General features: G+C 50.6%; 3 protein-coding genes and 1 pseudogene across 10 annotated transcripts; all 4 read left to right on the top strand.

Annotated features, from left to right (window-relative positions):
- Positions 1-18,843: 18,843 nt before the first annotated feature.
- Positions 18,844-37,946, top strand: FHAD1 (forkhead associated phosphopeptide binding domain 1). Of its 7 annotated transcripts, XR_010442611.1 has the most exons (30): positions 18,844-19,066; positions 19,332-19,538; positions 21,502-21,772; positions 22,824-22,915; positions 23,174-23,401; positions 23,978-24,101; positions 24,458-24,588; positions 25,299-25,364; positions 25,759-25,851; positions 26,250-26,357; positions 26,753-26,836; positions 27,551-27,703; positions 28,039-28,234; positions 28,554-28,624; positions 28,925-29,062; positions 29,877-29,984; positions 30,177-30,266; positions 30,446-30,671; positions 31,159-31,240; positions 31,639-31,754; positions 32,383-32,542; positions 32,870-32,978; positions 34,150-34,285; positions 34,554-34,681; positions 34,999-35,094; positions 35,689-35,909; positions 36,309-36,474; positions 36,751-36,914; positions 37,202-37,440; positions 37,917-37,946. XR_010442611.1 is itself a non-coding variant. In XM_064730890.1 (28 exons), exons 1-28 carry the CDS (start codon positions 18,971-18,973, stop codon positions 36,850-36,852), a joined length of 3,687 nt encoding a protein of 1,228 aa, XP_064586960.1. In that variant the 5' UTR covers positions 18,844-18,970; the 3' UTR covers positions 36,853-37,185. The 7 variants fall into 7 exon arrangements, 5 of the variants coding, with proteins under 5 accessions (XP_064586960.1, XP_064586959.1, XP_064586958.1 ...); XR_010442610.1 differs by lacking the exon at positions 37,917-37,946 and having other exon boundaries at positions 37,202-37,697; XM_064730890.1 differs by lacking the exons at positions 37,202-37,440; positions 37,917-37,946 and having other exon boundaries at positions 21,613-21,772; positions 36,751-37,185.
- A 475-nt stretch (positions 37,947-38,421) lies between these two features.
- EFHD2 (EF-hand domain family member D2) lies at positions 38,422-43,050 on the top strand. Its single transcript, XM_064730896.1, has 4 exons — positions 38,422-38,618; positions 41,510-41,657; positions 41,789-41,923; positions 42,062-43,050. Exons 1-4 carry the CDS (start codon positions 38,422-38,424, stop codon positions 42,194-42,196), a joined length of 615 nt encoding a protein of 204 aa, XP_064586966.1. The 3' UTR covers positions 42,197-43,050.
- A 796-nt stretch (positions 43,051-43,846) lies between these two features.
- Positions 43,847-45,359, top strand: LOC135456786 (chymotrypsin-C-like). 2 transcript variants are annotated; one of them, XM_064730895.1, is made up of 7 exons: positions 43,847-43,990; positions 44,079-44,176; positions 44,264-44,389; positions 44,506-44,642; positions 44,726-44,871; positions 45,039-45,191; positions 45,288-45,359. In XM_064730895.1, the coding sequence occupies exons 2-7, from the start codon at positions 44,154-44,156 to the stop codon at positions 45,303-45,305; spliced, it is 603 nt and encodes a 200-aa protein (XP_064586965.1). In that variant the 5' UTR covers positions 43,847-43,990; positions 44,079-44,153; the 3' UTR covers positions 45,306-45,359. The 2 variants fall into 2 exon arrangements, with proteins under 2 accessions (XP_064586965.1, XP_064586964.1); XM_064730894.1 differs by lacking the exon at positions 45,288-45,359 and having other exon boundaries at positions 45,039-45,255.
- A 17,308-nt stretch (positions 45,360-62,667) lies between these two features.
- Positions 62,668-64,149, top strand: LOC135456785 (chymotrypsin-C-like; annotated as a pseudogene).
- Positions 64,150-68,598: the final 4,449 nt, after the last annotated feature.

Raw genomic sequence — 68,598 nt, 5'->3', positions numbered from 1 at the left:
AAGGGGAAATCCCACCTTCCTGATGACTGTGGACATCAAAACACAGAATGACACAGTGACAAAGGGACAAGGGGAATCAGGGGCTGGGAGTGTCCAGTGCTGGACGGAGGGAAGAGCTGTCAGTCTCTGCATTATCCAGCACTTCAAGAAGGTCTTGGAATTACAGAACTGATGGAATTTGTCATCTCAGTGCTCAACAGCCGGGGAAAAACTCCAGTGTTGGGAGTTGGCAATAAAGGAGTGTTATTCTGCTGAGGTTCAGGCCTGGAGGTGTCAGGGCAGTACAGACCACACTGCCCTTCCTATGGGTCAGAAGGAAAGAGGGAATGATTCAGAAAGAATCCATAGATTATAAAGCCTAAAAACCCTCTGCATGTGCCCAGTGTGAACTGGGATTTGCCATGTGCTAGAGAAACCTGAGCATGTGTTAAGGAGGAATTAGTGTGTGGTTAAAGGATGTGGATGTCAAGTCTGTGGTTAAGAAAGATAATTCAGGCAATACTTTAATTAGCAGATGTTCAATCTCCCTTCCAAGCTGCTCATTATTTAAAACACTCTGAAAGGAAATGGTGTCTAAAACTCTGAATTCTACCCACCCACCATTTTGTTACACCCCTGACATAAAGTCCCCCTTCTTATCAATCAGCTTTCCCTCTGCGCAAACTTCCCAATGTGTCAGGGAGCTCTCTTGTCCTGGCCTAAAGTAACTTGTGTAATTCCCACACACATTCCATGGGCAGGATCACCCAAAGAAGAGCAGCTTTGGGCAGAGCTGCCAGCTGTGGCTGCTGTCCTCATGGACAGCCTCTTGCTCCTACCTCTGCTCAGTGCTTCCACTCCAGAATTTCCTCCAAAGATCCAATCTAAATTGCTGAAGGCCATCCCCCCTCACCCTGTCACCACCTGCTCTTGTAAAAAGTTCAAGCTCTTCATCAGAAAACGGCTTTGTTCCAAAAATGAATATTTGCCACCATGATCATGAAAAGCCTTTGAAATCTCTAAGCCTTTTTTTTTTTTTTTTAATCTGTGGAAACCCAGGGCACTGGGAATATTTCTGTGTCTGCTCTGGGTGTCCTGACCCCTAGGGGAGCACTGACTGTGACCCTCATTCATGGAGAAAGTTTCCTAGAATTTAAGATAGACTGGAATCCACAAAAGTGTGAAATAGATTATAGAGAGTAGTGTAGGTGTATCACTGGGTGAGAAATTTAGGTTTTGGGATTTTTAGTATGTTGTGGATGGAAGCAAGATGGAGGGCACAGGGTGCTGTCCTGGGTTTCTTCTTCATGCTTCTTCTTCCTCCTTCTTCATGGGTTTGGATGGCATTTTGTAATTGGGCAGAAAAGTCTGCATTGGGGGCTCTGTGGGATCAGTTATTGGGTTAAAAGGGAAAATAATCCAGGTGTCAGTTCTTAATTAGCAGCTTAGTCTTAAAAGACCTTGTAACAACAGATAGTAAGCCATTTGTGCCTTGCTGCTGAACTCATGGTTGTGAGACTGTTTTACTGATAAGAAATAATAAACGCCTGAGTCTGAACACGAACTACTGTCTCAAGTGCCTTCAATCCAGACCCAGAGAAACTGATAGAAGTCAGCCCTAAATCTCTTTTTAATTCCCCCCCACACCTCACTGCTATACCCAAGAATGGGGCAGTTATAGTACACAGCAGCAGGAGAGCAGAAAGTTCCTTTTTCTCCCTTGCCAGCTGTACAATCTCTCTCCTGCAGCCCTGAGTTATCACCTCATATCAACAGAACTGGTTTGCACATGTTCTCATGAGCAAAGGGTACAGATAAATTTGTGCTGCTCAGTAGGGGCACTGTTGTGCTACCAGAAGTACCCTATAAATTTCAGCAAATTCTCCCAAAAAAGACATCACAGAAAATTATACATCAGTGGTCTTTGTGGTTTTTCCCTATTAAAACCATGTTAGTCCCTTAAAGGAGCAGAAATATACAGAATAACAGATATGGACATGAACACAGGCAAGTCCTAAATGCCAAAATTACACTAAAACTGTCCTGGGTCAGCACAGCCTGTATGTGCTTAAAACCTGATTATGGAACTGCACACCTGGGCATTCCAGGACATTGGAAGAGAATTCAGAACCAAGGTCAGGGCAGCTGGAGCGGTCAACAGACTGATGTAAGGAATCCCCTTCTACATCCTCACAGCTGTCCTGCCAAGTGAAATAGGGGTTTACACATTTAATGTTACTTTTCTAACATCAGTTCTGGATTTAGGCACCAGAGTCCTGGGATAAGGGTGCAGCTTTGGAGCATTGGCAGCCTTGTAGAACTTGGTTGCTGAGTTGAGGGCCTCAGATGGAGACAATAATTCAAGAGTTACAAGTAGGAAGGAAAAACTTAAAATCTCTGATACAGACTTGTGTTCCTTACAGGGGTCTGGGAAAGGGGCTCAGCCTGGAGCAAAGGAGGCTCAGGGGGCCCTTGTGGCTCTGCACAGCTCCTGACAGGAGGGGACAGCCAGGGGGTCGGGCTGTGTTTCAGGGAACAGGGACAGGAGAGAGGGAACGGCCTCAGGCTGGGCCAGGGCAGCTCAGGGTGGGCACCAGCAGGAATTTCCCCATGGAAAGGGGGCTCAGGCCTTGGAACTGCCCAGGGAGGTTTGGAGTGCCCATCCCTGGAGGTGACCAAGGAACACCTGGACATGGCACTCAGTGCTCTGGGCTGGGGACAAGGTGGGAAATCAGACAGAGGGTGGACTCAATGTTCCTGGGGGGCTTTTCCAGCCTTAGTAATTCTGGGATACTGTGACCAAAAACTGGTTTTAGTTCAGGACACTATTAAATGATATATTTTATTCAGGGAAGCCCCAGACATATAACACCTTATATAAGCAAAAAACAAGTAAGAAAGAGTATCCTAAAACCAAATCTACCACAAGACCCAGCAATAACATTAGAAAAAATCCAAATTATTCCTAGCTTTTATTTCCTATACAGCACATAAACATGTGCAGATCCTTTCTTCACATACTTTCATTTCAATGTGATTCCAGCACTGCAGTTTGGAATTCCTTCCTCCTAAAGGGAGTTTAAAGAATCTCAATGCACAATGAGGGGAGATTTCCTTTGCTCCACTACATCCATTCCCTAATCAGTACAAGGAACAGGCTGGTTTCTGGCTGTCAAAGTGTCCCTGAACACCAAGAATTCATCTTGAGTTACTTGCTGCAGTTCTGCTACAAACTCAGAGGTGCCACCTGCAGGCAGGTGGAGGAGGGGAAAGGGATCCAACCCACTGGGAATGAGGGCTGGAAAAGGGAATAACCCAGTGCTGCTTTTGTGTGTACGGGAGCCAAATCACAGACAGGTATTAAATATTAAATCTTAATGGTTAGACATTAAATATTAGCTATTAAGTATTAGATATTAAATATTGGGTATTAATATTGCCTACTAAAAGGCCGCAGGAGGTACTGAGTTTCACGTAGGCAAAATAGTGGGAAATGAAACCCAGGGCATTTCCATTCCAGTGTCACCCAACTCCTGCAGCACTGGAACCTCTCAGAGGAGTCCCAGCCTCCTTGCTGGCACATCTGCTCTGCTGGTGGCAGCTGATCCAGGTGCTGCAGGACTGCAGGAATGTCCCCATGAGGTGGCAGCTGCAGTTTGGCTGCAGTGGGAGATGGAGCCCAGAAAAACTGATGGGTGCAAGTACTATAGAAAGTGATCCTGCTATAGAAATGCACAAACTTCCCAGCTGGACATGCCTTGCGTGGGTTTTCCCACCTTCTCAGAAGCAGATGGTGCAGGCAGCACTGGCACAGATCTCACACAGGTTGTCCTCAGCAGCCAGGCCTGTCTGGGAGGAAGGAGGGATTCAGTCAGATGCCAGGAGAGCAGAGCCACCTGCCAAAGCATTTGGACACCCCTTTCCACTCCTGTTTTATTATTTTGAAGTCCCTTGAAGGTACCTCTGCTCTAAGTAAAATTAGCTTGGGCTAATACTGGCTTAAGGAATTAAATCAAAGCTGAATTCATTAGGATGGGAACAATTGAAGGCAAGAGGACAAGAGGACAGGGAGGATTTATTCCTAAATTGTCCCTTATACTGGACAGTAGATAAATGCAATATAATAATATAAAAAGCAAATACTGCAGCAGCAACAGGTCATGGCACTTTGGACAAGGGGGAATGTCTTCAGCTGAAGGAATGTAAATTTAGATGGGATACTGGGAGGAAATTCCTCCCTGTGAGGGTGGTGAGGCCCAGAGCAGCTCCCAAAATCTGCTTCCAAGTGCATAAAAATCTGCACCTACAAAAAGGTGCCAAGCACACTGGAGTTAAAGGTGCTTCAGGCACAGGTTCCCTGAGCTGCAGGGTAACTCTCCCAAGCCTGGCTTTGGGCTGCTCCCCCTGCACACTCTCTCCTACACCCCAGCCATGCTGTTGGGAGGGGTTTGGGAGCCCCTCTGGGACCCCCCAGCCCCAGTGCCAGCCAGCAATGACACTGTCAGTGCCTGCAGCCCCCACACCAATCCATGTCACTCAGCAGGTGGTTCCTGAGGTGGCACTTGGGGACATTCAGGGGTGGCCTCGCCAATGCTGGGGCAGCAGCCGGATGTGATGGTCTCAAAGGGCTTTCCCAATCTCAGGGATTCCATGGGGCATTCAGGGACTGACCCAGCCATCCAGACAGGCACGAGAAGCAGTTACACATTGTGAAAAACACGTTCACTCTCCTGTGAAAATTTTAAAAGTTTAATAAAAGCCAGCGGTAGACAAAGACAGTAAAGCAAGGATTATGGCCCAAGAGCACACTGCTATCTTCAGGGATACCCCTTAAATACCTTTTCCCTTACATCAGCCTGGTGCATATTCATAGACTCTTATGCATAGTAAACTTTTCCCCAAACTAGTTTACATGTTCAAGAATTGTTTAGCATGGCTCCTCCTTGGATCCACCTTTTTAGAGCATGGGTATTCCTTGGGTGTGGTTTTAGTCCATTCTTATCACCTCCAGTTTTTGGGCCTTGCTCCACACTGTCTTCAGAAAATGAGTGCTGATAGTTGGCAGATCTGTACAGGTGTCCTCATCCTGTGTGCATTGGATGTTATCCCATCCAAGCAGGCATTTTTAGCACAAGCATAGCTATTTCACTACTATGTCTAAGCTTAATTAACAACAGAAATAAAAACTATATCTTTATAGCAAAGTTATTTTAACACCACACCTATAAAATCCATTTTAATATTTGCAAAAAGCCAATATTATAATATGTATCTATAACACACATAGATTATACTGCCAGGAGCCAGAGCACCTCAGGGCATCATTAAGAGAGCACATAAAGCAGGAAAAACACACCCAGTTACACCACTCTCTGGCTTGCAAGTGGGGCACGAACATCACTTCATCCTGATCTTGGCAGCCCCAAGAAAAGCAACTATTAAGGAGGCACTGACAATGCCATTTGCCTGACACTGCTGCCCCAGAGCCACAGCCCAGCAAGTCTCTGGTAGTCTGAAGTATTTATGTCATTCAGAAGCTGCACACCCCTAAAGCAGTGCCTTGGGAACACACAGTTTCCCAGGTGCCTTTTATAGTCCAAGCTGTATTTCCAGCACATTACAAGATGATTTAAATCAGAATGAGGTCACTGGGAAACAGCACAGCGTTGGATCAGGCACATCAGGAGACTTGCCAGGCAATATTTTCTTGTGATGCCCAAAATCTAGGCAAGAACACAGTACCCCATAGGAGGCCTACAGAGCAGGTATTTGTTTACTGGACACTGGGAGTGACGGGGATGGCTCCACCACAAACTCACTGCTCCGTTCTTCGCACAGCACTAGCATTTATACTTTTTTTACTTATGTGCACATTATACTTTCCTAACCTTCATGATGTAACATATTTTCTGATCACATGATTATTATGTAAGGCCTTGCAGCACATGAGCAGTTTCTGCACGAGATGGTTGTCAGCCTCCTGTGGTTGTTTTTGATGAAGGGCCAGAAATCTTCCTTGGGCTTGAACTTTTCACCTCTGTTTCTACACATGCTCTATAAGATTGTCTGTTCATATGGCCAGTGATTAGCTTTTTGTAATTAGTTGTTCTGCTAAATTTGCTGATTTCTAAAAGCGCTTCATTCACATACCCATTGTTATAAATACGTATCATGTTGTTGGCTTTTTGCAAATATTAGGATGAATGTTATATAACATTTATAACATTAAAATAACTTTGATTTTATTTCTGCTATTAACAAAAACTTAGACATAGTAGTAGTGGTAGCTGACATAGTTCTGAGTGAACTGTCTGTGGTCAGGATAACATCCAGCAAATATGTAATGAGAGCACTGCTTTTGATATGCCAACTGTCAGCATCTGCCATCTGAAGACAGTGTGGACCAAGGCCTAAACTGGAAGTGATAAAGAGACCAAAACCACAGCCAAGAAACACGCATGATCTAAAAAGGCAGACCCAAGGAGAGGCCATGTAAAAGAGGTCCTGTGTCAGGTTTATCTCGGCTGTTTGAGGGGCCTGGGAGGCCCGGAGGAGGCCCTGGGTGACCTTTCGTCAAAGGACGAGAAGAGGCTTCTGTTCTTCTTTCTGGTTTTATGTTTATTAATTGTTTATCTAAAAGATGTTCTTTCAGCCAGACAGAGATCCGCTCAGCAGTCAGCCATGGGCACACTCCGTCACCCTCCGGGGCAGGCACCTATCTTTATACCCTTTGCTACGTGTACAATATTTATCATTTTTCCCCAATACCATCTATTCTTATAACTCGGTGTACTCTTAGTAATAACCAATAGAAAGGTGCCACCGTGGCCAAAGAAGATGGAGGAGAGGAGGAAGAAGGAGGAGGACAGGACACACCCCAATTCCTCCATCTTACTCCTCTAAACCCCCCTGTACATAAATCTTAAACCTTGTGTCTCACCCTCTAATTAACTAATCTTTCCACCCTTCACCCCGGTGAGGCCCTGTGAAGCCCTCATCCTTGTCGTCTCCTGTGTAGGGTTAAAGTCCAGCTACCAGACACTTCTGGCAACATTCCAGGACTCCCGAGACCCCCAAGCTGGTCTCGGAGGCTCAGCATCTCAGGGCTGAGATTTTGAGATCCGACATCTCCCCTTCTGTTTGCCCCAAGAAAACCTCTTTTACAATCCAATTCATGGCATCTGGGACGACATGGATGAGGACTAGGAAAGCTATTACAATATAAAATCCTAAACTATTAAAACATAAAATCCTACCCTTAAAATTCTTCTCCAAATAGGAGAAATGTCAAAGAAATCTGCCCTTAAAATTCCTCTCCAAATGGGAGAAATGTCAAAATCCTACCCTTAAAATTCCTCTCCAAATGGGAGACATGTCAAAGAAATCTACCAGCTGATCAATATATGATCCTTTGTCAGTTTTCCCTATAATAGGTAAATTTACTCTATTGCCTATTGCAATTCAAGATCCCAAGGAGAAAACCCCCCAGAGTCTTTTGTCCTTATACAGAAATATTCAAGACCCCAAAGAGAAAAAACCCCCCAGAGTCTTTCGTTTCTCTTGTTTCTCTTCTGAGTTGTCCTTTGCAGTCTGAGTCCCGACTTTTGTCTGAGTATTCGTTTCTTCTTATATCTTGTTGAGGAAAATCGCTGGATAGTTGCAGACTTGTTACGAAATGATGCTGTAGCTCTGCTGAACCGATCTGGCATGTCGTGCACTCAGGGGTTACCTAGTTTTTGATTCAACTGACAATAGGGTTAGAAAACACACAAGCCTCCCCAGGAGGGGAGAGGCTTAGGACCCCGAGGGTTTTTTACCAAAGGCACCAAGTCTGGAGAGGGCCCCTCCTCGCCTGAGACGTCACCGGGGGTCTGGCCCGCCCCCGCCCGCGCTCGGCGCATGCGTGCTTTCCGAGCCGCCCTGTGTCTCTCCCGAGGTAATTTTTTTCTCTCCCTTTTTGTTCCGCCTCTGAATTTTCCCCCTTCGGTCTGCCCCTGACTGTCTCCTCCTCCTCCGACGCTGTGTGTGTGTGTGGCCTTTCGTCAGTGTGTGTGGCCGCTTTCGCCTGCACCCGCGCTCGCCGCGACTCGCTCCGAGTTTTTTGCGTCACAACCGCGCGCCACCCGCGTCTCCCGCAGCTTTTCTGGGATTGCGCAATTCCCCTAATTTCGCTGCATGGGTCAGACGCCCCGGCTTTGGTTTGTGGCTTCTCCCCCCCGGGTTTTTTGCGAGTTTTGCCCGCCGCGGGCGTTTCTGCTACCTTGCCGGCCCCCGGGGCCGCTGCACCCCCCGGCCCTGAGCTTAGCAAAGCCGTATCTGAACACGCCTTCTCTGTTTTTTCTTCAGCCCGCGCTCCCCGCCTGCTCCGCCGCCGCGAGAAAGCGCCTCCCCCGGTCCCCTCTCCCCCCCCTGCTCCCCCCCTTTGGACGCTTTCGGGGTCTTCTGGGGTTTCTGGGTTTTGGGACCGGGTGTTTTAATATTATTTCCTGCCCTCTTTCCTCGAGAGCCCTTCCCCCTGGCTTCTTAAGGCCAGAGCTAATTTTTTTTTTTTTTTTTTTTTTTTTTTTTTTTTTTTTTTTTTCCTGGAGCCTTGCTCCCCTCTCTTTTTCAGAGAGTCCCCCCCCCGGACGTCTGGTGCGTCTCGGGGGTCTACCTTCCTGGCCTTTTAAGGCCAGAGCTAATTTTTTCCGGAGTCTTGCTCCCCCCTTTTTAAGGGCCCCCCCCGGACGTCTGGTGCGTCTCGGGGTGTTCCTTCCTGGCCTTTTAAGGCCAGAGCTAATTAATTTTTGTATGTTTGTGTCACACCTTATAAAGTGGACAAAATTTCCCGTTGTTCCTGGGAAGGTGTGCCTCCCATGTTCTTATTTTCAGGCTTTCTTACCAAATCTGTCGCCAGAGCAGTCTGGACGTCTCGATCTGTCCAGCAGATCACGAGAGGTGGACCCAGGGCGCCTTCTGGTTCCAGTCCGGGCTGTTCTGCTACGATTGTCTTCGGCAGAAACTGAGAGGTGGAATTCTCAGTGACTGCTGTTTTTTTTGCAGTCTGTGTTGGCTTTTTTTCTCTTCTTCTCTCTCTTTTTCTTCAGGGCTTTGAAGGTGGTGGTGGCCCCCCCGAAAGGTTGTGGTGGTCAGAGCTCACCCAGTGGAAGCCAAATGTCCGGTTAATCTTCCCCCGAAAGGTTGTGGTGGTTCGTGGTCCGTCCAGGGACGCCAAGTCTGGGTTTATCTCGGCTGTTTGAGGGGCCTGGAAAGGCCTTGGGTGACCTTGGGGCACCCCACGTATCGAAAGACGAGAAGAGGCTTCAGTTCTTCTTTCTGGTTTTATGTTTATTAATTGTTTATCTAAAAGATGTTCTTTCAGCCGAACAGAGATCTGCACAGCAGTCAGCCATGGGCACAATCCGTCTCCCTCCGGGGCAGGCACCTATCTTTATACCCTTTGCTACGTGTACAATATTTATCATTTTTCCCCAATACCATCTATTGTTATAACTCGGTGTACTCTTAGTAATAACCAATAGAAAGGTGCCACCGTGGCCAAAGAAGATGGAGGAGAGGAGGAAGAAGGAGGAGGACAGGACACACCCCAATTCCTCCATCTTACTCCTCTAAACCCCCCTGTACATAAATCTTAAACCTTGTGTCTCACCCTCTAATTAACTAATCTTTCCACCCTTCACCCCGGTGAGGCCCTGTGAAGCCCTCGTCCTTGTCGTCTCCTGTGTAGGGTTAAAGTCCAGCTACCAGACACTTCTGGCAACATTCCAGGACTCCCGAGACCCCCAAGCTGGTCTCGGAGGCTCAGCATCTCAGGGCTGAGATTTTGAGATCCGACAGTCCTGGAATATGTAAACTAGTTTATGAACATGCATAAGGGTCTATGAATATGCAACAGGCTGATGGATTAGAAAAGGTATTTAAGGGGTATCCCCAAAGGTGAAGGTGTGCTCTTGTCTGAGTAACAAGATGCACCCGGCCATAATCTTTGCTTTTACTGTCTTTGTTTCCTATTATCCTTTACTAAACTGTTTAAATTTTTACAGGAGAGTGAACATGTTTTATAGACCTGTTACAAAATAACTTCTTTCTGCATAGCTACAGCTTTTTGCATAGCTCAAGCATTATCTTGTTGCCTCGACATCGCTCTCCATTCCCATCACTCTGTCTGCAGAACCCTTGTTTCTCGCACACCTCATTCTGTTCCAAGTGCTCCCGTTAGAAATGGATCGCTGTGCCCAGGATAAATCCCCATTCGCCTTTGGCCTGCAGGCCACACCACCGAGCAGCGGGGCTGCGGCCCTGCCACTGCCTGTCACCGCCTGTCACTGCCTGTCACGGCGTGTCACCCCCTGCCACTGACTGAGCCACCGCCCTTCGCCCCAGGTCGGGAAGCGCAGCAGCAAGACTGCGCTCCAAGATCGGGTCGGAGCTAGGTTCAAGGGAAAAGATGCCTTTCTGAGGAGACAGGCTGCTATCTGAGGAGAGAGGCTCCTTTCTGAGGAGAGAAACTCCCTTCTGAGGAAACAGACTCCTTTCTGAGGAGACAGGCTCCTTTCTGAGGAGAGAGGCTCCTTTCTGAGAGGCTCCCTTCTGAGGAGAGATGCTCCTTTCTGAGGAGGCAGGTTCTACCGCGATTCTTTGCCCTCTCCCAAGAGCAAGCCTAGCCTGCCGTCATCTTGGGAAGGATGGCTTGGTTCGGCCGCCCGGGCCGCCATCCTTAGAGTGGTGTGGCGTCATTTCCAGTACATTGTCACCATCTTGAGTGTGGCGCCGCGAGGGTTTTGGGTTTTTTTTTCTGATCCGCCATCTTGAGTGCTGTGACAAGTGATTCTTCTAGGGGTCGCCATCTTGAGAGTGGAATAACGCCAGTTCCATCCTGAGTGACTTTTCACGTGACTTCTGGCAGCCGCAGCCCAATGCCACCTGGCAACCGCGGCGCGGCTCCGCGGGCTCCCTGCAATCCTCGCCCGACACTCCCACCACAGCCGGGACCCGCGCCTGGTGCTCCCGGGGAGAGGCGGCGGCAGGCACGGAAACTGCCACGGCAGCGTATCGACGAGTCACTGCGCGTGCGCGCGTTTCGGAATTGCTGTGCCGCTTTTGATCTGCGGGTGGGGCCAGATAGCCGTTTCAGGCAGTGCGCATGCGCGCCGGCCTTGCAGCAATACGGCCTTTGGCCTGCAGGAGGCGCGACCGAGCCGTCGAACGCGCCGCGCATGCGCAGTGCCCCGCGCCCGGCGCAGGCAGCAGCGCCCAAGGCCCAGCCGAGATCCCGGAGTTGGTGATGCACAAAAATCTTCTGAGCACATAGCGCTGCTTCTGTTGCTGTCATAAAGGTCACCTTTTCTCCTTTTTCAGTCCCTTTATTGTTTCATTTATATATACAAAGGTTATATTTGTATTTTCGAATCTTAAGTCTATCCATATTTAGAATTCCTTATGCTCTGAGATCCTTCATATAAAACAGCAGATACGGGTTTGTTAAAAATAGGTTAGAAACTGTTGATAGATTGTTAAGCAGGTACTGTTAGTTCAGTTGTTATAGTGTAAAACGGGTTAAAAGGGTAGTTATAAGAAATCCAGTACTCAAGGTACCATAACACACCTCAGTAAAGTGCAGCACGAGCCAGCCTGGACAGAACTGTCATGGCCAAACAAGCACCTTAAACCTTCATGCAAATGAAGGATACAGAAAGAAACCAATCCAAAGGGACAAAAAACAGGACAAAAAGGGGCATCTGACCCAGGGAAGCTGTGCTGCTCCCCTGGAGCATCGGGCACATTGCTGCTGAGCTGCCCCAGCGCCAGCGCTGCTCCATCCTCCATGGGAATGCTCCTGCCCAGCCCGGGCCCCCTTGCTTTGGGCCTTTCTTTTTCTTATAATAAATGCTGAAATCACTTTAGTACCAGGAGCCTGCTCTCGTTTTTAACAGGATTGTACCTAACTTTATACTTATTTTTTCTGCATATATATAAAGACATAACAAAAGTTACCACTTTTAGTATTTTTTGTGCAGGATTTGAGACAAACACCCACAGACGAACACACTGTGCACAGACAAAACCAGTGGTGTGACCCAGAGACATAAAACCCCTGTCTGAATGGTCAGGGCAGCACCAGAGATGCCACTGGGGCCAGCAGGGGCTGGGATCACCCATCTCTGCTGGGCAAAGGCTGCCAGGAAGGGTTAATTCTGTCACATGGGAGAAGTTCCTGCTGCTCTGTCCCCTGGGGACACTGCAACTGGGATGAAGGAGAAGGAGAAGGAGAAGGAGAGAGGGGAAGGGAAGGGAAGGTTTGGGAAGGGAAGGTTTGGGAAGGTTTGGGAAGGTTTGGGAAGGTTTGGGAAGGGAAGGGAAGGGAAGGGAAGGGAAGGGAAGGGAAGGGAAGGGAAGGGGAAGGGAAGGGAAGGAGGGAAGGGAAGGGAAGGGAAGGGAAGGGAAGGGAAGGGAAGGGAAGGGAAGGGGAGCAGGGAAGAAGGGAGGAGAAAGAAAGTCAGTGAATGGACAGAGAAGGTAGAAAAGACAAGTGGAATGACAGAGAAGAAAAACAGGAAGAAAGGAGAGAGGAACAGCAGTGAAAGGGAAGGGAAGGGAGTAGGAGAGAGATAAAGAACCACAGAACCATTTAGGTTGGGGAAGACCTCTGAGATGATCCAAGTCTGAGCATTAACCCAGCACTGCCAGGTTCACCACCAAACCAGCTCACATGAAGGCGGCACCACCTGCCCCACCTGTGGAATTGTGCCTGGAAGCACAGGAGGGAGCAGGACAGGCAGAAAGAGGGAGTGGGAGCAGGCCAGAGAAAGGAAAATGAGGGCAGGCTGCCAGGATGGAGATGAAGAAAATAAAATGAATGGGCAGCAAAACACAGAGGGATTAAAAAATTATTGGGGCAGGGAACAGGACAGAAAGATACACTAAGAAAAAATGGTACAGAGAGCAGGACAGAGCAACAGAGAATAAAAAAGAGGGATCATGAAAGGGGCATGGAGGATGGGCAAAAGGACAGAACAGAAAAGAAGGACAGACAGATAAAAGGACAGAGCAACACGGAGAGGGTGTCCGGGAGGAGGACCCTGAGCCAGAATGAGAGCGTCAGGGGCAGTGAGCAGGACAGAGTGGTAAACACACACTGTTTTTATTTTCTTCACATAAGTTATCTCTTACATTTTCAAGCCTTTTATTATTTAATTTATATATTAAAAAGTTATGTTTATATTTCCCAACCCTATCTAATTATATTGATAATTTCTTATGTTCTAAAATATTGTATATAGTAGACATATTCTTATTTTTAAATCAATTAGTATATAAATTAATGGTACTTTTCTCTATGTACAAAAATGAGAAACTTTACAGTTTTTAATGCATAAATTAATATGAGCAGAAATTTCATATTTTTTTAGGGCCTGATGATGTCCACAGCTACACTAAGCATAGTGTGACAGTGATATTTCATACTAGGTATTTAATACTAGGTAATTAGTAGTATTAGTATTAAATTAGTGTTAGTAATTAGTATTAATTAGTATTTCTTAATTATTCAATTTTTATTAAATATTTAATTAATATTAAATAGTGAATATATTTTAAATATTAAATTATTTAATTAGTATTGAATTTGAATTAATTAAATTTAGTATTAGTAATAAATATCTAGTATTTAATACTAGGTATTAACACTAGTAGTATTTAATACTGGGATTCTCTAAATGGCAACATGCACCAAACCAAGTGTGTCTCATAATCTGCTGTTCAAAGATCAATAAGAAGCCTATAACATGCAGCTTGGGATCTATCTGTGGTTAGCATACTGCTGGTTAAACTGCAGCTCTAAAATCTCTGATAAATCACAGCCTTAAAGAAATTATTCTTCAGGCTGAAATAATTGTGGCAACATAATAGCATTCTCATTGAAAATTATGTCCGTGCATATAGATGACATAGAACATTTTCAAATACCAAAATGTCTTGAAAAATCTATTTAGTTTGGTTTTGGGTATTCTGTGACGTTACCATACTGTACTGGTGCTAAAATATAATTTTAATGTGTCCAGTTTCTAGAGAATATTTATGGGATAAGAACAAATACTTGCAAAGGTCTGGTTTCACTTCTGACCTCTTCCAAACAGTTGTCTCTGCTCAACTGCCTGTATTTCATTATTTTGAAGTAATCATGTAAAAGTACATTTTTATTTGTACCTGCAGATTACTTGCTTCAATAAAATACTAAAAAAACTTTGCTTTTAATTCCTCAGAAAAAGGATTTTGTGAAGAACAGCTGTGTTACTTTCATATGACTGTGAGACATGGGGTTAGGAATTAGAGGGGTATTGATTAGAAATAGATATTTAGATGAAATATTGTTTAATCCATTGCTCTCTATGATAATGTGTGTTTCAAGTGATTACAGAAGAATTTGTCTGTATTTATTGCAAGGCTGAGAGTTTCACACATATCTTGCATATCTTTAGTATATGTATTTCCACAGAATGCTTTTTTGATAGTTTTGCAATGGGTCTGTAATTCAGCACCAAAGAAAATTTGAGGGAGCACCTGCAAAGTTTTCAGCACACACCATCAGTATTTTCAGGTCTCATTGTTATAAATCACAAAACATCCTACAACTTCAAAAAGCAACAAATAACACGTATTAGTTCATTGTCTCTAATAATGCAGCACATAAGAACTCTGAGGGTCAATGCCATGATTGGGACTGTAAGTGCTGTTTACTTTTTTTTTTTTTTTTTGGTGTTGAGAGATTAGGAAAAATGGCTTTCTTACAGAAGAAAAAAACAAATAAAAAAGAAAACAAAACCAGCCCTAGGCCATAGGTAAATGCACCACAATGCACACAAAGAACTGTACTGTTGAGACATAAACTTTAAGGAATTTAGAGATTTTAGAGGAGCTAAGATTTTAGTTAGAGATAAGCTTTGTTTGAGTTAATTAAAATAAATGGGTAGGCCTTGATGAAGTTAAGAGTTAGTGGTTAACTAATAATTGATTGCTTGTCAGCACAATGTTTGGTTAGCTGGGTTAATAATGAAGAATATAGAAACTGATAAATAGCTTTTAGGAACATAAGAATTGTAGGACTCTTCTGTTCTGAAATCAATTGAAGATGGGGAATGAGAGTTCTACCAAGGGTTCATTTGTCATATTTGTATTGAAAAGGTAGAAAGGTCAGAAGGAGGAAGACTTCATTTACCTCCTCATTTTGGGACCCCGACCCATGAAAGGGACCACCGACCCATTTCAAGGTACAAACTACCCATGCTTAATGGCTTTTGAACTAATTACCATGGGAAGTGGGGAATGGCATGTACCAAAATTATAAATACCTATTTGTATTTTGGGTATTCAATACCTGTATAGATAAAAGGACTCTGTAATCACCTGTAAATCACAATGTATATTTGGGAGCTATCCCACAATAAACGCACACTTTCTAACTTTAAACTGGTTTTGTCCATCACAGTTGAATATCGGTACTAGATCAATACCCATATTTTTAATAAATCACTGTGACAGGGCAACACAAACCATGCTTCCATTTCAGGGTAAAAAATGTAACATAGCTGCATGTGGGCAGCACAGTGGGGCCCAAGCTGGTTTCTTGTCAAATATCAAAGCAAAAATTTTCACTGCAATATTTCCTATGCATCACATGCCTGGGAGAAAGATCTCCAGAATACAAGAAGTAATTATTTTTGAAAGTTAACAACAGATAAGCAAATTCAAAGGCTCTAAAGATGCATATAATCTCTAATTTTAGACATAACAATGCATTTAATGTCAATTTAAATCTTCTCCCTGCTTATCCTACCTTCTAATTAACAACTCTTCTTGTTTGTCTTAATGTAGTTTTTTAGGAATGGTACTGTTGCTTGTCTGAAGTCAGAAGCCTTTTTGGAGTTGTATAAATGGAACACATTTTAAATGTTAAATTTATAATTTAATGTTGAGAGACATCAAAAAACTATCAAAATTTAGTGCAAGTACTTGGCTGCTCTTGTCAATGTGAGGGGAAGGAAAGGACAACAAACAATTGAAGGGAGGGAGCACCTCTGCTATAGAAGCAGGACCAGAGAGTTTGGGTTGTTTAGCCTGGAGAAGGGAAGGCTCCAGGATTTCTAATTGTGGCCTTCCAGTGCCCCAAGGGGCTGTGAGAGAGGTGGAGAAGGGCTTCCAACGAGGGCAGGTAGTGATAAAACAAGGGAAATAGCTTTGGGATAGAAGAGGATTGGTTTCCATTAAGATACTGGGGAAGAAATGCTTTGGTGTGGTGGTGGTGAGGCACTGGCACAGGCTGCCCAGGGAAGTGTGGCAGGAGAAACCCTGGAAGAGTTCAAGTTTACATGGGGCCTTGAGCAGCGTGGTCTAGTGGAAGCTGGAAATAGGCATAGTTCAGATCCCTTCCAACCCAGGGATTCAGGGATTCTCATGTGAAAAACACATTCAATCTCCTGTGAAAATTTTAAAAGTTTAATAAAGGCCAGTGGGAGACAAAGATAGTAAAGCAAGGATTATGGCCCAAGAACACACTGCTATCTTTGGGGATACCCCTTAAATACCTTTTCCCTTACATCAGCCTGGTGCATATTCATAGACCCTTATGCATAGTAAACTTTTCCCCAAAGTAGTTTACATGTTCAAGAATTGTTTAGCATGGGTCCTCCTTGGATCCACCTTTTTAGAGCATGGGTATTCCTTGGGTGTGGTTTTAGTCCATTCTTATCACCTCCAGTTTTTGGGCCTTGCTCCACTCTGCCTTCAGAAAATGAGTGCTGATAGTTGGCAGATCTGTACAGGTGTCCTCATCCTGTGTGCATTGGATGTTATCCCATCCAAGCAGGTATTTTAACACAAGCAGCTATTTCACTAAGCTTAATTAACAACAGAAATAAACACTATATCTTTATAGAAAAGTGACTTTACACATATAAAATCCATTTTAATATTTGCGAAAAGCCAATATTAAAATATGTATCTATAACACAGAATTTGCTTAACTTCTGACTGCCACCTGATTCTCAGATGCTGTCCAGGTGCACTACACACCTGGAGCTGGTGGCAAGCCTCTGCTTCTGTGTGTATGGGTTTGTCATTTGGAAATGTACAGGACAGAGTATCTGAGATGGAGGGCAGAAAGAAAATGAGCAGAGAGACAAGAAAGAAGAGACAAAAGAGAGAGTAAAAGGGGCAAAGCAAAGAGGAAAGAGAAGAAAAGAGAGAGGTGGAGAGAGAGCAGGACAATGATGACCGAGAGAGGGAGAGAGACTGAGAGGCATGGGAGGGAGCAAAAGAGAGACAGGGAGAGACCCAGACAAAGTCAACACAAAATACAAACAAAAAAGAGTAAATCACACCAAAGAAAGAAGGAGCAAAAAGAAAAATCTTTATTACAACTTCATAGCATTACTTATTTTGTTACACTTCCTCAGATTCACTTCTGTGCAGCTTAGTCATGAGAGAAACGGTTCGCCATTTAAAAATTTTGTAAAAGTTTATTAAGGGATAAAAGGGATAAAATCCAGCACTGGGGTGCTTGGCTATTTGCCAAAAGCATATGGTTAACTTAGCACCATGTTCTCTATGTACTGTTACATTGCAGGGGGTACAAGCATATTCATTAAAGAATTTATACATATTCAAACATTCCTTTGAGTTTAGATGTTCTTCTGCTTGGTTTTAACCTTTGACTTGTCTTCATGCCATTTTGTGGATTAAACCAATGTATTTTATTTCTTCTTGTGGTTCCATCCTGTTGTATTTTCACTCCCTGATAATGAGGGTCAATAAATTCATAGTTTTTTCGGTGCTCTGGTTTCTGTTATCTTGTCTTTTAGATTTCCTGAATGTGGGAAATCACCTAATTATTTCACACCATATTATGAGTTAGTTACATGAAAAAGCATTTTAACATTTCACAGTCTCTATTATACTACAGTCTAAGATAGTACATATTACACTACTATTTATAAAAGCTATACAGTGTAAACATAAACAGATTGTACTATATCAAAAGCAGTAATTACAAGTTGTACTATATCAGGATTTTTGTGATCAATAATACTTTGCAAAAGTTGATACATAAATGAGAAAGCCAATAACTATATTTGTTATTTATATCAGTCATTTGAGAGCAAAATTTGACATCATTTTCAACACAGATTAATACAAGACCATGGAGTGACAGGACAAAAGGGAATGGCTTCAAACTGGTAGAAGTTTTCAGGGAAGCTCTGATTTGCCAAATGTGCTACTTCTACCTCAAAAAGGAGCACAATGAAATCTTGCAGGACTGGTGGGGCAGACTGGGGGGTGTTGGTGGCAAGTGGGTTTTTTTCCTTTCTGCTCTGTTGAAAAAGGGGGTATGGCAGCCTAGGACCAAGGAGTGTTGATGGCAAAGTGCTGAAGGGTGACAGCATCCACCTGACAGCAATGTTTATCCCCTTCTCTCAGGCTGCAAGACCTGTTTCTGTGTGTGTGTTAGCATGACATGAAATAAAATATGAGTAAAATGAGGGCAAAAGGTCCTAGCAGGTGTGTGTGTGTTAACATGACATGAAATGAAATATAAGTAAAATGAGGGCAAAAGGTCCTAGCAGGTGGCAAGGCCCCTGTGGGGTTTGGGATACACATTCCCACATGTGTCGCAGCTGATGGATCGGTGCCCACGCCGGCGCAGAGCTGTGTTGTGCTGCCGGGACAGTTGCTTGGAAAAAGAAGGAAAAAAAAACCTAAACAAATCGAAGAGGAAAAACTCACCCAGGCAGGCAGCAGCAGGCTCCGGCGTGGCCGAGGTTTCCAAGGCTACTGCAGCACACGGCCGGCTGGGACACGGCCGCTTTTGGAGTCATTTTGTACAATTTTTACTGTTTGAGTTGGTGGAGCCACTCGTGGCTCAGGTTGTGTGTTGGGGGGGAAATTGCTGAGTGAGGATTAATTTGTTTGGTGCAAGCCTTGCAAGGGGGGTTGGGCAATGCGAGCTTTCCTAAAGAGCTCGGAGGGGTGTTTCCAGCTGAAATCCTACACCACGACCATCGGGAGCCACAGAGGGGCCGACATCGTCCTGCAGGTAGGGCTGAGGCAGCTGAGCATGCTAAAATGGGAAGGGAAGGGAAGGGAAGGGAAGGGAAGGGAAGGGAAGGGAAGGGAAGGGAAGGGAAGGGAAGGGAAGGGAAGGGAAGGGAAGGGAAGGGTATGTGATGGAGCCCTCCATGCAAAGTGTGGAGGTACCAGTTTGTGCTGGAACTGATGGCCAGAAAAGGGGCTTGGCAAAGCAGGGATGAACCTGCAGCCGCCTCCAGCAGCATTCCCTGCCTGTCCCTTCCCTGTCCCAGTCTGCAGGGGTAGCAGAGCGCCATGCAGCCCTGGAATTCTCCACCTCAGACAACAGCTTCATCCTTCAGGACTTCAACTCCCCCCACGGCACCTTTGTCAACAGCTGCCAGGTGCAGAACGCGGCCGTCAGGGTGAGGCCTGGGGACATCCTGAGCTTCGGCACCGCGGGAGCCTCCTTCGAGCTGGTGCTGGATGGGGCTGCCCAGGTAGGGCTGGGGATGCCCGGGGAAGGGTGGGTGCTATGGCCCATGGAAGGATGCCCATGGGCAAGGGTGGGTGGGGATGTTCAGGGAAAGGTGTCCGGGGAAATTGGGTGGGTGGGTGCTGCTGTCCAGGAAGGCTTCAGAAGCAGGAACTCGCTCCCAGCTCCTCTGGAGATCCTGAGGAAAGGTGCCAAACGTGAGTGTCAGGAAAATCCACAAACGCCAGAGGTTTATGTCCAAAAAGGAGACAGAGGAATCCTTCACCTTTATTCAGGTAAATAATTCTCCCAATTTATCTCCCAGATAAATTATTCTCCCAATACAAGGAGAGAGTCCACTGGGGCACATGCCCCTGGGGTTTTCTCTCTCCCAGGGTTTCGGAGGGCACAGTCTCCTCTTATCCTCACTCCTGGCCACATGGTGCCTGTTTCCTTTTCCCCCTGGCCGAGGTACTAGGAAGGTACAGCCTTCCCAAACCACCTACAACATATTTCCCCCTTGAACCTACTGTTTTACCCCAAGTTCAGGAGTTCAGGCTTGTGCAGACCCTTGCCGATATCAGGAGCCAAAGCTGTCTGGGCTCTACAACAAACCTGCTGCCCAAAGTCAGGAGAGACATTTAGACCCATTTCAAAGACGTCAACACCCATACCTTGACCCATCAAATTATTTATAAAGACAGTAGCTCACATCTTTCCTGTCACGGGGGAGGAGCTGGAGCTCCCTCTGCTGAAGAAACTCAGGCAGTTCGGTAAGAAAATGGAAAAGCATGGGACAGAGATACATCAGTAAAGGAAGACCTGGAAAATGTCCTTTCCCTCTATTTGCATTTTATGTTTCCTCCTAAGCCACTTAACAAGAGAGAAGCTGGGTTTCAAATAAAACATAGAGCAACTGATAATCCCCAGTAATATTTTTATTATTTTGGCTCTTGAAGAATCCAAGATGCTGCCTAGGTAAAGCTAGATTGTGCTGGAGCAGTGAGCAGTTGAATTCCCAAAGGCAGGTGAGGGGCTGAATTCCCAAGGGCAGGTGAGCATGGGACCGGGTCTGCACAGCCATGCAGAGCCTGTCCATGGGATGCCTTTTCCTCGCCCTGGGATCCTCCTTTGGAGGGGCAGCTTTGGAGCCTGACCCTGCTGCCTGCAGGGAGGGAACCCCCTCACTGTGAAGTGTCTGATGAAGGGAGGGATCTCTGCTCTGAGTCTGAGAGGAGGTGCTGTGCAGAGGAGCACACCTGGCTGGGAATCACACCCTGCCATGCCCACACAGGACCCTGTCAGGTTTTTGTGCCATCTCACTGGGAGCCAGTGCCGTGGGCAGCAGCAGGAGCAAAGCAGCAGGGCTGGGATGTGCTCTGGGTGAAGGGAAGGTGCTGGAGGTGCAGGGAGCCTGCACTGGGGTCTGAGGCTCTGTTAACAGCTGGGGGTTGAAAGACCCACACCCAGGTCTGACCCCCTGGCAGATGTTTAATGCAGCCCTTGTCACTGAGAACTTAGTGGTGGCTTGTCCCCACTGCCCTGGAAAGCTCTGCTCTCTAGGAGAGCGGCACACAGTGTCCTAATTCCCAGTCTGACAGGCCCAGCTGATGGGAAAGCAGAAACACAATGACAGGCTTTGGTTTGCCTGGGAGAATGGGAGAAACAAATGGGATAGGACCATGTGTGAGCCAGGAGAGCTGTGAAAGGAGTGCTCCTGGATTGTGCAAATGATGTGCAGAATTAGGGCAGTCAGATGCAGAGGGAAAAGCTCAAAAAGCAGAAAACCCCAATAATTTCTTTCTGTTTCAGCAAAGCATCTGGATGCCCTGATTAAAATCTGATCCTCGCATAATGGAAATGGGAAAAAACTAAAATTGTGCTTCTGCTTAGATCTGTGCCTGGGTTTTCCATGACACGGTGCATATGAATCCAGGGCTAAAGTATTTCCTAAATTCTTGCAATAACTTGGTGCTTTCCCACCATAGATGTCCTGTCCCCCCTTGAAACATCGCGTGGGGTGGAGTGGGCAGCTCCAGGCTGTTGCAGAGCCCAAACTCCTGACTCCTGCATCTCCTCTGTGCCTGCCCTCACTGCAGGGGCAGCTTCCCCCCAACTCCCTGGGCAGAGGGGCCCCCAGAGCCCCTGGCCATGTGCCCCATCTGGTGCTGCCAAGGCGACCTGCGAGTGCCAGGGACAGGAGCGCAGCCAGTGCCACCTCTCTGGACACATCCAGCAGGACCTCTGCCCTGAGGCCAGGTACTCCATGGTGCCAAAAACAGCCATTTCTGTCCTGGTGTCCTCACAGAGCCACTTGATTGATTGGAGCAGAGCAGTGACAAGTGTTGAGCAACTGGGTGCAAGTCATTGTCCCCTGGAGCTGATCAAAATCCATGTGTGGTGCTGGGTGGCATTTGGGTCAGGGAAGAAATGAGCTGTGCCATCGCAAGGGGAATGCTGTTGCCCTTGCAGAGAGACATTTCCTCTTCCTTTTTCCTGGTGTGGGACCCAGAAGGGCCATGATTGACTTTATCTGCACCACTGACTCTTGTGCCTGTTCCTGACTCCTGTGTAAAGTGGGTTTTTTTCCTCCTTTGAAGTGGCTGTCTCAAGTGAAAGCACTTTAAAATAGCTCTGTATCCAGTGCACCTCTGGAAATAAAGTATGCGGTAGAGCAAGGCAGAGGGGAGGGTTTGGGCTGGAGAATGTGACATTTGCTGTGGATGTTGTGGCCTGGTGCACAGTGCTGTGCTTTTCCTGCTGTGGGCTTGGGATTTTTGAGCTGTCATAAGCAACACAAAGTGAGCAGTGAGGCAGCACCGTGCAGCCCCAGTGCTGAGCTGGAAAACTCAGTGAGGGCAAAGGCAGGGACACACACAGCCAGGGTAGCACAAACTCCTTTTTTTGAGAACAGCCCAAAGGATTTCCATGCCCTAATGGCAGTGAGCAGCGCTGGTCCCATGTGGAAAGACAAAAAAGCAGAGCTTTCTGGGGGGCTGGCCAGTGCTGAAAAATAAGGTTAGCCTCTCTCTGCTGTGTCTCTGCTGCTTTTAGGCTGTTTTGGTTCCCAGAGGTGAATTAACTCTCTTTTCTGTATTGTTTTGGTTCCCAGAGATGAATTAACTCTCTCTTCTGTGCAGACTGTTTGCAGTCTAAGTTTTTTACAGTCTTTTTTTTCTATTCTCTGCTGGTTGTGAAGTGAGCTCATGCCCTGAGTAGTGGCCGCTGCCTTGGAGTAGTTTTGGGACAAGGGAAAAGGGGTTTTGCTGCCTGTAGCCACCTCTCATGCTGATGATTTGCTCTCTTCCAGTCTCAGCCAGCTTCTCAGGGGGTGGTGCCAGCAGTGTGGGGAGAGCCCCTTCCCTGGGGCCTCACAAGGTGGATCTCCTCCTGCAGGGGAAGGTAATGCTGGGGAAGGATGGGGCAGGGAGGATCCTGTCCTGGTCCTTGGAGGAGCAGGTGAATCCTGCCCAATGTCTGTGTCCCAGCAGGGTGTGGGGGCTGCCACCAGAGCGGGTGGATGGGGACAGGGGGTGGCTGGAGGATGTGCCAAGCCAGGGACAGAGGGTCCCTTGCTGATGGCCTTGAGTTGGTACCCCTGGGCAGGGAGTCTGGAGCTTCTGTGGCTGCAGAGTGACCAGTGGAACCTGGATCTGCCAGCAGGGTGAGAAGCTGCTGGAGAAGGAAGTGGGCCACCTTTTTGGTTTGCAAACAGAGTTAAAGGGGAAGGATGTGGTGGTGAGAGACCTACAGGAGGAGATCGCAGCCATGGCAAAGAAACTGGCCCAGGCAGCCATGAGGAACGAGGCTGAGCTGACCCAGAAGCTGCTCACCTTCAACCAAGAGCTGGGAGCCCAAACAGAGGAGGTCAAAGCCCTGAGGGAACAGGTACTGGAGGCACCAAGCAGGGAAAACATCTCTCAGGTACAGGTGTGTTTGTGGGGTAACAGCCAGCTTTGGGCAGGAGAGGTTTGTGGGTCTGAAATCAAGGGAAATGAGGGAGAGCCAGCCTTCCTTCCTTCCTTCCTTCCTTCCTGCCTTCGCCATTCTCCTCGCACTTCCTCCACTTCCTTCCTTCTTCCTTCCTTCTCCTTCCTTCCTTCCTTTCCTTCCTTCCTTCCTCTCTTCCTTCCTTCTTCCTTCTCCTTCTTCCTTCTTCCTTCTTCTTCCTCTTCTCCTTCCTTCCTTCCTTCTCCTTCCTTCCTTCTTCCTTCCTTCTTCCCTTCCTTCCTTCCTTCCTTCTCCTCCCTCCTCCTCCTCCCTCTCCTCCTCCCTCCTCCCTCCTCCTCCCTCCCCTCCCTCCGCATTAGGATTTCAGCAAGAGCAGCCAGAGCACATTTAGGATGATATTTGAAGATGCTGAGAGCAGTCCAACTAAACCACAAGTGCCAGCTGACCCTCTCTGAAGGGGTAGCAGTCAGTGAACGTTCTGGTGAGGAACACAGGTAAATCTGTGTTTTGCAGATCAATGACCTGCAGAAAGGCTCAAACCAAGTTTTCAGCCATTCCCTCCACGAGAGAGACCTGGAGATCGGGAGGCTGCGGAGGGAAAGTGAGAAGTTGAAGAAGGACCAGGCTTTGACTGCAGGTGTTGTATCCCTGGAGCTTTGGGTCAGGGCATGAAGCAGATTGGGACTGGCTCTGGATAAGGAGTAAGCATTGGCCAAACTGTACAGGCAACAAATTATTCCTAGTGCCTTGTGGGAAGGGACCCTACAGAGCATCTCATTCCACCCCTGCCATGGGCAGGAACACCTTCCACCGCCCCAGATTCCTCCAAGCCCTGTCCAACCTGGCCTTGGGCACTTCCAGAGATGGGGCAGCCACAGCTGTCCTGGGCAACCTGTGCCACTACCTCCCCACCCTCACATGGAAGATTTTCCTCCCAATATCCCATCCAAATGTCACACCTGGGTGACCTCTGACCAGAGCTGTTTTCCTCAGGTCTGCTGAGCAACATGCAAAGAGAACTCCTGCAAAAGGAGCAGAAAATCCAGCAGCTCCAGCAAGAGACTGAAAAACTGAGTAAGGAAAACCGAGAGAAGGACAAGCAGCTGGCTGTGGTTTCAGCCAAGGTTGGTAGCACTAATTAGGGGCTCAGTAATTTATGAGCCCCTGCTTGACATGGGGATAAGGTGAGAAAACAGGTGAGAAGGGTGGTGCTTCTCTCTGGTGAGGATGGTAGCAGTTGTATCACTGGGTGATGGTCCATGACCATGTCTGGGTGTGCCAGGATGCCCATGGGTCAGGGTCTCCTTCCCCAGCTGGATCTCCCTCCTTGCTCTGCATCAGGTACTGTGTGCCCTGGGCTCCTGTGAGCACAGCAGCTGTTTGTACACACAAAATATTCCTGCCAAGGTCCTCCCGAGGAGCCATGGCACTGTGCCATGGGGCTCCCTTTGGCCCAGCCTGGATTTGTCCTTAAAGAAGGTGGCTTGAGCAGCAGCAGGTTGTTCCTCTGCATGGGCAGCTCCTCCTCAACTGGCAGAGCTGCACTGGGAGCATGATAAGGGCAGAGTCTGTGTTGGCTGCAATGTACCAGGAGATCACAAGGATTGACTTGTGAATCCCAGAATTGCTGAGGTTGAAAATGACCTGTAAGATCAGAGTCCAGCCATTACCACCAAGGCCACCACTAAACTATGTCCCCAGGTGTCTTCTAAATTCCTGCAGGGATGTCAACTCAACCACTGCCCTGGGCAGCCTGTGCCAGTGTCCCATTCACAGCAGGAGCAATGGTATCACTGCCCTGATGGTTATTTCCCTTGGTTGCCATTCCTTCTAGTGCTCGAGAATTAAAGAAGAAACAAAGCACGAACTCAGAGAGCAAGAACTAATCTCTTGCAGAAATGTGAGTCAAAGTCACTTTGGGTAAGCAGTGGCTGCAGGAACACATCAGTGAGGGAATAATTAACTGGGCATTGTAAGGGAGCTGTTTGAAACTCAGCTCCTGTCCTGAAAGGCACATAATGGGCATGAGACCTGGGGCAGTCCTGGATCCACAACGCTGGTTTACAGTGTGAAGGGGAGGGTGAGGGAGAGGTGGCTTGGGGGGGATGTGATCAGAAATCAGAGTGACTTCCACTTGTAAGCTGATATAACCACAGTAAATGCAGGTTAGAAGAGAATTCCAGTAAACAGAGTGAGTTAGATGGGCAGAAAATCTTGCTGATCAGTGGAGGTCATCCAGAGGGGCAGTGCCCAGCTGCCCTGGTGAGACCCCCACCCTCCCTGGGCTCTTGCAGCACATCGAGGAGCTGCAGCGGGACCTGCAGGGGCTGCAGGGGGAGATCCAGAAGCATGAGAGTGTCCAGAAGCAACTGGCTGAGAAAGCCAAGGTACAGTTGGCTGCAGGGTACACACAGAGGGCAGGTGCCATAATCCCAGAGGGGTGGGATGGGGACCAGCAATCCCTGGGAGCACAGGTTGAGTGGGCAGGGCATCCAACTATCCTGAGCTCTACCACGGACCCTGATGGAAGAAGAAAAATAGATGGCAGAGTGCTCTGTGTAGATGTTGGGTGAGGCAGTCAAGGATGGACAATGGCCCAGGGGTGAAACCCAGACAAAAAGTGCCATGAAGGGTCCATGCTGCAGCCCCACTCCCTGCACCAGGACTGCTGTCTGTCTCCTGGTGTTCCAAAGGCACATTTGGATTTTTCTGATGGGAACAGTGGTTGGAATGTCTGTGGCGTGGTTTTGGATGGCACTCTGAGATGCCAAAGCTCTCGTTGCAGGCAGAGGAGGAGCTGAAGGCAGCGTGGTCACAGCAGGAACGGCAGCTGCGGGAGATGGAGCGCAGGGAGCGCCTGCTGCAGTCTAACATGCAGAGAGCTGGGGAGCAGGTGGGGATGGGAACATCACCACTGGGCCATGGGCAGCACAGGGATGCAGCTTCCCATGGGGAAGATGTGCTGTGGAAACAGAAACCCAGAGCCCTGAGCACCAAACCCTGGCACAGGACTTACCTTGCCATTGGGTGAATATAAAAGGCTTATCCAGAATTGGTGTGGGCAGCATAGACAATGTAGCAGTCTATTAGCATACAGAAAAGGAATCTCTAAGCTTAGTTATGCTGTCTGGGAGCCACACCAGCCTTCCTCAGTGCCTGGGTAATGCTGCTCTGGGCAGGGACAGCCCTTTGCAGATAACATCACGCTAGGTACGGACCATCAGTGATCAGCAGAGTGGCTGTCAATGATTGGTGGTGTTTGTTTCCATGTGTGGGTCCCTGCTGCAGCTGGAGTCCTTCAAGACCCGAGTGATGCAAGCCTGTTCTCCATCAGCAGCTGGCAGCACAGGGAAAGCTGTAGCAGAGCAGCAGGTGAGTTTGGACAGCAGCTCACAGAGATGTTCGGAGCCTGCAGAGCCCGAGTGGCTCACGGCAGCTGCTGCAGAACAGTCGTGGTGCCTGCTCCATGTGCAGCAGGGCTGCAGCACCCAGGCTTCTCCAGAGAAGGATTTGGGCTGTGGCTGTCCAGGTTAATGACACTGCTCCACTGTTAGACCAAACCAGCCCCTGGCCGGGTAATAATTGGCACAGACTCCATGAATTCACAGAAGGCTGATCAATAATCTTTATTAAGAAACCCATTGCTCTTTTTATATCCTAATTCCCTACAGGTAGAATTGATTGGCCTTTAATTAAAACACCATCACCACTGCTAATTAAGAAACTCCCCTTTGGTAAACAAATCTCCATAACACATTCCACATGTTCACAATACCAGGTACAGCAAGTTAAGATTTGTTTCTCATTCTTTTCTCTGATCTTCTCCCAGACTTTCCCAGAATGATGCCTGGGAAAGTTGTGTGTTTCTCTCTGTGGCCAGAGCTGCTGCCACACTCCATGACATGAAGGGGACACAGTTCTTTTTGTCTCCTAAAGCTTGGAGGGAGTCAGTGGTCTGCAACAGAGTCTGATGTGGCTGCCAAATTGCAGCAAGCCTCAGTTGTTGCTCTCTGAGACAATCCCTGGCCCCTCAGCTGGAAAACAGCATGAGCCTTAAACTCCTCTTTCTTCACCCACTTTTGCCAGGTGATAGAGAAGGTCAGGCAGATCTCTGATGAGAACCAACAAAGTCATGAGAGAGAGAAGAGCCTGCAGAAGGAATTAAGCTCCAGGCTCGCAAAGGAGAGGGAGGTGTCTGCAAACATCGAGGTGTTCAAGAACTCCTTGCAGAAGCTCCAGGTCAGCCCTTTAAATACTGAGGACCAAATAGCAGCTGGGAGATAGTGGCACAGGGTTTTTTGTTGGCCTGAGGAAAGGTCAGACTAAAGATACAACCCTGAAACAAAGCATCATCCCTAAGTGTTCATGTTCCCTGGAGTTTGTCACAGATTCTGCATAAAGCCCATCCTGTTTCACCCCCTGCCGTGGGCTGAGACACCTTCCACTGGACAAGGTTGCTCCAAGCCCCAGCCAGCCTGGCCTGGGATGTTCAGAAATGTTGTGTTGTTTGCCAGTCCCTGAAGGCCACTGACAGTGGACACTGCCTTGTTCCCCTCTGGTTCCATTTGTTCCAGGCGTGCCTGAGGAGCCCCTGCAGCAGTGCCAGCCTGCGGGGGGAGCTGGGGCAGCTGGAGCTGCTGTGCCTGGATCCCTCTGTCTCAGCCATCAGGACAGCAGTGGTGGACATGGCACGTGGTCCCCTGTCCTGGCTGGAGGGTGCAGAGCAGCTCCTGGACAGCGTGGGGATGGACCTGCACACCTCTGGCAAAGGTCTGTGTCCCTGGGAATGTGGGATGTCCTGGCAAGCCAGATGTAGAGGAGAAAGTCCAGCATGAGCCACTCCTTGGGGACAAAATCACAGAATCATGGAAATTTTAAGGCTGAAAAATACCTCCAAGGCACCAAGTACAACCATTAAGCCAGCACAGTTCCCAAGTGCCACAGCCTCGCACTTTTTTGAACACTTCCAGGGATGGTCGCCTATTCCAATGCCCTGACCATCCTTTTCATGAAGAAATTTTCCTGGATATGATATCCATAATATGGTGTGTGAGCACCCCACACAGTGAGGCTCCATTGACTTTTGCAGGGCTGTTGGCTGCTCTCGGGAGCTTGTTGGAAAAGAGCCAGGAGATGGCACAGAGGAATCAGATGTTGCAGGTACAGAAATATTTATGCACATAAACCAGGTGGATTTGGACTCTTTCTATGGGTAAATATGATGGCAGTCCAAGCAAGCCAGTGCAGCTCCTGGACTGGGGATGTGCAGTGTCTGAGATCCCTGAGTGTACAGGAAATGTAAGGTAAGGGAGACAGAGCCTACTGTCAGTGTGTCCTTATCCCTAATGCAGCAGGATGCAGAGGAGATCTCTTTTGTGAATTTTTTGTGACTTTTTGTGAGGTTTATTTCTTGCCCTGCTGCTGACACACTTCCTTTAATACCTCCATGTCTCCCTGCAGGAGCAATTAGAGAAGCTCCGGGAGCTGCAGGCAGAGCTGCTGCAGGAGCACACAAGGGAGCTGGAAGCAAAGCATGAGCAAGACTTACAGATAAAAATCCAGCAAATTGTCCTGGAAAAGGACAAGGAGAGCAAACAGGTACAGTGGTAAGGTTGGTGTTTCGGAAGAGGAATGTTATGCAGGAAAAATGGATGTGTCAATAAAAAAAATGGAGTGTTGAATAACAAGAGGAGGAACCTCTAGCTCCAAACTGAATGCAGTCCCAAGGGACTGGATATCCTCCCATATGGATCCAGGAGGTGCAAACTCACAAAAATACCCATGTTGGAATGGGGAAGCACCTGCAGGTAACATCAGGATGCACAGCCTCCAGTCAGTCACCAGGGGACAGGGGAAAGCAAGGAGCATTGTGATCCACAAGCTTAGGGAAACATTGCACTGCTGCTTCTACAGCCTTCTCTGCCTCGCTCCCCTTGCTGGGGTCCTGTTGACTCCTTTGTGGCAGGAAAAGGATATTCCTGTGGAGCAGGGGGCAGCAGTCCCCCTCAGCCCCAGGGAGCCCCAGGCCATTGCACCAGTGGCTGTGGTGTGGGGTGCACTGTCAGTCAGAGTGTGAATGGGTGTTTTGCCATGTGTGTGTTGTGATCATGGTGGCCTTGTGGGACAGTTTCCAGTCTGCTTCTGTGTCTGGCACCTTGGGAGTGGTGGTTTCCTGGTGTTCAGTTTTCTGAGGATTCAGTCAAGGAGCAGCCAAACAGCTCCTACTCTGTCTCTCAGCTGTGCTTTTCCCCAGGTGCTCCCATCCTCTCTTTCACTGAGTTACCTCGTGTCCTGGCAAGCTTTTCACCCATCATCTGCCCCTGCTCTGGAGCAATGACCCTCCTTGCTGCTTTCCTCCTTGGAGCTGATGTCTTTTTTTCCTGAAGTGAACCTGTGGTCTCTTGATTCACAGATTCTGGAAAGCGCTGTCACTGAGGAGAAGGACAAGTGCAAGAAATCTGTGGAGGAAGAACAGAGGAAGATCCAAGAGTTAGAAAGCCACCTTAGAAGCATGGCTGAGGTGAGCATGGGAGGCGAAGCAGAACAGTTCACTCTTGGAATGAAGAAAAGGGAAAGTGTAGTGTGGTGCTCCAGGGGCTCAAATCAGTGGAAGAAGGGGTTTCCCTGCCCCCCCTAAATACACAGAGAGCAGCTCTGCACAAAGAAAGGTGGATTCCTGGCTAAGCTAATTACTGCTAATTTCCTCTGGTAGGAAACAGCAAAGAGGGCAGAGGAGCAGGAATTGACAGAGGGAAAGCTGAGAGAAGCTTTGCACGAGTTGAAGCAAATCACTGCACAAGAGGTACTTGCACTCACCTGTGCAGGTGGAGGATGCAGTGCTGGAGAAGAAGGCTTCCCCCATCCCTGAAATCCTTTCCTTCCCCCATTCTTGTGATCACCATCCAGGAGAGATGATGCTGATGGTGATCCCAAAAGAAACCCCCAGTGCTTCTAGCCAAGCTCCCAAATCTTGTTTCCCAGGCTGTGTTACAGCAGCAGGTGCTCCAGCAGAGCCAACAGCTCAGGGCTGTGCAGGAGGAAAATGAGCTGCAGAGGCAGAAACTGCAAGAAGAGGTGGCAGGATATAGGGAGCAAAGCAGGCAGCATTCCCTGACCATCCTGGCTTTAGAGGACAGGCTGCTCGAGGCCACTCAGCAGCAGAAGGTGCTGGAGGAGGAAAAGGCAGCACTTGTGGAAAAGATGGAAGGTAGGTGAGGGTTGTATGGGATGTGCCTGTACCAGGAACTGACTGGGTTAACATGAAATGTGTGTGGAGATGGAACAGTGAACAGCTGCTATAGAAAACATTGGGAAGATGTTGAATGAAGGTTATTTCCCTGCAGGACAAGCTCAGTGAGGCCCTGCAGAAGCTGTTTCATTGTTTGGTCGTTTTGGAGAACATTTTTTCATTGTTTGGTGGTTTTGTCAGGGCTTTGCCACTGGAGAAGGGCTCTTTGCTCTCTAAAATTGCAAGACTGGCATTATTTGGGCTTCTCCAAGACAGAAGCAACCCCAATGAAGGCTGGATGTCAAGAATTGTCCAGTTGGCCTTGGAACTGGGCTCTCAGGGACATGGTTTCCCAAAGAGACAGTCCTCAGAGCTGCCACATGAAGGAAATTATTTGTGTAGCAGAAGCAACAAGCATGTAAGTGTTTCAAAGAAGTAATAGGCCTTTTGTGTGTGTGTCCTTTAGGACTTCAGTGTGATGCCCACAGCTCAGCATTGGGAGCTTGGCTGGAGATTTGTCCTGCCATGGAGTCTCATGCTTGTCTGAGGTGAGCAGCAGTTGCTGATGGTGATCAGAGATGCTTAGAGAAGGGCAGGGACCACTTGGGAGAGCCTGAGGAAGTCCAACGCCACCTGTCCCAAGATCTTTTCAGTCTGGGACAGGACTTGAGTCCCTTTGCTAGGCTGAAGTGATGCTAAGGGCAAAGAGCATCAAAGTGATGCCAAACAGCACATGACAATCTGCCATCCCCTCTGGATGGCTCCAGGTGGCAGCAAGTGGTGTGGCCAATCCCACACCACAGGGTGAACCCCGGGGACCAAAAGGCAGGTTAAAAAATAATTAAATAATAAAATATTAAGCAGGAATGCAGCACAGGAAGGCATGCATGGGCTCCCTGCAATGAGGTTTCCCGATGGCTGTGACATCTGCACTGATCTTTCCCAGGAAACTGCGGGAGGAGCTGGCAGTGGTGCAGGGCATGCTCCTGGAAAAGAAGGCAGTCATCAGCAGGCTCAGCAGAGAGCTGTCAGAAACCAGAGCCAGGATGTCGGACATGAGAGGTGGGTGATGTGCACTGTGTGCCTGCCATCATCCCCATCCTCCTCCAAGCACACACAGATCACAGGAATTGATGTCACAATTCTCAGGCAATGCTTTGTCCTGCTGGGGGCAAAGCAGGCAGTCTGTTCCCTTTGAGAAGGTGAATTTCTTCCCATCCTTGCCTAGGTAATAGCAGTGACAATGAGAGAGCAGAGTAATCAGGGGGAGAGCAGGTAGACAAAAGTGAGCTCAAAATCACACCGGTGAACTTCTTGGAGCTGAAGATGTTCTAAGCCAGTGGACTGGGAAAGCCTTGCCTGAAATTCCTCCATGAGCAGGGCTGTGAACACGAGGAATGTGTGGAGTCAAAAACTGCAAGTCAGAAAATGCTGGTGACGTGTCCTCCTTCAAACTGAAGGAAAATTGCCACAGCAAGGAATTGCCCTGGCTGGTACCTCCACCAAGAGACTGGGGTTTAGTGAACCAGGATGTCCTGTTGGCATGGCCCAGGATCTGAGGGCAGCTGCCAAGGGCAGGACTCTGCAGGGATGAGCCCCATTGTTGCTCCCATGAGGGTGCACCAGCTGCAGATCCCCCAGGACTGGGTGGTGAGTCAGCCAGCATCCCACGAGGCTGTTCTGTGCTTAGGGGAGCTGAGTGAAGAGCAGAAGGTGGAGCTGGAGCACAGCCAGAGGCAGCTGAAACACCGGGAGTGGGAAGTGAACCAGCTCCGGGAGAAGCTCTCTGAGATGTCCAGCCTTGTGGAGGAGAAGGATCAGGCCCTGAGAGCAGCAGCTGATGAATTAAGGTACACCCTGACATCACCCAAGGCTTCATGGATGCCACTCTGTGTGTCCCCAGCAGCTGATGGTGTTCAGGGTTCTCCTCAGAGCAAAAGGCACGTGTGAGAGTATCAGGATGGAGCTCAGCTCTGAATCCATGACACAAGAACTGAAATGGGAGTTTAGTGGAGCTCATGCCAGTAGATCTGTTACTCAGGCACTTGTATCTAAGTGAGTGTTCCCACCCACACCATGGTAGTCATCAGTGGGTGTCCAGGGTGCTGCTCTTCACAAGCTGTTTGGGTCACCTTCATCCATCCTGGGGTCCCACAACTTCTTGTCTCTCCACACAGCCAAGCCCAAAGGCACTGCCAGGTGCTGAGGGATGCTTCCCAACAAACACTGGAGAACGCAGAGGATGCTCCCAGGACGCCAGTGCAGCTGAGTGAAGCCTCCCAGAGGGTGAGTGCTCATGGAGAGCACCGAGGTGTGGGTTTGCCAAGAGCACTGATGGTATCACGGTGAGAGCCAAGGCTGGAGCTGCCCTGCACTGGCCCGAGGCTGGGATGGCCAGGCACCCTCCCCGAGCCTGGGCTGCCTGTGCTGCTTCTGATCCGGGGAACCCTCAGCCCCCACCAGGCTGCTGCTGGTTAATGAGCTGATGTTTGCACAGCACTTTGGAACCACCAAGTGTTGTGCGTGCTAATGGCTGCGTTAATTGCCAATTAGAGGGAATAGCAACATGCAAGCATTCCTTCCTTTTCCCAGCTTGCTGAGCTGTGGATGCTGGCTGTGCAGGTAGTGCAGAACCAGTTCTAGGGTTGGATGTGGAGAAGTAGGGGCAGCTTGTTGCACAGGACAGGAAGAAATGCTCTTCATTCTCCTGTGCCAAATCCCTGTTTGATTTTCCCGAGGCTGGAAAAGGGAAGAAGTGGCAGGTGGTGGCGGCAGCAGATGGAGGGGCTGTGGGAATTGAACATTCTGTACAGCGAAGGTGGCAGCCAGCAGCGTGCCAGCAGGGCCGGCTGGCTGCGGGGGCGCAGTGACTCACTGCCAGCTGAGGAGGGGTGGGAGGCACTGCCCGTCCTGCTCCGCATGCCCTGATGGGGAGGCAGATCCCAGTGCTGGGGGTGCCACTCAGGAGCGGGATGGGCTGAGCTGTGGGGTGACAGCAGCCAGACCAGAGCTGGGGGTCTGCATCATCAGCCCTAGCCCCGTCGCAGGGTTTTGGATGTTTGTCATAATGTGGGGATCTGGATGGGGCTGGGAGAGGCAGTGCACATGTAGAGAGTGATGTCCAAGTCTGTGTAGGGACGATCTCTGAAATGCACCAGTGTTTGTGTGTCAATGGCAAATGCTCTCTGGTGGTGCAAAGGACTAGGGGAAAATGCCAACGTGGGTGTTCAGAGCTGTTCACCAATCTCTCCTGGCTCTCCAGAGCATTTGCAGGATTCATATCCTGACCATAGCAGGAAGGAGGTCTCTGACAAGTCTCCTATACACCCCCAATCCATGGAAATGCTCCCCAGGCTTTGCTCTTGTGCCAAGTGCCCAGTGTCTGGCAGCGGGGCTCTGTTTGCATTGAGCTTGTGCTGTGCCAGATGCAGACTGGGCAGAAGCTGTCTTCTTTCAGGAGCCACCATCAGCCTTGGCTGAGCTCGGAGCCAAGTGCCGAGGCCTCAGGCACGAGGAAACGATCCAGCGCCAGAAAGAAGGTTTGGCCGAGCTCCGGGCGAGAGTGAAGATGCTGGAGAAGAGACAGTGCTCAGGTGAGCAGGGCTCTCCTAGAACTGTGGAATGCTTTGGGTTGGAAGAGACTTTAAGGACCATCTTGTTCTGCTCCCTGCCATGGGACACCTGCCACTATCCCAGGTTTCTCCAAGCCCCATCCAGCCTGGCCCTGGGCACTGCCAGGGATGAAGCAGCCACAGCTGCTCTAAGCAACCTGTGCCAGGGCCTGCCCACCCTCACAGGGAGGCTGGGAAAGCTGGGCAGCCTCAAAGTTGTGTGGAGAGTGGAACAATTTGTCACCTCCAGGTGCTGTGAAGAGCGATTCAGAGCCACTGGTGGTCTGGATGGAAGACTTACCAGAGAAAATAGTCCAACAAAGAGGTCTTGAGCTGGAACCTGTTCCTGTGTTGGGAGAAAAACTGAGGGCTGGCAAGGTAGGGAGGCAGTGTGTGGTTTGTAATGCCTGTGACTTTATTTGGAAAGTACACCCTGGGAAAGGTTTTCAGAGCTGCTACACAAGGAGTCAGGGTAGGAGATGCGGGTGATGGATGGCAGGCAGTGCTTCTGCAGAGGTGGCAGCTCCATCAGGACCAGCACATTGTCAGGGATGCCATGGGCTGAGCAGGGTGGGAGGCTTGGGACCTCAGCAATACTGGAGTGGTTTTTCCATGGGGTGAAAGGGGGGCACAAGGCCCCTTGACCAAAAACCAGGCCAAACATGGGCTCCATGGGTCTTTCCCTGTCTTTGCAGGTTCCTGACCATGTTCCTAATGGGAGCTCATTCAGGATCACCAACAGCACAGTGAGCTTGGAAATGGCTGAGGCGACAGACATGGGTGAGAAGATGGTATGTCAGGGATAGATGTGGTAAGTGGTGTAGAGTGTGTGTACATGCCCAGAGTGTGTAGAGATGAGATGTTTTTTGAAAACATTTCAGAGGTATGTCACATCAGGATGCTGCAGGAATTTGAAGATTAACTGCTCTGTGGTCCAGTTAAAGACACCCCTGTCCATGGCAGGGGGGATTGGTTTGATGACATTTAAATTTCCCTTCCAATCTAAACTATTCTATGGCCCAGAGCACATTGTGTGTCTGCCAGGACATCCTGGGACCCCAAAACATGCCATGGTACATCAGAGAGGCTGGGGAACAATGGAGGGACCTGCCAGGGAAGGGGTCCATGGGTAGCACAACTGGTGAGTTGTGCAAGGGGGTTCCTTCCCTCCAAAAATGCAGGGAAACACCCAGCAGGAAAAACAGTCATCTTAGAAAAGGAAGCAATCCAATTCCAGTGAGCTGTGCAGGTGGGAATGAGATGCAAACCTACTTTCCTTGGGACACTGTCATGTCCTCAGGAAAGCAGACAGAAAGCAGATGGCTGAGCAGCGTGATGGAATGCAGCAGACCTGGTAAATAATGCATTCCCTCTTCTTCCCACAGTACCTTGATGTAATCGGTGCTCTGGGAAACCTGGTGGAGATGAAGGAGCTGTCAGGAATGCAGCCTCTGCAGCACCTTCCTCAGGAGAGAAGGGCAGAAGTGGGACTGCAGAGACAGAAGGCCCTGGAGCTGTTGTACAAAAAGATCAGGAACCTCCAGGTTCGCCTGGAAAGGAAAGAAAAAGTGCTGAAAGATTACGAGGAAAGTGTGGAGCAGCTCAGGTATGGAAAGCCAGGGTTCTGAACAAGACCTGGTCCTTGGATGCCGAGTGACAGGGAGCTTGGGGCAGGAAGTGACATGGCACTGCTGAGTCCTGTGTCTGTCTGGGACCAGTCTGTGTCTATGGCCACGGTACAAAAGTCAAATGCCAAGAGGAGTGGGGAAACATTCTCTCCGCTCTGCAGTGGTACCTTCTGCAGCCTCACACAGTTGAGCAGTGTCAGAGCCAGGAAAGCCTTGACAGGTTCCCTTGTCCTGGGTGGCTGGAGCAGCAGTGGCAGTGGCAGCAGCTGGGACATAGGGACGGTGTCAGCAGGACCAAGGAAGGTGTGGGAGAGCACAGCTGAGGGCGTTGGTAAGGGCAAAAGACCAACAGAATCCTCCCCTCCTGTTTGGCACAGGCAGAGCCAAGCTTCCCTGCGAAGGTGCCAGGAGGAGATGTCCAACCTGGAAGATGAAGCCCACAGGGGGGCAGAAGAGAAGGCCCTGCTGAGAGAGGCTCTGGAGAGGATGCAGCTCCAGCTGGACCAGGAGAAGAGGCTGCGGCAAACGGCCAAACGGCACAAGGTGAGAAGGCAACACCCAGCTCCTGCTCTTTGTACAACAGCCGGCTCCACCTGTTGGGAACGATGCACAGAGTGTTCAGTCAGACCATCCCAAGAGGCTGGAGGTTCCAGGCCCTCAGTGCTCAGCTGCAGCATCACAGCCACATCCCTTGATGAGGCTGGAGGAGGTGCAGACACCTGTAGCGATGGGTTTGCAGTATGTATGAGGGTGAGAGAGAGGAGCAGGTCATGCTGAACTCTCGAGGTCAACACTGTGTCTGTTGTCTCTGTTCTGCAGCCTGGAGCCACAAAGACTCTCTGCTCGGGCAAGCCGAAGGCCAGGGGAGGTGCTGCCAGATTGGGAAGATCATGGGAGCAGCACCACAGGGACCTTCACTAGGCAGTGGTCTGCAGTAGGAACAGTCATTGCTGTGGACTCTGTCAGGGTGGGGGTGGCATGAGGTGAGGGTGCATTTTGAGGAGCTCCAGTTTGTATCCCGTAGCTCCTGGGCACGCTGGTGTGACTGTGGACCTGACTTTCCCACAGTCCATGTCCCATAGAGTGTGGTGGATTTTATGGCAATGGAAAAGGTGGTGAGGATATATCCAGTGTACATGTGTGTGTGTGAATACAGCCCAGTGACGTGTGAAGTCGGTTGTGGGGGGCATGTCCTGTCCTTGCTGAAGTGGCCTCCAGCACATGAAGCCAACATGGCTTGAAATATCCCTTGCAATCCTGTGTCCTCCAGTCTCCGTCGTGTCACAGGGAAACTGGAACATAAGGCACGATGCAGTACGGAATTCTGGAGTTCCTGGAACTCCCCAGGAATGCTGGACCTGCCACCTGGGAAGGGGGAAGAAGAGGACCTGTGCCAGCCACACTGGTACTGCAGCAGCATGAGGACGAGCTGGGGAGATGAGAGCGACATGCCGGTGGGGTGGGATGATGGCACAGGCACTCGCTCACTGATTCTGATCGTTAGCAAAGGTGAGAGCAGACCCTGGATTTTGGGGGGCAGCAGTGTTTTGGGGAGGGGGTCCCTGCAGGCAATAGGCAGCTCCAGCACATCATCCCTGCAGCTGCTCTGCCTCAGCACCACTCGGAGCAGTCCCTGTGCCGAGTCCTCTGCAGACCCTTTCAGCTGAGGATAATTTGGATGTGAGCAAATCCCCACTGCAGTTTCTTGGTCTTCATTTTTGAATAGGATAAAAAGGGTCTGGAAGCAGAGGGCTGCAGCAGGTTGATGCAGGGCTGCATCGTCTCTGGGCATGCAGAGCACCCATGTGTGCTCAGTGGCCAATCCCTAGTGGGGCTCTGGGCATTGGTGTGGCCTGGTTTTCCTGCTCCCTGTGCTGAGAGAAGCTGGATGCTTCGCTGTCTGAATGCCTGGGTTTACTTTGGGACAAAGCATGACATTCTAGGCTTGAGTAGGTTAAAGGTGCTGCCGTGGGCATCCTCTGCAGGTGTATCTGGAGATGTTGGGCTGCTCCATGACTCTCTGTGTCCTCTCCATTACACCCTTGGCAAACTCTGGGTCAGGAATGGATGGAGATGGCAAGAGCACGGGTGTTTGTGAGTGCACCAGACTCCCCGTACCCTCCTTCGAGCCTACGGACTCATAGAATCATGGGTTGGTTTGGGTTGAAAGGGGCCCTAAAGATGGTCCGGGGGGATCCCACCGGGGTATGGTGATGCTAGGCCCCAAGGATCATCCCAGGCCGGTCCCGCCGAGGAATTGCTGAGCCCTGCGGATGCTGCCGGTGGAGGGGAGGGGGTCTGAAGGGCCGGTGATGGCTGATGGAGGGCGGCGGGGAGGGGACCTGCGGGGCCGGGCGGGCGCAGTGGGGCCGGTGATGCTGGCGGGGGCGGGCAGCCGGAGCCCCCCGGGGCGGGCGCGGAGCCGGGGGGCCGCAGCCCGGCCCCGGGGCGGAGCGGGGCGGAGCGGCGCGGCCATCCGGGCACCGCACCATGGCGGCGGCGGCGGAGGAGCCGGAGGGGCGGCGGGGCCGGGGGCCGCGGCCGGGACCGGCGCCGGGCAGCCCCGCGGGGCGGGCGGTGGGCGAGGGCTCGCCCGGGGGCGGCGGCCGCCGCGTCTTCAGCCCCGCCGGGGAGTTCCGCGAGTTCTCCCGGCGGCAGCTCCGCGACATGGAACGGCTCTTCCGACAGTGAGTGTGGGGCACAGGGAGAGGGGGCTCCCCGGATGGCAGCGCCGGGGGGGACGGGGGACCCAGGACATCCCGGTTCCTGCATCCCGGCATCCCGGCTTCTTGGCAGGGTGGATGTCCCTGCGTCTCCCGCCCTGTGCTTGCGGGCGGGACCCCCCTATTCATTTTGAGAGGGACCCCCATGCACCCCAGCCTCTTGCGGGAGGGATCCCCCCGGCTCCTTGTCGGAGACTCCCCCCGCCCCAGCTCTGTGCAGCAGGGATGCCAAGGCACCTCCAATTCCTTGCAGGAGAGATCCCCCTCCTGCCCCTTTCAGGAGGGATGCCAGGGACACCCCTCTCCTCCCAAAACCCCTGCAGGACTGGTGCCGGGGACATCTTTCACAGCTCCTTGCCGGACGCGTTCCTGTGCGCCCCGAAATTCTCGCAGAAGTAGCCTCCTGTCCCCCATGGGGGGGTGCACTGGTGCTGAGGCCAGAGAAAGGGGTCTGAAAGAGGGGACCGGGGACCTTCACCTTCCTTCTGCCGCATCACCGAGGGATCCCACATCCCTGCAGCTGCAGAGGCCAGGCTGCCGTGTCCTCAGCATCCCTGCCCGCGCTGCGTGCCACCACGCGTGGCGGAGCGTGACTCGGAGCACGAGCTCGGCCCCGGGGAACGGGGGGAGCTAGCAGCGAGCCTCCAGCCCTGGAAATTTCCAGGGGAAGGCAGAAATCGGGGTGACTCCGGCCGTGGTCACGCTGGTATGCGCGGGAGTGGCCAGGGGCGAACGGGACAGCCCGGAGCATCCCCGTGGATCCCGCGCTGGGTGCTTTGTGCAGGAGGCGTGGACACAGCGCGACTCCGGGAAGGCGCGGAGATACAGCACAGGCGAAGGCATGGCTGCGACATGCCAGTACCCTCAGCCCGTCTGGCACCGCGGGAGGATCCGCATCCGCGTCCGGGCTGGCCTCGCTCGGACCCGAGCGGGGAGGTGGAGGGACTGGGGAGCCGGAGGCGATGACCCCCGTAACACAGGGCTGGGGGCTGCGTGGGGTGCGGGCACACCCTGTCAGCAGCCTGGCGGGGCGCGGAGCCTCCCGTGCCCTCCTGGGGGGCTCTCACCGCCGGCAGCACACGGCAGCGAGCCCAGTACTGCAGCAGGGCAGGCGGGAGCCTGCGGGGCACAGCGCGCTCGGGGCTCGCGGGGACCCGGGGCCGGGGCGATGGTGGCCGTGCCCGTGCGCCGGGCGCAGATGGCGGGGCGGGCGCGCAGGCGGGAGCGGCGGTCGGAGCCGACTGCTCGGCGTGTGCTCTGACAGCTGCGGCGTCTCGCTGCAGCGAAAGGAGCAGCGCCGGGGCTGCGAGCCACTGGGAGGTTCGGGAGCTGGGGCTTTCCCAAGGGAAGGATGCTCTGGAGCAGAGCCCTGCCACGCTGTCCTCACTGCTGCTGTCCTCGGGATCTGACAATCCGGCTGTAGAGGATAAAGTGAAGCAGGGAAGGGTTTTGCCTCTCCACAGGGGAGATGGTGCCCTTTGGGAGATGCAGGATGCTGGTATCCCAAAAAAACAGAGAAGGGGATTGAGAGAAAGGAAGGGCCCTGCATCTGGGGAGGTGGCATGCGTGGGATGAAGTGTCGAAGTCAGGCCAGCTGACCCACCTCTTGCAGAGAAACTGTGGGATGCAGGATGGAGAAGGACTTTGGACAAGGGCATGGAGTGATAGGACAAGGAGGAAAGTCTTCAAAAGTGACAGAGGGCAGGATTAGTTTGGATACCGGGAGGAAGTTCATCCCTATGAGAGCGGTGAGGCCCTGGCGCAGGTTGTCCAGAGAAGCTGTGGCTGCCCTATCCATGGAAGTGTCCAAGGCCCAGTTGAACAGGGCTTGGAACAATCTGGGAAGGTGTCCCTGCCCATGGCAGGGGGTTGGAATGAGGTGGTCTTTAAAGTCTGTTCTAACCCAAACCATTCCATGATTCTATGATCCTGTGCTCCAGGTGGGGTACTAGAGGCAAAAATCATGTGGGATCTGTATCCACAGCATCACTCTGAGGGTGCTGGCATCAGTAGGCAGGGATGAGCAGGACCAGCCCCATTTTGGGGTCCCTGGCAGATCAGGAGGGTGCTGCTGGAGACACGGACGGAGCCGACAGCAGCAGAGGAGGTGCAGATGAGTCACGGACCTGCATCATGGGGAGCCAGGGCTCTGCGTGGCTGCTGCAGTGACAAGATACCAAAAAAAAGCCTTGTCACAACGGGTGCAGTGTGTAGCTGCCCACCTACAGCGTGTGGAGCTGTACAAAGCGTGGCTGTGTGCTGGCTCCCCATGGAGATCCTGCTGTGCCACGCCAGCACGCTGCTGGCACAGCCCACGGTGCACAGGCAGTGGGCAGGGAGGGAACAGCAGGGTGGCTGCGGGGAAGCTGGAGGGGAAGCTGGAGGGGACTGTGGCATGGCCACAGACAGGAGTCTGAGGAGGGGCATTCCTGAGACGTCTGTAGGTAGCATCAGTGAGCAGAGCTCGCTGTGACCTGGGGAGCAGTGCCCAGTGAGCTAAGCCCCATGGCTTGCTATCCCAATGCTGCAGCCAAGGGGAGCATGTGCTCAGGCTCCTGGCACAGGGAGTGGGCAGCAGGCTTGGCAGCATCCTGGCAGGTTCTCCTGCCAAGTGCCACGTGGAAACAGGCACGATCCTGGATAATGCTCCAGAGGGTTGTTAGCAGTTCAGAGGCAGCTCCCTGTGGTCTGGAGAGCTGCCGGAGACCGTTAGTGCCCAAGTCCTTGCTCAGCCCTCTTTGCTTCCCAGCCAGTGTGAGAGCACACAGTGGTCTGCTACTGGGGGGTCAGTGTGGGGGGCTGTGTGGGCTCTGCACCCCGTGGTGATATGTCAGGATTGTGCCACCATCCTGCAGGTACGACGCAGGGAAAGACGGCTTCATTGACCTGATGGAGCTGAAGCTGATGATGGAGAAGCTGGGGGCTCCACAGACACACCTGGGACTGAAGAACATGATCAAGGAGGTGGATGAAGACCTGGACAGCAAGCTCAGTTTTCGAGAGGTGAGGTGTTAGGAGGCTCCACACTGGCCCAGAGATGTCCCCAGCCACTGTTCAGGCTGGTGAGAACTTGGGCAGTGGCTGTGGTGGCTTTGAGGTCTTCAGGGAGCCAATGCTGCCATCTCCCCTCACAGTTCCTGCTGATTTTCCGGAAGGCAGCAGCAGGTGAGCTGCAGGAGGACAGCGGGCTGCACGCCCTGGCCCGGCTCTCCGAGATCGATGTCTCCACAGAGGGAGTGAAAGGTGCCAAGAACTTCTTTGAGGCCAAGGTGAGACAGGGCTCAGGAGGTCCCATTGCAAGATGGCAATGCACCAGGGCGGTTTCGTGATGGGTAGGCAGGAGATGGAGATGTTGGGGTGGGCAGGAAAGCTTGGTGAAGGTCACAGCTGAACATTTCCATCCACAGGCACAAGCCATCAACGAAGCCAGCAGGTTTGAGGAGGAGATCAAAGCAGAGCAGGAGGAGAAGAAGAAGCAGGCAGAGGAGCTGAAGCAGAGGAAGGCAGCCTTCAAGGAGCTGCAGTCCACCTTCACGCAGTGACAGGGCCAGGCAGGACTGGTCAGCGGTGCCCAGAGTGGCAGCGCTGCCTGTGCCAGGTGCCAGCCATGCCAGGGGTGATGCCCGAGCCGTGCGCTGCCCGGGCTGCCAGCAGGATCCCGGCGCGGGCTCGGCACGGCGCCCACCTTGCTGGCAGAGCCCGGCCAGCCCCAGCTGCCCCCTCCCCTCTTGCTGTGGTGTCTGTAGGTGTTGTTCGTGCCCCCACATCCCCAGCGTTCCCCCCGCCCTGAACAGCACCCTGTTCTCTGCCTGCAGCTGCACTGGGGGTTGCTGCTGCTGAGTCCCAGGGGAGCTATGTCCTGAATGTCTGTCCCTGGGACACCTGTTTATGTTGTGAGTGCATTGGGAGATTTGCAGGATGGGGCTTGTGTAGGTGGCCGTGGTGGGTGTTTTGGTGGCCATGCTAGCCCAGTGGCTGTTGGTATTCCTATGTCTGACACCAGTGACAAAAGCCGTGGCAAGGGCCAGGTTCTGGTAGAGGGGCTCTGTGTTTGTGTGTGTGTGTGTGTGTGTGTGTGTGTGTGTGATGCTGGGGATGCGTGCCCACCCAGCTGAAATGGAGCCCCTCAGGAGCTGTGTCTCTCTTTATTTTGGTCAAAGACATACAGAAATGCAGCTGCTGGTTCATGGGGCTGTATTATGTTTTTTTTATGTTGTATTCAGCCTGGCAGGATGAGTGTGGTGGCCACAAGTGGTTGCCATTGGTCACTGAGACTCTTGTGTTTGTGGGTGGCTGCAAAAACCCACATCTGTCCCACAGTGTCCCCCGAGTGGCGGTATAGGGGGTGTGTTATGTTTTTTTTAATTTAATCCCAAATAAATATTATATTTCTAAAGTGCTGGTTGCTGGTTGCTGGTTGGGTGGGGAAAGGAATCTGGGGAGTGGGATGTGACTGTGGGCACGTAGTTCCCACTGGAGGTGGTGGCAGTGAACAGGAATGAGCCATGGCTCATTGTGCCAATGGTTTGGGAATCAGCAGGGGCCTGATGCAGGTGTGGGGGTGTGTACTGAAGGCCATCAGCAGCGCTGCTGCTATCTGCACTCGTCCCACCCTATGGCACCTGTGGGGTTGTGGCTGTTCTTGACCATATCCAGAGTGAGATAAGGAGACCTTGTGCCTAGGGAGTGGTGGGGTGAGAGGGCAGTGTCCTGGGGAAGTCACTGCTCAGGGCTGGGGGGCAGCAGGGCTTCCCAGCACCTCACTGACAGCATCATGGGTGGGGGGCTGCCCCAGCAGAGAGTGACCCTGTGCCCCAGCAGGGACTCTGCCTCTTCCCAGTGCAGGGCCAAGTGACCCCACCATGTCCCAGCATGGTGCCAGCACATGAGGGGCAGATGTGGCCATTCCCAGGCAGGACCATGAGTGTGATAAGAGCAGGTGATGGGGCTGAAGAGCCCCTGTGCCCTTAGCGTGGGACAGTCCCCACGTGTCAGCACTTGACCTTGGGACACTCCAAGGTCCCCAGCAATCCAGACACTATAAGAGGGGTGAGTGGCCCCACCACTTCTTCTTTCCTCTGCACAACCATGCTGGGAGCCGTCTGTCTCGTCGTGCTGCTGGGCTACGGTAGGTGCAAGGCATGGGGAAGGGTCAGGGCAGGGGCAACAGGACCGTGGCGCCTGCCCTGGCCCTGAGCACGGGCACAGGCAGCCTCTGATGTCCCTTTGCCGGGTGTCACACAGCCTACGGATGCGGTCAGCCGGCCGTGCCACCACAGCTGAGTTCCCGCGTGGTGGGCGGTGAAGATGCTGTAGCCCACAGCTGGCCATGGCAGGTGAGGGGCACAGGGACAGGGATGGGGACAGGGATGGGGACAGGGATAGGGACGTTCCTGCTCTGACCCTGTGCCTCTGCCCCCGCAGATCTCTCTGCAGTACAGCCGCTCTGGATCCTGGAACCACTATTGCGGAGGGAGCCTCATTGCCCCCCGGTGGGTGATGACAGCTGCCCACTGCATCAGGTAGGTGGGTGTTGGGGGTGCTGGGGGGCATCTGTGCCATGCAGGTAAGATATCTCTGGGGACTGACTCTCTCTCTCTCCCTGGCAGCTCTTCCCTGAACTACCGGGTGGCCCTGGGCAGGCAGGACGTGTCAGAGGCTGACGAGGCTGGTTCTGTGGCCGTGGCTGTGGAGAAAATCATCGTCCATGAAGATTGGGATGACTACTATGTTCGGTAGGGGTTGGGGTGCATCCGGGCTGGGTCGTGGGTGATGTGGCCACGGAGCCTTGTTGCCCCAGCCAGGGACCCTGTTCCCATGGACAGGGACCATTGTTTGTGTCTCCTTGCAGCAACGACATTGCCCTGATCAAGCTGGCAGAAGAGGTGCAGGAGACTGACACCATCCGTATTGCCTGCCTGCCAGCTGCTGACAAGATCCTGCCCAACGACTACCCCTGCTATGTCACCGGCTGGGGAAGCATGAGGAGTAAGTGGAGTGTCCCCAGGAGAGTCTCCAGAAAGGGGATGCAGGCAGAGGGTGTGAGGTACAAGCTTTGTCTCTCATTGCAGCCAACGGGCCCCTGGCCACCATCCTGCAGCAGGCTCTGCTGCCCGTGGTGGACTATGAGACCTGCTCCAAGTGGGACTGGTGGGGCAGCACTGTAAAGAAGACCATGGTGTGCGCCGGCGGCGGTGATGTCAAATCTGCATGCAATGTGAGTGTGGGCACTGCACATGGTGGGTGCCCCAATGGTGTGCAACCGTGGGCACTGGGAGGAGAGGGGATGGAGCCATGGTGATGGATGGCCAGGAGGGATGAGGGGAGTGTTGGCAGGGTGCCCAGGAGCAATGGCACAGAGTGTCTCTCTGTCTCTCCGCACAGGGCGATTCTGGGGGCCCCCTGAACTGCCAGCGTGAGGATGGGATCTGGGAGGTTGAGGGCATTGCCAGCTTTGTCTCCAGCCGGGGCTGCAACACATACAAGAAGCCAACAGTCTTCACCCGGGTGTCTGCCTACATCGACTGGATCAACGAGGTGGGTGCCTCTTGCTCTGCCACCCCCACCCCCACACAGGGGCTGTTCTTGCCCCACTGAGGGTCTTACCATCCCCCCCCTGTGTCTTTTTGACAGAAAATGAGCACAAACTGAGGACGCAGCATTGTGGAGATACCACTGTTGATCAAAATAAAAGCAAAAAACGCAGAGCTGGTCTCGCTGGTTTTTTGGTGGAGGGGATTTGGTGGAGCTGGGACACACATCCAGGGCTGGTTCTGCTGATGCCAAGGCCCTGCTTGTGTGCTGGGGAAGGTGTCCCTGTTGTGCAGTGGGGCTGGGCAGGACTCTGCAGAGGCTGTTGGGCACATCCTGCAAGATGCTTCCAGTCCTCAAGCTGTGGCTGAGGCAAGGGCCTTGAGGGTTGGCAATTACTTTGATGGGAGAGGGGCTGGGCTTTGTCCAGCTTATTCAAGGGAGCTCCAGGGAACCCAGCTGGCCCTTGGGGACGATCTGGAACACTTCGTAGCTCCCAGATCGCTTTCGGGGACCTCAATGGCACTGCCTAGATGAGGGCTGACTTTCAAATGGGGCTCTTGAGGGAACTGGGTTGGCCTTGGGGAGCTTGAGAGAGTCTGACTGGTTTGGGAGGGGTCAGGGGTGCCTCCAGGAACTCTCTTGGAGACGGACTGCTGCACTGCCAGCTCCAACAACAGGACCTGCGACATGGCCCCGGAGCAGAGCATCTTACCATGGATCTCCCTCTGTGGTGGCTGGAGGAACAAGGTGGGTGGTGGGAAGTGTGCAGAAACCCTAGCTGTGGGGTTCTCAGGAGGAGCCCGGGCTGCCCTGGAGGAGACAGGGAAGTTTTCCAGGAAGAGGGCAGCGTGTTGGTGGGAGCAGGTGTGAAGGAGCTGTCCAGGAAGTGGAGGTGGGTGCCCCACCATCAGCCCCCGAGCAGAGCTATCCATCACACCATCGTCCCATCACAGTTGCTGGAGCCCAGCCGGGATCCTCATGGGATGAGGAGGAGGAGCAGAGAGAGCAGGGATGGATGGCAGCAGCTCAGGCTGGGTGGGGGACGTGGTGGATGGTGCCAGGTTTAGGTGCTGCTCAACAATTGATCAGCACCATCACCAGCCCACAGAGCAGCACTGGCACCTGCACTGGGGCCCAAGAGCATTCACACGAGCCCTGGCACCGTGGGATCCACCTGAGGACTCTCCAGGGATCCCTGGCACTTGTCAGCCTGACCAAAGCTTTAGCAGGTGAAGAGGGATGCAGGGTGGGAAATGGTTTGGATGGACAGGAATGTGCTATGGCAAAGGAACTGTAGGGATCACCCCAAAGGCAATTAAAGACCTGCCAGTCAGATGATGTGAGGAGGTGGCTACTCTGCACAGCAGGATGGGGCCAGGTGCTTGGGATACTGGCATGATATCGGCAGCATGATCTGCTGGCTTGGATGGAGACCTCTAGGCTGTCCATAGGAAGCTGGGCAGTATGGGGTCTCCCTGTCCCCTCTGTGTGTACCCACATGTGCCATGGGGACAGTTGTTTGGGCTGGGAGTGCAGAACACTGGGGTCCTTGGGACATTATCTCTACAGATGAACCTAAAGTGTAAGCTTTATTTTTATTAAATATCTAACATCTAATGTACACTCTATAGGATGTGTCCATTATTAAGTATTTAACAATATGGGAGAATAAGGGGAAGTTTAAAAGAATACAATTAAACTTTGTGAAGTTCATTACTTTTACTTCACTGTTGAAATATAAGTACTCATACAATCCCTTACATAAAAATTTCATGTTAATAGTGATCTTTACCCACTCCTGGGAATGAGAGCTCGGGACACCCAGGGACACATAAACAAACTCCCCTGACACTGAGCAGCATCCCAATGCTGATGGCACAGAGCATAGGGAAGCACTGCCCTGACACATGGTGCCAGTCCACATTCTGGGCTCCCCTCACGGGCATTGTCTTAGGTTGGAAATGTGTGGGTGTATTCTATTCCTATCTGTGCAGCAGTTCTGTTAAACGGGCAGTTTTCTTTATCTCTTCCACAACCAATCCTCCCTCTGGGGAGATATCTTCTGTTCACGGGCCATTGAGTCTCACCGCATGTCTGGTGAAATTCCATCATCCCATTGTGAGGCACTCTGCCCAGAGGGAGGAGCCAAGCATTCCTACATGGATAGAATCTGACATTTGGAACACCAGGGCAGCCTTTGCCCACTGCATTCCCAGGGGAGCAGCTGTCTGTCCAATGCATTCCCTGAGGGAGCCCAGGCCCATCTCCAGCAGCCCTGGAGCTGCAGAGGAAAACTCCACCCTTCTACAGGATCCCTGCTCCAACAGAACCATCCCTGGCACTGCAGGATGGCTGAGCCACCATGGAATGGGACTGCTGCCAACAGCCTGACCCACATGGTGTCAGGGCCTATTCTGACTCTGTCCATAGTTTATTTTTTTGTACTATTACATTTGTATTTTCTTAGTTTTCCTAGTTAAAAACTGTTATTCCTATTCCCCTATCTTAGCCTGAGAGCCTTTTTATTTCCAGATTTCAGCAATTCAGAGGGAGGGCGTTTATATTTTCCATTTCAGGGGAGGCTCCTGCCTTCCTTACCAGACACCGCGCTTTTCAATCCAAGACAGGCATCCAGCACTGAAAAACAAGGAGGAGGAAGAAGAGCAGTGGGGCCCGTGGAGTATGCCCAAAAGACCATTTCCCCATCTCTCCCTAAACCCCCCTCTCCTCCAGCTCCACCACACACCTCAACACCACAGCTGAGCCACTGCAGTGCTCCTGCTCTGCTCTCACCTCTACAAAGCATGTCCCAGGAAGGGACAAGCCACTGCAGTCCACATCATGGAAGAAGGAAAAGGACAAGATGGAGCCATCTCTGCCCAAATTCAAGCACCAGCTCCCTGCTACCCCAGCCCATGGGACAGCCCAGTCCCAAGGCTCCGTTGGCAAGAGAACTGGGGAAATAAATGAAGGGGAAGATGCAGAGTCACCTTTCCCAAAGGAAAACAGGTCCAGGGGAGATGGGATCAGCACCAGCACCACCTGTACACTCAGGTGCTCTGTGCAGAAGTAGCAACACAGAACAAGGCAATCCAGATTCTCACACCACAGGTGGTGGGGAAGGGGGCACATGTGCAACTGAGCTCTCGGAAAACCTTGGGCAGAGGCAAGGCCATTCCAGCCACATCCTGACTCCTGCTGCACCCCCTTGGGGGCTCTTGGCTGGCCCTGGCTCTATTGGTATTACCAATATTGCAGATGGGATGTGCCCTAGCTTGTCTGGCCCCTGTGGCTGAACCAAATAGTGGCAACTGTGGTGTTTCACCCCAGAGACGCCTTTGGCCAGCTGGATGTTGCAGCTGGGCGTGTGGAGACAAGTCCAGGCATGCTGGGCTCTGGTGGTGCGGGATGGAGCTTCCTCTCGTGAAGGGGCCACTCCTCAGGTTTACATCTGGTGGAGAAGCTTTAAGGCAATGGTGAAGGAAAGCAGTAATTTCTGATGGAGGGTTTCAATCCAGAGCTTTTATTCTGGCCCACAGGCCTCTGAATCCAGCAACTGCTCCAACAGAACGCCCACACTGTGTGCTTGCTCGCTCTTTTACCCAGGGGAGGGGAGGAGGGAAGGGGTAGGGAGCCACCAACCAGGTACAGGTGGGGAGGTCTCAAGGGACAAAGGACACCTGGATGGCCCAATGCCCCCCCAGGGGCAGAAGGCATCCTTGGAATCTGCCCAATCACTCAATGCCCTTCTGGAATTCCAGGACTGACTGACAGTGCTCGGCAGGGATCAGAGCGGAGAAAGGAAGGATGATTGACACACCTGGGAGGGAATCTTCCAGGAGTACTTGGAGTCCTGAGACAAACCATGAAATCACACCGCAACATCTTCCTCTAGTTTTGTTTAAAATGAAGAGGACGGGGTTTGGGGGCAGAATGCTCACCAATCTATGGCTTGTAAATTGGTTTCTCCTCTTCAGGAGGGTCAGTATTTTCTACTGAGGCTTCCAGGTCATCAATTGGAGCACTAGGGGCTTCCAAATGGTAGACTTCAGGAGGGGAAGATGAGCTTGGAAATTAGCTTGTAAACCATGTGCTTCATTTACCCAAAAACAATGCTAACAACTACAACAACAATAACTAGAATAAATAGTACTAAAAACACAGTTTTCAGAATAGATCCCAACCAGCCCAAGAGCACCAGCCCTTGAACAGTCCACTCAGCCAGTCATCTCTCTCTTGATGTCGCTCACCATGGTTTTCATTTTGTCAATTATGGCATGGATGTTCTCTGCTTTTGATGACAAGTTGAGGCAGCAGAGACCTTCAAATTCTTCACAGCAATGGTTGTGCAGAAGGAGTAGATAGTCTCTGGCTTCCCTGGTTTGAATGGTGGCTTGCCTGGTAATTTCCTTGTCTGCTAAGTGGTCCCTCAGGGCAGTACAAGAGAGGATTGCCTGTTTTGCAATCCAACATTCCAATCGGCCTAATTTTCCCATGCTTTTTGCTGTCGAGATCCACAGCAGAAGGACTGTAATTGCAGTGGCCTTAAATCTGGCGCAGTAAACAATTTCCGAATTACTGTCTGGGTCTAATCGCCTTAGGTCCCTTTTTTGGATAGCCAATTTATGTGTATTTGTTGTAGTGTGTTGTAATGTCCTGTTTTAGACTTCCGGGTCCCGGGTCCCTTCCCAGGTGCGCCAATACCGGTCTCCCTTCCCCCCTCGCCCCCTTGCTGAGTGAGTCCTGTCAATCAGGCTTAACATTCCAGCAAAGGCGTCATATAGTTGGTCAAATTCAAAGAATGCCCCTCAGGCCCAGAGGACATTGGCCTGTCTAGGTGTCCCTCGCCCCTTGAGACCCCGTCCCCCCCCACCTGGTTGGTGGCTCACCTGTCCGCTCCCCTCCCTGAGCTTAAAAGGTGAGTCCAGCCATGTGCTCGGGATTCTTTTGGAGGTCCCACTGAGATTCAGACCTCTGTAACCATGGAATAAACCACTGCATACAACCCTCTGGCAGAATCCTCTCCTTTTTTCTCTTCACCTTCACCTGAAGCCTCTTCCTAAGGTAAACAGAGTCCCTAACAAGCCTGGACTTGTTTGGTGCCTAGCTGAAACCACCGGCAAGCTAAAGGTGTCTCTGGGGTGAAGCAACACAGAAGCTGCCTTTGGCTCAGCAGCGAGGCTCAGACTGGCCCAGGCACAATCTAACTGGTAATATTGGGATTCATATTCCAATATGTATTGTTTTTTATTTGCCCATGCATTCGATTAGTTCCATTTGGGGTAAACAGGTTTAGCTTGCCAACAGCGCATGGACCTCTGAGCACACGAGGGGGGAGACCTGCCCATGCTCTGTCTCCACATATTAAAAACACACCTTTGGGGAGCTCAGGGGGCTTATAATCATCACTTGATGAGTGCATGACTAGGACTGAATTTTTGCACCAGTTTTTGTCAGTGTAGTGTGGGTTGCTTAGGTGAGGTGTTCAGTTCAACTTAATAATATGGTAACTGGGGATTAAATGTAAAGTGAATGCAGAAAGTTGCATCCATGGAGCCCAAGAGATGGAATTCTTGTGGCTCCCTTTTTGGCACCAGCCCACTCCTGCCAAAACAGTAAAGGATTGTCAGAAGGGTAGCAAACAGGAGGAGGGGCGAGTGAGTTAACTTTATTTAAACCATGCCACATTCCATTTGGGAACTCTGCAGATTTAAAAGGAACTCCCACCAAGCAAGTTTACAGGGGGCAGAGGCTGTTGCTGTGGAGAAACAGATGTGATCCTGTCCAAGGGCTTTGGCCAAGGTGGTCCATACGTTCACTTTGGGCTGAGGGACTACCCAGGAGATCGCTGGTGGAATCATCGCGAGTAGGACGAGAAGCAGGCTCGGTCTCATGGTGTCTCGAGACTGCACACGAATGGAGGGATCTAAACCGGTAAAAGGAAACTTAAGACAGAAATATATTACAAACTATTTCAGATAGGAGGTGTACATGGAATTTCTTCCAGGGAACACACGCGGCGTCTCCTCCTCCAGGCAGCATTAGCAACCTGCTGCACTTCTGTACACTTCCCTGAGACCTTGGGGACTTAGGGCCTTACCCATTTGGATGGAACCCATTTAAAACCAGAGAGGGTCGACACACAGGGGTGTCCATGTCCCCATGTAACCAATTTGTAAGGTCCCACTGTCTTCCAAGTCTCAGGGTCCTTTACTAAGACTGGAGGCCTTTCTTTCCCTGACATCTGACTGCTCCCCCCAAAGTGGCATACAATGGGTGGATTCAGGTTCTCAAAAGAAGAGTTCAGAAAATTTATTGTGAACAGTGCTCTGGCCAGCTGGATATGGGGAGATTCCACTTTCAGGACCTGATGTTACTGGTCCAGGACTCTTTTGGTATCACGGTGAGTCCTTTCTACTACGGCTTGACCAGTAGGGGTGTAGGGGGATGCCATTTTTGTGCTCTACTCCCCATTGCTGCAGGAAACTCCTGAATTCTTTGGATTTGTAAGTGGGCCAGTTATCAGTTTTCAACTCCTCGGGGATGCCCATGAAAGAAAAAGCCTGTAGGAGGTGCTTTATGGCATCAGAGGATGATTATCCCATGTGGGTAGAGGCATAGACCACTCCAGAAAAGGTATCTACACTGACATGAACGTATTTCTGCAATCCAAATAACTGTATGTGTGTTACATCTGTTTGCCACAGTTCACAACTGTTCAACCCCCTCGGGTTTGCTCCCGCGGTCTTCGTAGGGAGTGCATGTTGTTGGCAATTTGGGCATGTGGCCACAGTCGCTTTGGCGTGTTCTCGAGTGATGTTAAACTGACAAACCAGGCCAGGTGCATTTTGGTGGAAAAGCTGGTGGCTGAGTTTTGACTGTTCAAAAACATTTGGAAGAGTGGCCATCACTGCAGGTGCAGCAAGAGCATCTGCTCTTCTGTTGCCTTCAGCGATAAACCCTGGCAAGTCAGTGTGTGACCTGATGTGCATCACATAAAATGGTAGCTCTTGGTGGGAGACCAACTTCACAAATTTTGAGAGCAATTCAAAAAGTGCAATGTTAGACACTTCGTGCAGTATTGCTTGATCTGCCCTGGATACCACTCCTGCCACATAGGCAGAGTCCATATCAGATTGAATGGTTGTGAGAACATTTCAAAGGCCCTAACAACTGCAGCCAACTCCGCAACCTGAGCTGAACCTTCCCCCTCAGCAATGTCCGTCTCCCACTGCTGAGTTTGAGGATCCTTCCAAGTCATAATGGACTTGTGGGATCTCCCGGACACGTCTGTAAAGACGGTCAGAGCCTTTTTTAAAGGTCTCCTACTTTAAACACTTCCCAATTTCAGAGTGAATTGAACTTTTTGTTTGAAAATTTTGTGGGCAGGCTGATGGATAGAAATTTGTCCTGAGTAGGAATTCAGAGCAAACTGCGATGCCTCGTTTCCCTGAAGCAAATGTTCCAACATTTTCTTAGTAATTTGGCCCAACTTATACCCGACTGGAATGTGAATGCACTCAAAGTCACATCCTGCTAACTCCCTGATCCGGGTCCTCGCTTTCCGGATCAGTTCTGCTACCAGCTCTTGGGGCTTTGCGATTCTTTTGGGCCTTTGTTGACTGGGAAAAACCCACTCTATGATCAAGAGAGGGTCCCTTTGGTTCGGGCCCTTTTTAGGTGTTTCTTTTGCCTTAGGTTTCTGCTCCCACTGGAAAATGATTCCATGGAGGTGTGGCAATTTACCTGAGATTATAAATTTGAATGGCAGGTCAGGACAGCAGCGAGGGAAGACAAACAATCAATCAATATGATTGGTAAAGCAAGCTTCAGTTTCTTTCAAGTACAACGGTACTTTTATGTGTTTCCAGTAATTATGCATACTCGTAGTTAGTTCATTGGTTTAAAGAAAAAGGTTACATTTACATACTCCTCCTATTTTGTGGTTTCTAACACAGGGTTCTTCCTCATTCTCATCGCTTTAACTTCTCTATTATTATATTGCAAAACCTCTTTTCTTCTTCATTTTTGCTGCTGTCCTTGCCCTTTCGACCATGTCTGCATGATGCAGCATACTTTGCAATCTCCTTATCATGGCGTGCAGCCTAGTTATATCAAGCTAACATGGGGTTTTATAGTAGGAGTCCTAGTAAAATATATGTATTGTATAAGTGGCCTTGCCCCAATCCTAGTTGTTCTAAATGGGCTGCAGCTGTGATGTCCTTAATTGGGCAGCAGCTGTGGCTAATGAAGATAACTGGGATAAAATGGGGTGGGCTGGCTGGTCAGGGAGAGCCTTGGAGGAGCCCTGATGAAGAAGAAGGAGCAACACTGCTGCAAAGAGCTGCTTGTGAGAAAACCACCCAGGAGGTATGTGACTCTAGAAATATGAATACAACAATATAATAACAACGATTGGTGACCCCGACGTGATAGAAGATAGGACAGCCAAGAGAGAAGAACATGGCCTTTGAGACGAGGAGCTATGATAGCCAGGAGCTGTGAGGATATGGCCTTTGAGCAAGGGGCTGTGTGTGTTGTGAATGGCCTTTGAGTCATGGGGAAATGTATGTATTGTACTTTAATATCTGTATTGTATTTGAATATCTGTAAGAAAAGGGGGAAATATAGTAGGAGTCCTAGTAACATATATGTATTGTATAAGTGGTCTTGCCCCAATCCTAGTTGTTCTAGGGCTGCAGCTGTGATGTCCTTAATTGGGTGGCAGCTGTGGCTAATGAAGATAACTGGGATAAAAGGGGGTGGGTTGGCCGGTTAGGGAGAGCCTTGGAGGAGCCCTTATCTATAACAATATCACATAATATGTCCCCATATTTCCGCAACTGATTAACTTCAAATAAGGTCCCCAGGTTGGTAAAAAACCTTGTGCCATCCCAAAAGCAATCAACACTGCTAATTCTTTTTTAAGGTCAATATCATTTACTCCCCACTTTTCTAAAAAAGCACATAAAGAAATCAAGGGCTACCTCACTCTCCATTTTAGCCAGCCAGCAACTGTCCCTGTAAATGTCATTAGTGCAGCCTTTTCTCTTGGGTTGCCCACTCGGACTGTGGACCCCTCTGCTCAGGTCAGTCCAGGCATGGATCAGGCATCTTAAGCCAGCTTCTGCCAATCTTCTGTCCCCCGGTCGCTGCTTACCAGTGCTTTTCCGATGTCTCGCCACCATTGAAGTCAGGATCAAAAGGTAGGGTCTCCCGGTTATTGATCACTTCCGGGGTCACCATTGACAGCCACAAGGGAAGACAAGCAATCAATCAATATGATTGGTAAAGCAAGCTTCAGTTTATTTCGAGTACAACAGTACCTTTATGTGTTTCCAGTAATTATGCATACTTGTCGTTAATTCATTGGTTTAAAGCAAAAGGTTACATTTACATACTCCTCCTATTTTGTGGTTTCTAACACAGGGCTCTTCCTCATTCTCGTTGCTTTTACTTCTCCCTTTTTATATTGCAAAACCTCTTTTCTTCTTCATTTTTGCTGCTGTCCTTGCCCTTTCAACCATGTCTGCATGATGCAGCATACTTTGCAATCTCCTTATCATGGCGTGCGGCCTAGTTATGTCAAGCTAACATGGGGTTTGCTTGTACAACATTTCCAGGGACCCATGACCCTGTTCATCCAGTCATCCTTCCACATGATCAGGCCAACATCAGTTGACCTGTCTTGTGATGATTGCTGTCTGAACCTTTTCTAGAGCTTTCTGTGCCTCTGGGGTAACAGCCCTAGGAGAACTTGAGTCCTCTCCCCCTTTCAATAAATCAAAAAGAGAGTCAAGGTCTTTGTTGGTCAGATCTAGCCTTACCCAATTTAAAGACCCACAAAAATTTTGGATATCTGCAATGGTCTTGATCCTCATTTTGGTTTCTAATTTTTGAGGAACAATGGTCCTCTTTCCAATTTCTAAGCCCTTAGAAATGCTTCCAACACGGCATCTTTTAAATTTTCTTTTCCTGGAGCTCTAACCCTGCAACAATCAATTTATCGATCAAGTTAAGTCAAGCGCATGGATGAGTAAATCATCATTGGGGGCACACACAAGGACGTTATCTATATAATGACAGATGATGGCATTTTCTGCGGTTGCACGCACCAGGGACAGTAAGGAAGAGTCATACAATTGGCCAGTCGATGGCGGGGCTTTTAGTCCTTGAGGAAGAACTTTCCAATGGTACCTTTTCATCAGGGCTTCCCTGTTGATAGTGGGTACCGAGAACAAGAAACACAGTGCATTGTCAGGGGTAGGAAAATTTGGATAAAACAACCTTTTATATCAATGACAGCTAAATTCCAATTTTTGAAGAGCATTGCTGGGGATGGCATACCAGGTTGGAGAGAGCCATATCTTCAATGACATTATTAATTTGTCGGAGGTCGTGGAGTAGCTGCCATCTCTTTTTGTCAGCCTTCTGGATGACAAACACTGGAGTGCTCCATGGAGACGTGGTCTCCACAATGTGACCTTTTTTCAGCTGCTCTTTCCCTAGCTCCTCGAATGCCTTCCATTTTTGTTTACTGAGCAGGTATTATTCTACCCAAACTGGTGTATCTGTCTTCCAATTCAGTTTTTGGGTAGAGTGCTTTTCAGTGACCACTGGCCAAAAATCCGGTGGAGAGCTTGGAATGTCAATTGTGACTTCTCATTGGGCCATTAGTTCTCTCCCCAAGAAGGATTCTGGATAATCTAACACAAACGAACGTAGCTTTACCAATTGTCCATTTAGCCCCTTGATTTGGATGATGCTCTTAGATTGTCTCACCAATTGCATGCTCCCTATATCTTGAATGTGACCAGCCATGTTTTGCAAAGGCCAATGTGCTGGCCAACCCTGTGCTGGGGTTACTGTTCTGTCCATGCCCATGTCTGAGAGCATCTCGATGTGTTTTACTTCCCCACTCCCTCTTGACATTACACCAGCTTTTGGGTTTGTCCTTCCCAATAGCTTGGACCTGGGAGACTGTGGGTCCTTGTTTTTCGGTGCTTTCAGGTAGACTCAGCATCAGGATAGCTTGTGGTACAATTTGTCCTTTGGGAAGAAACAGGGGTGGGTGGAAACAGTGCAGCCAGAGAACTAATCGCTTAGGATCTGATGAAATCATTCCTGGAGCAATTTTGATCTCTTGCGGTGTGTGTTTTGTGTCCCCAGTGACGATGTATTTACAGTGAATTTGGTGCCAAGTACTCTGCTGTTGTGGGTTGACGGAGACAAAATGCCAATCAGTGTCTTTCGGGTGGAGTGGTTCTGTCAGTTGTAACCTGAAAGGCTCATTGATGGAAGTTGTGGTTAGAATAGGTTCACCCAAGTCATAGCAAAGAGTATTTGGTGTCATGTCCAGTGGTGGACCAGCAGAAGTCATCCTTGAAGAATCTGCTTCACTTAGAGAAACAGGGATACTACCGCGCGCTCTGTCTTTATTGTTTCCCTCATTCCCTTGGCCTGCTCTTTTTGTGCCTGTGTGCCTGGCAGGCTGGCACTCACCATTTAGTTTTTTATTGATGTTGACACCCTGGGAGCACTTGTAATTCTCCTCTCCTGCTATTTTTAAATTAATCAAATTGCTTTTTCAGGGGACACTGGTTAACCCAGTGCCCAAGGTTCTTACAAAGTGGGCATGGCTTTGTGTGGTCAACCATTGGTGGTGTTATAAATGATCAAATCATGAGCCAAACTTATAAGAAAATATAGCAAAGATTTATTAATTTGTCTGCAAGACCAAAGTTTGGTCTTCAAAACTACCACAGCCAAAGAGACAGCGTCGAGCCTGGGATCGGCGCCGGGTGAATATGGATATGACCTCACGAGTGTCAGAATTTCCCCCTCGGTTCACGCTCCTGCCTCCGTGCAGTGAGGTTTTATACGGTTTATTCTGCCTGAGGCAAAGATGACTGAATTTTCTTTGTGTCTCTTCACATGCATCGCTGTTGCTTTCCATGTGCAGAGATGGACAAAATCCCCTCCAGGTGTCTCAATGTTGTCAGTCAACTCCAGAAAAGCCATGTATCCACATGTATCAGGATGGCACCATTGGTTATCTCGACAGATGCAATTGCCAGGGCGATAATCGCTTTCGGGTGGTCCTGTCAAGTCGGGAAACCAGCGATTATCATCCTGGAAGCTTTTATCTTTACGTTAAAGTGTTAATGTTTACTTTAACATGTGTCCGGGAACTAATTGTATCTGAATAAGACAGCAGCTCCCGGCCAGGATAGTCAAAAGACATGGTTTGGATTTTACAATATTTTACACATTAATGGCATGAATTATCACTACCATATATTGCACTGGTCTTTGCTGCTGCCCAGTGTGCCTCTGTGCTGATGGAATGGGCGCTGAGCTGGCAACGGCGAATTGCTGTGGTGGTCTTGGCAGCACCTTTGGCCTGGTGTCCTGAGCCACACTCATCAGAGGCACTTTCCTGTTACAGACTAAATGCATATCTTTTAGTGTTTGGGGGGAGGGGGGGTGTTTCTAAAGGTAATATTAAAATTGCAGTTTGATGCTGTTCATTAGTGTTTGTAAATGCCGTTTCCTCTAAAACTTCTTCCCTTGCATTCTCTTTCTTAACTTGGATTTCAATAGCTCTAGTTAACCTTTCCACAAATTTCAAAAAAGGCTCTGATGGTAGCTGTTTGATCTTACTATATGGTGAGAGAGAGCCATCAGGTTGAAGGGCAAAGAAGGCTTTTTCAGCTGTGAATTTGACTCTCTCAAGAGCTTCCGCAGGAATTACTGCAGCTTGGATTGGGTCCAAATACCATTGGCCCTCAGCGGAGAGATGCTCAATGGTAATTGGCAAGACATTGGCATCCTTTGCTGTGTTTGGATCAGCATGCAAGTCTGGGAGAACCTCTTTCAGTGGTAGTATTCATGCCCATTCCCATAGTTTGAATTCTGTAGAGGTCATGAGGCATGAAAAAAGCTGTTTTAAATCATGGGATTTAAATGTGGGACTGTTACAGTCCTACCCAGTTCGTCATTTAAAAGGCCAGGAAGTGGGGGCTATGTGGACCATACTCTTTGTGTGCTTTGCAGACTACTTTAATTATTTGTTGTCCAAAAACTTTCCAATTAGCAGTTCTGGCTTCTCCCCCTTGTCCTGCATGGTAATATTTAACAGGGGTGAATGAGAAACTGGGACCCTGTACTGGGTCTGCGGTTCCCTGCTCCTTATCTTTTGAATTGGAAGCATTGGGATCACAGGTGGGGCTATAGGAACAACCAGTGGGTGTGCCCCCACCATGGGAACCTGGGGAGGGGACAGGGACACCCTAGGAACAAAGGGCGGAAACAGGGGGTTGGCAGGGGGCGGGGGCGCCTGGTGACATCATGTTGGCAGATGCCCTCTGGGAGGGGTAGAGGGGTGGAGCTGAGGGAGTGGCGGGCAGGGTTGGGGGAGGGAAGGTATCACGAGGATCGGGGAGGTGAGGGGTAAGGAAGGATTTTTGGGATGCTAAGTGGAATCATGGGAAGAAGGAGACCAGGTAGTGCATCGTGGCAAATGGCTTCCTCCATTTTCTTGACTCTCTGGGGATTGGGAGCCATTTTGGTGGTCACTGCTCTCCAAAAATCTAATACACGCTCGTGGTTTCTGAGCTGGAGACACAGGGGATCAGGGAGAATTCCATGTGGGATTCAGACACTTTAAGATGCTCAGGGAGCCAGCTTCCCTGGGCGTGACCAGAGTCTGCTCTCCTTAAACTACCGAGTTTTGGGGTAGAGGGTTCAGTGCTGGGGTGGGGAGAAATAGGAAGAGCAGAAGTATATTCCTTGTTTTTTGGCTTTTCCTTCACTTCCCTTTGCTTGAGTAAAGCTGATCAAACTTGTAAACTCCAAAACACAAATTTTGCTGAAGATGTGTCTTCAGACTTTCCCAAGATTATCAATTTGTGCCCTACTGTGTTCCTAAAGTGAGTATCATGGACTTGTTCAGGAGAAACTTGTGGGAAGTGTAGAAAAAGCCAGAGTACAAAATGTTTCAATTTTCCCTTACAAAGCAATACATTTCCACTAACTAAAATTCCTATAATCTGATAATATACTCCTTTCTGTGCTATGCTTAACTTAGACCCCACTTTAGATGTAAAAGGCACAGCACAACCTCACACCAACCAAAACCAAACCCGAATCCGCTACTGATTTCCAAAAACCGCAGTTAAGAAGAAAAAACACCCAGATTTTAACCCTGCAAAGCACAGCAGCCTGTGCAACTTTTAAAACTGCCACCGGCAGAAGCACAGAATTGGAACTCACTGTGCCATGGGACAGGCAGAGCCGCCTGCACTGTGGGAAAACCCGAAAGCCGCACCTCGCCGCCCCAAGAGGGATCAGAACCGACCTGCATGGCGCTGCTGCGAAGGGGAGGGGCAGGCAGAGCCCCCCCACTCTATTACAGCAACCTGATGAGGTCTATCAGGGTGAGAGAAGGACGAGAATCTTGTTTGATGATCAGAAGGCTGGATTTATTGATATAAGATAATAATACATTATAACTATACTAAAAAGAATAAGGAGAGAATTTGCAGAGGCTGCTAAGCTAAGAATAGCATAGAAAAGAATGAATAACAAAGTTCTGTATCCAGGGGATCTGTCCCCGAACTTGCTCCTGTGATTGGCCCTTAATTGTAAACACGGAACATGATCCAATCACAGGAGCACCTGCTACATTTCACAGCAGCCGATAACAATTGTTTACATTCTTCTTCTGGGGCTCTGCTTCCCAGAAGATGCACAAATCCCAAAGAAAGGATTTCTATGAAAAAATGTCTGCGACACCACTCCCTCTGAGCTGGCACCGTGCCGCTGTCGCTGCCGTGCAGGTTCTAAACACGGCACAGCCGCGCCTCTTGGGGCTATACCCAACGTGCTATCGCTTCTGGCTCCACGGGGCTGCGCAGCCTCTCCGTGCTCTAAATAAGAGCGAAAATGAACAAATCTCTTGTCAGAGACTGGTTTTGAACTTCTCACCTGTTATGAGTAGAAAAAGCTACCCATTTTTTTAAAAGGTTGCAGAGTTAACGGGTTGGGCCAGTTGCTGCCAGGGTGGAGTTCTAACTGTTTCTTATTGTAATCACCTGTCATTTTCGTTAACTACCTGTTGTTGATGGTTAAGAATTCCCCCATTTGTTGAGTGACACCCTGCTGCTTCCTGGAGGATGGCACCCATATGGTGAAGGGGAAGGGACATCAAGTCTGCATGCAAATGACATCGGATCCAGCATGCAACAGGAGGGACCTCTCACCAAACCTAGCAAAAAACCTCTAAAACAACAAGCCAACAAAAAGTTGATGAATCAAAGTAATGTCTAGACATGAAGAACAAAATCTAGTAGCCACCAAGACCTTTTTTACCCCTCACCCTAACCTAAAAGATGTCAGCTAGACAGAGGATCTCGAATGTTGACCCAAAAGGTAAGAGAATCTCCTGATGCTCTCGTGACAACAGAGCCCTCAGCTCTGTCCACAGACCAGTGGACAAAGCTACACTCTTCCTCCTCCTCCTCTGAGTCACTCCTGGGAGCAGCAGCGGCCTGAGGGCGGACATGGCGCCTCTCCCCGAGCTGATCACTTTTAATAAAGGCATTAAAAAGGAGAAAGCTCTCCTGCCCTTGTTTATTTCACCACCCCCCTATGGAGCGGACATAATCACCCTCTCAATGTGGTCGGTGCCCGTGTCTGGCAGGGTCTTCTCTTCACCTAAATAGGACTTCTCAGGGCAGGAGGATCTACCCCATTTCCCCTCTCAGAAGGTCTGCAGCTGCACTTCCCAGAGGCACAGAATGTCCCCGAGTTTTTTATGGATTAAATCCCAAAGTCTCTCCTGGAAAGCTACGTCAGCCAGAGCTCTGCCAGTAGACACCAAGCTGCCTTAAAGTCTCTCCGTTGTCTTCTGATGCTCCGAGAGTTATGGAGTGTCCCTTCGGAGCTGCCGGATTGAAGCAGCCACACGTATGGGCGCCAAAATATTGGTATTACCAATATTGCAGATGGGATGTGCCCTAGCTTGTCTGGCCCTTGCAGCTGAACCAAATAGTGGCAACTGTGGTGTTTCACCCCAGAGACGCCTTTGGCCAGCTGGATGTTGCAGCTGGGCGTGTGGAGACAAGTCCAGGCATCCAGGAGCTCTGGTGGTGCGCGATGGAGCTTCCTCTCGTGGAGGGGCAACTCCTCAGATTTACATCTGGCGGAGAAGCCTTAAGGCAGTAGTGAAGGAAAGAAGTTGGTTCTGATGGAGGGTTTCAATCCAGAGCTTTTATTCTGGCCCACAGGCCTCTGCAACTACTCCAACAGAATGCCCACGCTGTGTGCTTGCTCGCTCTTTTACCCGGGGGAGGGAAGGAGGGAATGGGTAGGGAGCTACCAACCAGGTATGGGTGGAGAGGTTTTAAGGGACAAGGGACACCTGGATGGCCCAATGCCCGAACAGGGCAAGAGGGCATCCTTTGAATCAGCCCAATCACTCAATGCCCTTCTGGAATTCCAGGACTGACAGACAGTGCTTGGAGGGGTCAGGGGTGGGGAAAGGGAGGGTGATTGACAAATCTGGGAGGGAATCTTAAGGGGAGGACTTGAGGTTCTGAGGTAAACCATGAAATCCCACCACAACATGGCAGCCACTGGCAAAAGTAGACACACATGTCCATGTGCTCTTCTTGAGCCACATGTGGTCATTGCCCTATCCATCCCTGCCCTGGAGCACCCACCACCAGCCAAAGATACAAAAATACAAAAAGAACACCCAAAAATAAACTTCCACAGTTATCTTCAAACCATAAACAAAAAATCTAAAATGACACATAAAGCAAAACAAAAAGTCACCCAAATCCTCATGCAGGCAATTAGCAGTCATGCATGGCACAGACACTCACCCCCAGGCTTTCCTGAGCACAGAATGTTCCACCAGCACCCACAATGATGCCACGTGAGCTGAGGCAGCAGCCAGGAACAAGCATCCACATATGACAAGGATGGGTACACAAGGTGAACAAGCACTGACAGGGACTCAGAGATACCCAGTGATGAGCATTTCAGGAAAGGGAGCACCTTATCCCTGGGAGACTGAGGGGCTGGGGGCAGAGAGTGTCCTGGGGAAGTCACTGCTCAGGGCTGGGGGGCAGCAGGGCTTCCCAGCACCTCACTGACAACATCGGGTGGGGAGCTGCTCCAGGAGGGAGTGACCCTGTGCCCCAGCAGGGACCCTGCCCCTTCCCAGAGCAGGGCCAGGTGTCCCCACCATGTCCCAGCATGGTGCCAGCACATGAGGGGCAGATGTGGCCATTCCCAGGCAGGACCATGAGTGTGATAAGAGCAGGCAACGGGACTGAGGAGTCCCTGTGCCCACAGTGTGGGACAGTCCCCACGTGTCAGCAGCAGCCAGGGACACCCCAAGGTCCCCAGCAGTACAGACACTATAAGAGGGCTGAGCAGCCACACCACTTCTTCTTTCCTCTGCACAACCATGCTGGGAGCCGTCTGTCTCGTCGTGCTGCTGGGCTACGGTAGGTGCAGGGCATGGGGAAGGGTCAGGGCAGGGGGGACAGGACCGTGGCGCCTGCTCTGGCCCTGAGCACGGGCACAGGCAGCCTCTGAGGTCCCTTTGCCGGGTGTCACACAGCCTACGGATGCGGTCAGCCGGCTGTGCCACCACAGCTGAGTTCCCGTGTGGTGGGCGGTGAAGACGCTGTAGCCCACAGCTGGCCATGGCAGGTGAGGGGCACAGGGACAGGGATGGGGACAGGGATAGGGACGTTCCTGCTCTGACCCTGTGCCTCTGCCCCCGCAGATCTCTCTGCAGTACAGTCGCTATGGATCCTGGAACCACTATTGCGGGGGGACCCTCATTGCCCCCCAGTGGGTGCTGACAGCTGCCCACTGCATCAGGTAGGTGGGTGTTGGGGGTGCTGGGGGGCATCTGTGCCATGCAGGTAAGATATCTCTGGGGACTGACTCTCTCTCCCTGGCAGCTCTTCCCTGACCTACCGGGTGGCCCTGGGCAGGCAGGACGTGTCAGAGGCTGACGAGCCTGGTTCTGTGGCCGTGGCTGTGGAGAAGATCATCGTCCATGAGGATTGGGATGACTACTACATCATGTAGGTTTTGGGGTACACCAGGGCTGAGTCATGGATGGTGTGGCCACGGAGAATTGTTGCCCTGGCCATGGAGCCTTGTTCCCATGGACAGGGACCATGGTTTGTGTCTCCTTGCAGCAACGACATTGCCCTGATCAAGCTGGCAGAGGAGGTGCAGGAGACTGACACCGTCCGTGCCGCCTGCCTGCCGGCTGCTGACAAGATCCTGCCCAACGACTACCCCTGCTATGTCACCGGCTGGGGAAGCATGAGGAGTAAGTGGAGTGTCCCCAGGAGAGTCTCCAGAAAGGGGATGCAGGCAGAGGGTGTTAGGTACAAGCTGTGTCTCTCGTTGCAGCCAACGGGCCTCTGGCTACAATCCTGCAGCAGGCTCTGCTGCCCGTGGTGGACTATAAGACCTGCTCACAGTGGGACTGGTGGGGAAGCTATGTGGATGACAACATGGTGTGCGCCGGCGGCGATGGCGTCACCTCTGGATGCAACGTGAGTGTGGGCACTGCACATGGTGGGTGCCCCAATGGTGTGGAACCGTGGGCACTGGGAGGGGAGGGGATGGAGCTATGGTGGTGGATGGCCAGGAGGGATGAGGGGAGTGTTGGCAGGGAGTCCAGGAGCAATGGCACAGAGTGTATCTCCACACAGGGCGATTCTGGGGGCCCCCTGAACTGCCAGCGCGATGATGGGGTCTGGGAGGTCGAGGGCATTGTCAGCTTCGGCTCCGCCCGGGGCTGCAACACGAAAAGGAAGCCGACAGTCTTCACCCGGGTGTCTGCCTACATCGACTGGATCAACGAGGTGGGTGCCTCTTGCTCTGCCCCTCCCACACACAAGAGCTGTTCTTGCCCCACTGAGGGTCTTACCATGTCCCCCCTGTGTCTTTTTGGCAGAAAATGAATGCAAACTGAGGACGCGGCATTGTGGAGATACCACTGTTGACCAAGATAAAAGCAAAAAAAGCTGAGCTGGTCTCGCTGGTTTTTTGGGAGAAGAGCTCTAGTAGAGCTGGGGACACACATCCAGGGGTGGGTCTGCTGATGCCAAGGCCCTTCTTGTGTGCTGGGGAAGGTGTCCCTGCTGTGCAGTGGGGCTGGACAGGACTCTGCAGAGGCTGTTGGGCACTTCCTGCAAGATGCTTCCAGTCCTCAAGCTGTGGCTGAGGCAAGGGCCTTGAGGGTTGGCAGTTACTTTGATGGGAGAGGGGCTGGGCTTTGTCCAGCTTATTCAGGAGAACTCCAGAGAAACCAGCTGGCCCTTGGGATGATCTGGAACACTTGGTAGCTCCCAGAGTGCTTTAGGGGACGTCAGTGGCACTGCCTAGATGAGGGCTGACTTTCAAATGGGGCTCTTGAGGGAACTGGGTTGGCCTTGGGGAGCTTGAGAATGTCTGACTGGTTTGGGAGAGGTCAGGGTTGCCTGCAGGAGCTCTTTGGAGACGGAGCCCTTCGCAGCTGCATGGCACTGCCAGCTGCAACAACAGGACCTGCGACACGGCCCTGGAGCAGAGCATCTTACCATGGATCTCCCTCTGTAGTGGCTGGAGGAACAAGGTAGGTGATGGGCAGCATGCAGAAACCCTTGCTGTGGGATTCCCAAGAGGGGCCCGGGCTGCCCTGGAGGAGACAGGGAAGTTTTCCAGGAAGAGGGCAGCGTGTTGGTGGGAGCAGGTGTGAAGGACTTGTCCAGGAAGTGGAGGTGGGTGCCGCACCATCAGCCCCCAAACAGAGCCATCCATCACACCATCGTCCCATTGTGGCTGCTGGAGCCCAGCTGGGATCCTCACAGGGTGAGGAGTAGGAGCAGAGCGAGCAGGGCTGGACGGCAGCAGCTCAGGCTGGGTGGGGAACATGGTGGACAGTGCTGGGTTTAGGAGCCATGGTGCCACTGGACCATTGAGCGGCACCATCACCAGCCCACAGAGCAGCACTGGCACCTGCACTGGGGCCCAAGAGCACTCGCACGAGCCCTGGCACAGTGGGATCCACCTGAGGACTCTCCAGGGATCCCTGGCACTTGTCAGCCTGACCAAAGCTTTAGCAGGTGAAGAGGGATGCAGGGTGGGAAATGGTTTGGATGGACAGGAATGTGCTATGGCAAAGGAACTGTGGGGATCACCCCAAAGGCAATTAACGACCTGCCAGTCAGATGATGTGTGGAGGTGGCTACTCTGCAAGGCAGGATGGGGCCAGGTGCTTGGGACACTGGCGTGGCATTGGCAGCATGATCTGCTGGCTTGGATGGAGACCTCCAGGCTGTCCATGGGAAGCTGGGTAATTTGGGGCCCCCTGTCCCCTCTTTGTGTACCCACATGTGCCATGGGGACAGTTGTTTGGGCTGGGATGCAGGACCCTGGTGTCACAGCCTGTTGTGCCTGTCCTTGTGTGTTGTGTCCCATCCTCAGAGGGGCTTTGGTGGATGGAGGAGCCCTGCACAAGGCCCCAGAGTTACACAAGGCTCTCTGCTGGGGCGTCAGCTCTGTCCCTCCCAGCCAGGCATGGGCATCCCCTCACAGTGTGTGTCACCCCAATAACCTGGGTCACCCTGCCCAGGAGGTGGTGAAGAGTTGTGATCCCTCTCAGTGAAGAGCCTTTTTCTAACGTCCAGTCTGTCCTTGGCCACAGCTCCAGCCATCCCTTGGATCCTGTCCCTGGTCACAGAGAGCAGAGATCAGAGCTGCCCCTTGGGAGGAGCTGCAGCCTCCAGAGAGGTCTGACCTCAGTCTCCTCCAGCTGGACAAACCGACTGACTTCTGCCTCGACTACTTTTAATCTCTATTGCTGCATAGAGTTTAATGAATATTTATTACACTTACATGTTAATTGTCAATTATTGTGATATTCTGCTCATACAATTTATAACTGACACAGTAAATCTACAGGTTAACCTAAAGAAGTGTAAACTTTATTTTTATTAAATGGCTAACATCTTGTGTACACCCTATAGGATGTGTCCATTATTAAGTATTTATCAATATGGGAGAATAAAGGTAAGTTTAAAAGACTACAACAAAACTTTGTGAAGTTCGTTACTTTTACTTCACTGTTGAAATATAAGTACTCATACACTCCCTTACATAAAAATTACGTGTTAAAAGTGATCTTTACCTGTAGTGAAACAATCAACTTTAGCCAGGGCCCCTTGGAGAATCTGAATGCTGACATAGCAGCAAAGGAGCTTCCTGACTCCAGGGACATCCACCCTATACCCTATCCCTAAAGCCATGCAAGGCAATATCTTCTTAACCCTTCTATTGGGCACTTACAGTCACTGTAACCTCTTGCCATTGGTCAGGATTGGATCTGGGCCAAGGGTATAAAAGTAGCATACTGTACCCCTACTAACTTGGAAGAAGTGCCGAGACTCTTCACAAACCCCTACAATAAATCCATATACATGGAACAGCCGGCGTCTTCTCCTTCTCCTCTCTCTATCGTCTGCTGGAGCCTTAGGCCAAGGGAAGCTACCTAGGAAGCAAAGCTGAAATCATAAGAGCTGCCTAACCACTATAAGAGCTGAATATTCCCTGCTTGCTAGGGGCTGACCTGTGGCCTTGGTCTGAGAGTGAGCTGGCCTCTGGCACTCAGTCCCCCTGGGAGCTGAGGTCTGGAACTGTCATAGCTTGCCTAGGATAAGACCAAACAAGGCTCATTTAAGTGGCCCCCAAACGTGATTGTCAGACCCTGGCCCCCAGGAGCGAAGCATCACCAGAGCATTGGAGCCTTTTCAGGATCTCATGTTTTTGCCTGTTTTGGAAGCCTCTCCTTCTGCAAAAGGACTTTTCGTTTTAGAAAATCCTCTCTGCTCAATTCGACCCTCAAAAACACATCTGGACAAGATAACATCTGAGGAGAATTGAGCAGCAGACACTCTTCCACAGACCCCTGACCCCAAAGGACGTAAGTATTAGGATTGCGCACATACCTTTGGGTACTCTAAAAAACCTTTTTCGTTTTCTTTTTTCTTTTTTTCTCATTTTTCTGTGGAAAGGGCTTGAAATTCATGGGTACTTGTTTAAGTACCCTAAGACTAACCACACTTGACAGAGAGTTATATTTAACCATTGTAGAAACCTTATCTGTTAACAATTTCTCTTTTTCTAAAGGTAGTCTGTCAAAAAAGACTCTCAAAAAATTTGTATCATGGATTTTGCTACAATTTCCTGAGACTGATAAGACCCCAATTACTGAAAATTCTTTCTGGGATACAGTTGGAAACACCATTTATATGTCTCAAACACAACAGGACTTTTATGTTACTAACTTCTTACCTTTATTTCATATAATAACAAAAACGATTGAAAAATCGAACTCTGAAAAAAGTTCTAAACTAACAGATCTTTCCTCTTCATATGCTAATTGCACTAATAGGATAACAGAGGAATGTGCCTTGCAGGCCAGAGAGCCGCTGGGCTCTGCAGTGCTTCCTGCAGATACCACCTCGCAGGCAGAGGCCAAGCAGTCCCTGAAATAAACAGGGCCAGGAGACTTCTTCTCCTTTATAATGCCTTTATTAAAAGTGATCAGCTCAGGATTGGGCGGCTCGGCAGGGCTGCAGTCCAGGGCGACGCAGAGGAGGAGGATATGCGCAGCTCTGTCCACTAGGGGCAGAGCCGGGGGATCCAGTCCTCGTGGGAGCCTCTAGGGCGTGATGTCCCCGGCAGGTGTTGCTTTTGAGCCTCGGCGGCCACCCTGGTCCCAGCGTTGGGACCACTCCCTGCTCAGGGCGAGAGGGGCTCCGAAGGTGTTCAGCATCTCTGCAGGCTCAGCACTCGGCTCCTCACGTCCAGACATCACTTTAGTCTCTCAACTCTTATTTGGCTCGTTGTTTTTGGGGTTTTGTCTGTGCCTGTGGAGTCGGGGTCCCACAAAGCATTCTGGACTTTGGAGTCACTTTGCATAACCCCCCCCACCCTCTCAGGTGTCTTCCCTATGCTGGAAGAGAGCACTGCCTCGGGAAGGGCAATCTACCGCACCCAGCCAGGCTTTTTTACTAATACAAAAGAGGAGATAAGCTCTAACGACCCGTGATTACCATGACAAAACACTAAGAACTTTGGCAGAGACAGAGACCTGGCTGCGTCCCTGTAACTCTTTCTCACAAAAAAATATTAACCGAATTTTTGTTCATAACAGTCCCCCCTCTTTTTCTTTGATTGAGCTTAAATTCTTAAGCTCGCATCAACTCACAATTTTTTGTTTTGAATCTACTATAAATCTCTTGTGCACTTTGGTAATCATGGTTACTTAACCTTGTTACTTTTCTTGGTTTTTCCAGATTGGTTTGTACAGCCAATACTGTTTTAC

This window comes from Zonotrichia leucophrys, chromosome 21 (genome assembly GCF_028769735.1).
Source record: "Zonotrichia leucophrys gambelii isolate GWCS_2022_RI chromosome 21, RI_Zleu_2.0, whole genome shotgun sequence".
Lineage (NCBI taxonomy): Eukaryota > Metazoa > Chordata > Aves > Passeriformes > Passerellidae > Zonotrichia > Zonotrichia leucophrys.
This window is presented reverse-complemented; position numbering and strand designations above follow the sequence as displayed.

What these genes read in the sequence shown, in the direction of transcription:
- FHAD1 (XM_064730888.1), top strand. Translation starts at nt 18,971, where the DNA reads ATGCGAGCTTTCCTAAAGAGCTCGGAGGGGTGTTTCCAGCTGAAATCC. An exon ending in ATCTCCTCCTGCAGGGGAAG is followed by an intron (nt 22,916 to 23,173) that starts GTAATGCTGGGG and finishes TGGATCTGCCAG; the next exon opens with CAGGGTGAGAAGCTGCTGGA. An exon ending in AACTGGCTGAGAAAGCCAAG is followed by an intron (nt 25,852 to 26,249) that starts GTACAGTTGGCT and finishes CTCTCGTTGCAG; the next exon opens with GCAGAGGAGGAGCTGAAGGC.
- EFHD2 (XM_064730896.1), top strand. Translation starts at nt 38,422, where the DNA reads ATGGCGGCGGCGGCGGAGGAGCCGGAGGGGCGGCGGGGCCGGGGGCCG. An exon ending in GCAAGCTCAGTTTTCGAGAG is followed by an intron (nt 41,658 to 41,788) that starts GTGAGGTGTTAG and finishes CTCCCCTCACAG; the next exon opens with TTCCTGCTGATTTTCCGGAA. An exon ending in AGAACTTCTTTGAGGCCAAG is followed by an intron (nt 41,924 to 42,061) that starts GTGAGACAGGGC and finishes TTCCATCCACAG; the next exon opens with GCACAAGCCATCAACGAAGC.
- LOC135456786 (XM_064730894.1), top strand. Translation starts at nt 44,154, where the DNA reads ATGACAGCTGCCCACTGCATCAG. An exon ending in TGGGATGACTACTATGTTCG is followed by an intron (nt 44,390 to 44,505) that starts GTAGGGGTTGGG and finishes GTCTCCTTGCAG; the next exon opens with CAACGACATTGCCCTGATCA. An exon ending in ATGTCAAATCTGCATGCAAT is followed by an intron (nt 44,872 to 45,038) that starts GTGAGTGTGGGC and finishes CTCTCCGCACAG; the next exon opens with GGCGATTCTGGGGGCCCCCT.